The 72,089-nt window shown below is 32.0% G+C and overlaps 11 protein-coding genes across 13 annotated transcripts; 4 read left to right on the top strand and 7 right to left on the bottom strand.

Annotated features, from left to right (window-relative positions):
- Nucleotides 1-2,995: 2,995 nt before the first annotated feature.
- On the bottom strand, nucleotides 2,996-3,817 carry LOC141720072 (agamous-like MADS-box protein AGL80). The gene has a single exon (XM_074522429.1). It carries the CDS (start codon nucleotides 3,815-3,817, stop codon nucleotides 2,996-2,998), a length of 822 nt encoding a protein of 273 aa, XP_074378530.1.
- Nucleotides 3,818-5,912: 2,095 nt separating this feature from the next.
- Nucleotides 5,913-6,572, top strand: LOC141720071 (uncharacterized). Its single transcript, XM_074522428.1, has one exon. The coding sequence runs from the start codon at nucleotides 5,913-5,915 to the stop codon at nucleotides 6,570-6,572; it is 660 nt and encodes a 219-aa protein (XP_074378529.1).
- A 6,147-nt stretch (nucleotides 6,573-12,719) lies between these two features.
- On the bottom strand, nucleotides 12,720-13,585 carry LOC141720070 (agamous-like MADS-box protein AGL80). The gene has a single exon (XM_074522427.1). It carries the CDS (start codon nucleotides 13,539-13,541, stop codon nucleotides 12,720-12,722), a length of 822 nt encoding a protein of 273 aa, XP_074378528.1. The 5' UTR covers nucleotides 13,542-13,585.
- Nucleotides 13,586-15,718: 2,133 nt separating this feature from the next.
- Nucleotides 15,719-16,597, top strand: LOC141720069 (uncharacterized). Its single transcript, XM_074522425.1, has one exon. It carries the CDS (start codon nucleotides 15,719-15,721, stop codon nucleotides 16,595-16,597), a length of 879 nt encoding a protein of 292 aa, XP_074378526.1.
- Nucleotides 16,598-18,624: 2,027 nt separating this feature from the next.
- LOC141717312 (agamous-like MADS-box protein AGL80) lies at nucleotides 18,625-19,577 on the bottom strand. Its single transcript, XM_074519395.1, has one exon. The coding sequence runs from the start codon at nucleotides 19,575-19,577 to the stop codon at nucleotides 18,756-18,758; it is 822 nt and encodes a 273-aa protein (XP_074375496.1). The 3' UTR covers nucleotides 18,625-18,755.
- Nucleotides 19,578-28,368: 8,791 nt separating this feature from the next.
- Nucleotides 28,369-29,250, bottom strand: LOC141717311 (agamous-like MADS-box protein AGL80). Its single transcript, XM_074519394.1, has one exon. It carries the CDS (start codon nucleotides 29,204-29,206, stop codon nucleotides 28,385-28,387), a length of 822 nt encoding a protein of 273 aa, XP_074375495.1. The 5' UTR covers nucleotides 29,207-29,250; the 3' UTR covers nucleotides 28,369-28,384.
- Nucleotides 29,251-30,782: 1,532 nt separating this feature from the next.
- LOC141721640 (double-strand break repair protein MRE11) lies at nucleotides 30,783-46,323 on the bottom strand. Of its 2 annotated transcripts, none has more exons than XM_074524639.1 (23): nucleotides 46,225-46,323; nucleotides 43,319-43,359; nucleotides 42,266-42,401; nucleotides 41,773-41,930; nucleotides 40,420-40,510; nucleotides 39,579-39,698; nucleotides 38,892-38,960; nucleotides 38,728-38,819; nucleotides 38,486-38,588; nucleotides 38,291-38,398; nucleotides 38,128-38,190; nucleotides 37,979-38,050; nucleotides 37,788-37,865; nucleotides 37,595-37,657; nucleotides 37,460-37,520; nucleotides 36,484-36,566; nucleotides 34,461-34,574; nucleotides 34,228-34,305; nucleotides 33,909-33,977; nucleotides 33,545-33,798; nucleotides 32,292-32,406; nucleotides 31,587-31,781; nucleotides 30,783-31,280 (listed from the first exon to the last, which is right to left on the bottom strand). In XM_074524639.1, the coding sequence occupies exons 2-23, from the start codon at nucleotides 43,333-43,335 to the stop codon at nucleotides 31,248-31,250; spliced, it is 2,172 nt and encodes a 723-aa protein (XP_074380740.1). In that variant the 5' UTR covers nucleotides 43,336-43,359; nucleotides 46,225-46,323; the 3' UTR covers nucleotides 30,783-31,247. The 2 variants fall into 2 exon arrangements, with proteins under 2 accessions (XP_074380740.1, XP_074380741.1); XM_074524640.1 differs by lacking the exon at nucleotides 46,225-46,323 and adding an exon at nucleotides 45,550-45,570.
- Nucleotides 46,324-48,004: 1,681 nt separating this feature from the next.
- On the bottom strand, nucleotides 48,005-54,199 carry LOC141721638 (uncharacterized). 2 transcript variants are annotated; one of them, XM_074524636.1, is made up of 7 exons: nucleotides 53,922-54,197; nucleotides 52,520-52,905; nucleotides 51,108-51,272; nucleotides 49,864-50,348; nucleotides 48,873-49,264; nucleotides 48,664-48,751; nucleotides 48,005-48,533 (listed from the first exon to the last, which is right to left on the bottom strand). In XM_074524636.1, the coding sequence occupies exons 2-5, from the start codon at nucleotides 52,887-52,889 to the stop codon at nucleotides 48,893-48,895; spliced, it is 1,392 nt and encodes a 463-aa protein (XP_074380737.1). In that variant the 5' UTR covers nucleotides 52,890-52,905; nucleotides 53,922-54,197; the 3' UTR covers nucleotides 48,005-48,533; nucleotides 48,664-48,751; nucleotides 48,873-48,892. The 2 variants fall into 2 exon arrangements, with proteins under 2 accessions (XP_074380737.1, XP_074380738.1); XM_074524637.1 differs by lacking the exon at nucleotides 51,108-51,272 and having other exon boundaries at nucleotides 53,922-54,199.
- Nucleotides 54,200-55,959: 1,760 nt separating this feature from the next.
- Nucleotides 55,960-57,172, top strand: LOC141721639 (uncharacterized). Its single transcript, XM_074524638.1, has one exon. The coding sequence runs from the start codon at nucleotides 56,024-56,026 to the stop codon at nucleotides 57,125-57,127; it is 1,104 nt and encodes a 367-aa protein (XP_074380739.1). The 5' UTR covers nucleotides 55,960-56,023; the 3' UTR covers nucleotides 57,128-57,172.
- Nucleotides 57,173-57,351: 179 nt separating this feature from the next.
- On the top strand, nucleotides 57,352-58,899 carry LOC141717310 (uncharacterized). Its single transcript, XM_074519393.1, has 2 exons — nucleotides 57,352-57,872; nucleotides 58,274-58,899. The coding sequence occupies exons 1-2, from the start codon at nucleotides 57,471-57,473 to the stop codon at nucleotides 58,646-58,648; spliced, it is 777 nt and encodes a 258-aa protein (XP_074375494.1). The 5' UTR covers nucleotides 57,352-57,470; the 3' UTR covers nucleotides 58,649-58,899.
- A 9,186-nt stretch (nucleotides 58,900-68,085) lies between these two features.
- LOC141720068 (uncharacterized) lies at nucleotides 68,086-68,487 on the bottom strand. Its single transcript, XM_074522424.1, has one exon. It carries the CDS (start codon nucleotides 68,485-68,487, stop codon nucleotides 68,086-68,088), a length of 402 nt encoding a protein of 133 aa, XP_074378525.1.
- Between the last annotated feature and the right edge of the window lie 3,602 nt (nucleotides 68,488-72,089).

Genomic DNA, 72,089 nt, shown 5'->3' with positions numbered 1-72,089 from the left:
GCAGTTTTAAGAAAGAATGATAAAATTTGCTCATTTTTTGACCATCTAGGATTTTTGGTGAATTTTGTTGGGGCTTCTTGCAAGAGAAAAGAATTAGTCCGGGTGAAACAAATAGAAAAGTTAGCTGAAGAAATATCCCAAGGCAATCGAATGACTGGTAATGGCTTGAATCAAGAGGCAGTTCTTAAACGTCCAGGAGATACAAGATGGTGTTCGCATTATAATACAATTCTAAGTGTGACTTCTTTATTTTTCACCGGCACTTGATCTGCTTGAAGAAATAAAAGTTATGCCTTCCTTTCATGAAAATAAAGGAGAGATTTATAGACTTATTGATGCAATGAATGACTTTGAGTTTATTTTTCTATTGCATTTGATGAGAAAAGTTTTAGGAATCACAAATGACTTATCACAAGCACTACAAAGAAAAGGCCAGGATCTTGCTAATGCTTTATGTTTGGTAAATGTATCGAAGAAAATGTTACAAACATTCAGAGATGATGGATGGAATGAGTTAATTGTTGATATTTCCAAATTCTGTGAAAAGTTTGAGATCGATGTCCCAGATATGGATGCTATCTCTATGCCTCGTGGAAGATCAAGACGTAAACTGCAAAAAGTTTCTAATAAACACCACTTCAAGATTAGTTTGATGAATACTATAATTGATTATCAATTGCAAGAGATTAACGAGCGTCTTGATAGAGATAACATGGAGTTACTTTCCTGCATATCATGCCTAAATCCGCAGAATTCTTTTTTAACTTTTGATAAGTAAAAATTAGTTCAACTTGCAAGATTTTATACTTCAGAATTTGATCAAATTCGTCTTCTATCACTTGAAGACCAGCTTTCTAGCTATATTGTTGACATGAGAAGTAATGCTGATTTTCAAAATTTGAAGGGCATCCATGATCTTGCTCAAAAAATGCTTCAAAAACACAAAGATATTGGATTTCCTTGGGTTTATATGTTGATAAAATTGTCACTAATTCTACCGGTTGCAACTGCAACAGTTGAGAGAGGATTTTCAGCAATGAAACTTGTTAAAACTACGCTTCGGAATAGAATGGGAGATATTTGGTTGAATGATTGTTTGATAACATATATTGAGAGAGATATTTTTCAAACAATTGAAAATGAAGAAATTATGAAACGATTTCAGAGTATGAAAGATAGGCTGATGATCTTGTAAATATTACATTATAATATATGTTCATTTGCTCTTTTGCTTATAGTTATTGATTTGATTACAATTTTTTTTTCCGGCCCCCCTAAATTGAAACCTGGATCCGCCACTAGATAGGCTTCTGGTAGCACAACCGTGAGAAATTATTAAAACGGATCATAATTCGATTTCTAAATGAAGTGAAAGGGCTCCCTAGCTATCTCAAGACTTGTACCACTTCTAGGATATTATTAGCTTATGTTTTATAAATAATTAAATATTCACTCTTAAAAAAACAGTGTATGTTCACCTCCAAAAATATTCTTGAACTAAACTTTACCTATACTTCTATAATTAGCTCTATAACCCGTGCGAGGCACAACATGTTCTAAAATATTATAATTTTTTTAATTAATTTTAATATTTTTTTTGGCATATTTAAAAACTTAAATTAATGATAAATATTGAGAATTATCAACCTTATTTTGCTCTATGTTGTATTTGAAAAAAATTTCTAATAGCAGTTATATTATTGTCGACTTGCCTCTTCATATTTGATACTGTAAAATAATTTTTTTGTGTTGTATTGGGGTAATTTTGTGTAATACACGTACATAGTGTAGTGTATATGTGACTATATACTATACACGTGACAAAATATATTTTGAACTGTAAAATACGTTTTTTGTATTATATTGATAATAATTTTATGTAATATTACAGATACATGAAGATATATATGTGATTATATTATTGTCTCATTTATAGGTAAGTATTTGATGTTTAAAGTATGCCATAAAAAATCGTATTAAATGTTAAACAATTTAAAAATATTATGTTTTGCAAGTGTACCCTAAAATTATTTGGTGATGATTTCTCTTAAACCACAATTAATTTATTACATGTCACTAAAAAATTGATGTAATTTTTATGTTAATTATTATCTCAGATTTTTAATTCTTAATTAAATTTATCACATTTTAAATTTTATATCATTGAAAATAACATATGTATACATATATATGTAAGTGTGTGTAGCTATTAATTACAAAAAAATTCATATACTTTAATGAAGATTAGCTATTAATGAATATTAAATAAGAAATAATAAATAGAACAAGGGTTAAAATAGTCATTTCACATTGAATAAATTGTCGCACCCAACCTCATTTGCTCTATTATATATATAATAGATTTAATATACCTTGAAGTTATTAATGTATAAAAATAACGAAGAAAAAAAAAGAATATAACAAGCAATGGAATTATTGTAGCAACGCAAAAATAAGAACACACCAGATAGAAATTTATTAAAAGCAAAACAAATATCCTTCAAAGTTCGAAAGAATGTTAAAAATAATATTTTTTTGGTGCAAAATGCTGAAAATATCCATTCTGGGAGTGTAGTGCTGAAAATATTCGTTTGGATACGCATTTGCCATATGATTATCATGTTTTGTACTAAATACTCATTTGTCAAATGAGTATCCAGTTTTTAATTTTTTTATATTTTTGTGATACGCATTTGACAAATGCGTATCCCAATGATAATACGAAATGCGTATCTTTAGTATTCTCAAATGCACGCATTTGAGCATATTTTTTATGCGTATACCAATGATAATACGAAATGCGTATCTTTAGTATTCTCAAATGCGTGTAATTAGCATTTGAGCATATTTTTTGAAAATGGATATTTTGAGCAAATTCAACCCAAAAATGGGTATTTTTAACCATTATCCTCAAGGTTGATCCAAAAAACAACAAAAACACAAGTAACCAGCACTGTCACACAAATCCTTTCATCTGCTTCTCCTTGATTGGAAACTATGGAAAGAATGCACTTGACCACATGCCACCATTCTGCGCATCTCCACAGGGCATCATCATCTCCTCACCGTGACTAAATCCCAAATTCTGGCAGTGTTGCTGCTGGTTCAGCATCTGATCAGTACTGCTGTTCCCACTATTGCTGTTGATCCAGTCGCTAAACCAAGGCGGTCTCTGCTGCTGCTGCTGCATTGCTTCCATCTCGCCCTCTATAGCCTTTTCTTCCGTTCCATCAACACAATTAGCCACTCCTTTACCTTTCAACATTGCAGCAGCTGATCCCGAGCCACAGCCAGATCCAGAGCCAGAGCCAACTTTCCCAGGAGTAGTATTCTTTTTCTTAGTAGCCGATATCTGATCAATTCTTTTATAAATCTCCTTCAACTTGTGATCAATAAGCCAACCAAGATCATTCAAATCCGGGATCATCAAATTTTGTAAACCAATTTTCCCCGTCAAACACTGATACATAACCTCAATCATTTCCTTCTCCCTATTATCCTTACACTGTTTCTTCAACTGCTCATTAGCTTTCGCAATCCTCTGTCGCATAAAACTCTCCTGATTAACCATCTTCTTGCTCTGCTCCATCTCCGGCATTCGCTTAAACTGAGACAACACACGCTGAACACCTTCTGTATTAGGCCACACTTCAGGTTGGGGCTCATAGTGACTATAAATGATAGCACAAGCATCAATACCACATAAGGTACTCAACTCTCCAACCTTCTTCATCAGCCCCTTCTTCCTTTTCTTGAATGTCGCTTTTCGAGAAGCATCATTACTGATGAATGCTAACTTCACCTTCTTTCTTGTCATGATGCCTTGTATGATTTTTGTAGAAAACACCAAACAGGGCAAGATCAAAGTATATGGAAGTTATGTGTTTATATATAACTCTTTTTTGCTCTTTCACTACTAAATAAGAAATGTGTGCATTTTTGTAAACGCATCTGAGATTTCTTTGCCAATGAGGCAAATCAATATAATTAAATTTCTTGATGCATAACATGAACACGCATTTATATGTTAAGATCTTTGTTTCTTCTTAATTTGTTTTTTTTATATGGCTTTTACACGTTTTCATGTCATTTGAGGTAAGTATAATTAGTTGTAATATCTAGCTAAATAAAAGTTTCCATAGTTGGGTAATAAATATGGAATCATTTTAATTGGGAATATATAATCTCGATATGATTTTCCAAATCGGTAAAATCGTAAAATTGTAATTACTTGCGTGATTGTTAAGTACAAATAATTAACGGCTACATTGAATAGTAAATTATATTTGGATCAATTTGAAAGTATGGTTTTCCCATCCTCAAAATTTCTATCAAAGCTGAAACGAGCTGAGTTGGATATTACACGAACAATACATAGTTGACTACAATTTATAAGTTACTTATAAATCAGAATTACATATATTTTTAAAATTATTTTATTAATTACAAGATATCTTAAACCGGTTCAGAACGATGTTTAGAATAGATAAAATTTCAGTGACTTGTTCGACACTTGCCCGTCCGTAAAAAAAGCGAGGGAGATACGCGATATCAAGGTGTTTTGGGCTAAATGAAAAATGTCAGTTGACTGATACTGATACCGTATCAATTGACTTATACTGATACTAATACCGTACCGTCCTCTTTTCCTTCCGTAACAGAGTAACTCATTTGCAAAAATTAACTTTGTTTTTCAGAAATAACAAATTTGTATTTTAAATACTAACTTTTTCAAAATACGAGTAAATATAAAATTTGTTTGTTTTAATTAGTTTATCAAATAAAAATATGTGTAAATTGTTAAAAATGTTGAAATGTGTTATAAATCGAAAATCTTTTTCAATATAAAAAATGTAAAATAAAAACAGAAATCCAAAAAATGTAAAATAAAAACAGAAATGCAAAGTCTGTTTGTACAAAGTAAAAAACAAAATATAAAAAAAAAACAAAAAAAGACAACAAAAGATGGGTGGTGTCGAATCAAAGCAACCCGCGGTTATTCACGATTATTCATTTTATTCGTTATTCGTGTTATTCGTCGTTCGCCCCGAACCACCAGACTCGCCGGACCATTAAAATCGCCTAATTCGCGAGCTGTTCACGAGTTAACTGGCTGTTGAACCTGACCACTGGAAATTCGCCCCGGCACGGGCGGCCCGACCGTTTGGCCGGCTCTACTAATACGACAGCCAACCATTACTACTACTAGGTTCTCAAATAAAGTAGAGCTCCCAAGTAAAAAGTTTATATCTTTAACATGAAGTAACAGAAATTGCCTCAGAAGTTAATACAATAGCTTAACAAAAGAAATTTATCAGTAACTAGTCAATATTTGTCAAGTGTAATACATAAACAAGCAACATTTGTAAAGAAAAATAATGGCAGTTGGTCTGTGATCTCAGATGATAGGCAGTTGGTCTGTGATCAACCATATAAGTCATTTTTCACCATATTAGAGTCACTTTGCACCCTATAAGAGTCACTTGCCACCATATTGATACAATTAACATGTTAACATCATGAACATCCAATTTAGCTTCGTTTTAGCACACTTTGATATTTCATAATAGGACTCAACTTTGGGCCACATTTTGACTCTAATCAACTATGTAAGTCATTTTTCACCATATTAGAGTCACTTTGCACCCTATAAGAGTCACTTGCCACCATATATTTGTAAAATTAACATGTTAACATTATATAAATCCAATTTGACATCCTTTTACCATCTCTTAGTGCCACTTTCATACAAGTCAATTTTGTTCCACATTTTGGCTCTAATCAACCGTGTAAGTCACTTTTCACCATATTAGAGTCACTTTGCACCCTATAAGAGTCACTTGTCACTATATATTGATACAATTAATATGTTAACATCATGTACATGCAATTTGACATTCTTTAACCATCTCATGATTGTCCTAAAATCAGCAATTGACGTACTCTTTGCCACACATGGTCCGAGCATATCGCGTATTCGTGGTCAAGGTTTTGACGGGGCTAGTAATATGAGCAGACATATTAGTGGGCTAAAAAATTTAATACTAGCAGAAAATGCATCTGCCTTTTATGTGCATTGTTTTGCTCATCAATTGCATCTCACACTTGTTGCAGTTTCAAAAAAGCATGATAAAATTTGCTCATTTTTTGACCATCTAGGATCTTTGGTGAATTTTGTTGGGGCTTCTTGCAAGAGAAAAGAATTAGTCCGGGTGAAACAAATAGAAAAGTTAGCTGAAGAAATATCCCAAGGCAATCGAATGACTGGTAAAGGCTTGAATCAAGAGGCAGTTCTTAAACGTCCAGGAGATACAAGATGGGGTTCGCATTATCATACAATTCTAAGTGTGATTTCTTTATTTTCACCGGCACTTGATGTGCTTGAAAAAATAAAAGAAATGCCTTCCTTTCATGAAAATAAAGGAGAGATTTATAGACTTATTGATTCAATGAATGACTTTGAGTTTATTTTTCTATTGCATTTGATGAGAAAAGTTTTAGGAATCACAAATGACTTATCACAAGCACTACAAAGAAAAGACCAGGATCTTGCTAATGCTTATGTTTGGTAAATGTATCGAAGAAAATGTTACAAACATTCAGAGATGATGGATGGAATGAGTTAATTGTTGATGTTTCCAAATTCTGTGAAAAGTTTGAGATCGATGTCCCAGATATGGATGCTATCTCTATGCCTCGTGGAAGATCAAGACGTAAACTGCAAAAAGTTTCTAATAAACACCACTTCAAGATTAGTTTGCTGAATACTATAATTGATTATCAATTGCAAGAGATGAACGGGCGTCTTGATACAGATAACATGGAGTTACTTTCCTGCATATCATGCCTAAATCCGCAGAATTATTTCTTAACTTTTGATAAGTAAAAATTAGTTCAATTTGCAAGATTTTATCCTTCAGAATTTGATCAAATTCATCTTCTATCACTTGAAGACCAGCTTTCTAGCTATATAGTTGACATGAGAAGTAATGCCGATTTTCAAAATTTGAAGGGCATCCATGATCTTGCTCAAAAAATGGTTCAAAAATAAAAAGATATTGGATTTCCTTGGGCTTATATGTTGATAAAATTGTCACTAATTCTACCGGTTGCAACTGCAACAGTTGAGAGAGGATTTTCAGCAATGATACTTGTTAAAACTACGCTTCGGAATAGAATGGGAGATATTTGGTTCAATGATTGTTTGATAACATATATTGAGAGAGATATTTTTCAAACAATTGAAAATGAAGAAATTATGAAACGATTTCAAAGTATGAAAGATAGGCTGATGATCTTGTAAATATTACATTATAATATATGTTCATTTGCTCTTTTGCTTATATTTGTTGATTTGATTACAATTTTTTTTCCGGCCCCCCTTAAATTGAAACCTGGATCCGCCACTAGATAGGCACTAGATAGGCTTCTGGTAGCACAACCATAAGAAATTATTAAAACGGATCACAATTCGATTTTTAAATGAAGTGAAAGGGCTCCCTAGCTATCTCAAGACTTGTACCACTTCTAGGATATTATTAGCTTATGCTTTATAAATAATTAAATATTCACTCTTAAGAAAACAGTGTATGTTCACCTCCAAAAATATTCTTGAACTAAACTTTACCTATACTTCTATAATTAGCTCTATAACCCGTGCGAGGCACAGCATGTTCTAAAATATTATAATTTTTTTAATTAATTTTGATGTTTTTTTGGCATATTTAAATATTTAAATTAATGATAAATATTAAGAATTATCAACCTTATTTTGCTATATGTTGTATTTGAAAAAAAATTCTAATAGCAGTTATATTATTGTTGACTTGCCTCTTCATATTTGATACTATATAATAAATTTTTTTGTGTTGTATTGGGGTAATTTTGTGTAATACACGTGCATAGTGTAGTGTATATGTGACTATATACTATACACGTGACAAAATATATTTTGAACTGTAAAATACGTTTTTTGTATTATATTGATAAGAATTTTATGTAATATTACAAAAACATGATGATATATATGTGATTATATTATTGTCTATTTTATAAGTAAGTATTTGATGTTTAAAGTATGCCATAAAAAATCGTATTAAATGTTAAAAAATTTAAAAATATTATGTTTTGCAAGTGTACCCTAAAATTATTTGGTGATGATTTCTCTTAAACCACAATTAATTTAATACATGTTACTAAAAAATTGATGTAATTTTTATGTGAATAATTATTCGAGATATCTAATTCTTAATTAAATTTATCACATTTTAAATTTTATATCATTGAAAATAACATATGTATACATATATATGTAAGTGTGTGTAGCTATTAATTACAAAATAATTCATATACTTTAATGAAGATTAGCTATTAATGAATATTAAATACGAAATAATAAATAGGACAAGGGTTAAAATAGTCATTTCACATTGAATAAATTGTCTCACTCAACCCCATTTGCTCTATTATATATATAATATATATATAACTAGCATAATAACTCGTGCGAGACACGAGTCATTTTTTAGAGTTTACTTATGCAATATACAATTATAATATTTTTAGCTATTTTTTTATTTGTAAATATTGTACAATGTCTAACGTATATCAAATACAAGTTGATTATTTATCAATATGTATTATTTTCATACAAAATATTACCAAATTACACAACGTTTCAAATATAGCTCATTAAGCAATATATATATATATATATCTATTCTTGTTTGTGTTGTATAATTTGTATTCAGTGTTCTAAAAATCCCTGATTAATCCTTAAAAAATATTTGGCCGATCTATTTTTTGAAATCCGATTAATATTTATAAATTATTTTTGAATTATATAATTCATAATAAATAAGGTAAATATATTATAAATTATTAAAATATTAAATATATCTGATTTTTATTTCGATTAATCCCCGATTTGCCGATTAATCCCTAATCGGTACCTAAACCGATTAGTACCGATTACCGATATTTATAACCATGTTTGTATTTAATGAATGAATATAAAAAGGGTAGTCAGTGTACGTTTAAAACGAAACGATTAAACTTAATCTATAGAACGTCATTAGCATGTTTACAAAGAAAAAGCTAAAAATAAACATAAATGTCGTATACACAGTTGACCAAAAATTTTAAATTTTATTTAAATAAAGTATATGTAGTGGGCTATATTATTACCGAGTTCACTAATAACTTACAATTAACTTACTTAATTTGAAAAGATAAAAATTCATAATTGAAGTCAGAATGACTTGCAATCATAATATACAATAATATAAAATTTACACTACTATAAAAGTTGATTTTAATGAAAAATGTTAGTTTTTAAAATTCAACATATGTATGTATGGAAAAATGTTAGTTTTTTATTTACACTACTGTTAAAAAAGTAAGATTAAGTTATGTGTGTGTGTCAACATGTAAATTATCGTATATTATATTTTTTAGTAAATTAAGATGGTTTTAATTATTTATATGCTAAATATCTGATTTGTATACATGTATAATCATTATTAACATCTAGTGAGACAATTGATTACTTAAATAATATGAATTATTCAAAAATTAAAATTATGTAATAAATAAATAGATTGCAATAATATATATATATATATGGTATTCACATTATTACTGACAAGCAATCCATATCTATTTTTTACGCAACCGAGTATCAATCATGGTTATAACATAAAAATATATTATATATTGTAAAGACTTATTATTAATATTCAAGATTTTTTTTTTCAATTCTTTATATGTGAAATACAATTCTTTAAAATTAACTGTACAAATATTCAAGTAACTATTTTTTTCGAAATTCAAGTAGCTATCTTAAAAGCTAAATAAAATACTAACTTAGCACACTTACATATTATGTGTATCATAAAAAGCACATGTGACAATATGGTGCAGTGATATGAGGTTGTATATGTGAATAAAATATGTCAAGACATTACTAAATTACACAACATTTCCAATATAGCTCATTAGAAAAATATATATATTCTTGTTTGTGTTGTATAATTGTATTTAATGAATGAATATAAATAGGGTAGTTAGTGTTCGTTTAAAATGAAACAAATAAATTTAATATGTAGAATGTCGTTGGTATGTTTATAAAGAAAAAGTTAAAAATTAACATATATGTTGAATATAGAGTTGACCAAAAAATTTAAATTTTATTTAAGTAAACTATATAACTGGTATATATTATTATTGAGTTCTCTACTAATTTACAATTAACTTACTCAATTTAAAAAGATAAAAAATGAATAACTGAATTCAGAATTACTTGCAATCATAATATAAAATAATATAAAATTTACACTACTGTTAATATAAAAGTTGATTTTAATGGAAAATGTTAGTTTTTGAAATTTAACGTATGTATGTTTAGAAAAATGTTAGTTTTTTTACACTACTCTTAACAAAATAAGATTAAGTTTGTCTATGTTAGCATGTGAATTATCGTATGTTACATTTTTTAGGAAATTACGTTGGTTTCAATTATTTATATGCTAAATATCTAATTTATGTACATGTATAATCATTATTAATATCTACTGATGCAATTGATTACTTAAATAACATGTATTTATAATTATTCAAAAATTAAAATTATGTAATAAATAAATTGCAATAATTTATATATGGTATTCACATTATCACTCACAAACAATCCATATATATTTTTTACGCGACCGAGTATCAATCATGTAACATAGAAATAAATTATATATTGTAAGACTTATTATTGATGTTCATGATTTTTTTCAAGAATTTGAAGGAAAAATTATAATTATATTGTTATTTAAACTATTTTTAGTTTCTTTCATTACAACTCTAATATTTTTTCATATAATAATTTGATAATATTGTATACTATTCTCCTAAAATTAAATATTTTTCAATTCGATAAAGTTTTATAAATATTAGTTGAACTGGTTAATTCCTTCAAATTATTGACCAATATTTTTTTAAATAGTATACAATGTATTGAATCAAATGCTACAATATAGTATAGATATAACTTTTATTTGAATAATTCAAAATATTAAAATAATTTAAAATATTTGTACAATATTATTCTGATCAATAAATATTGTTTATCTAAAAGATTTTTTTTAAATGCTAGTTTTTATAAGTGAAAAATGAAAAATAAATCGATTTAATATAACATCATAATTTTAACAAATCTCGTGAGATCTCATATCAAATTTAAAATATTTTTAAAATCAGTACAAGTCCCAAAACACTATTGCGCTACCAGCGAAGTTAGTAATTTTAATACAAATAATCAGTTGACTTGATTCTATAAATACCTCAAACACATCAATTTATATTAATATAAGATATCAAAAAATTTCACATTATTGGTAAGATATTCTCGTCGAACTTGTAATTTAAATTTACTAAACGTAGAATATTACAATGTTTTTCGGCTAGTCATGTACTCAAATTTCAAGTATTTTTTGAATAATGGGCCAAATTCTGATTTCAAATTCAAAATAAACTAAAATTCATTGACACATTATAATTTGAATTTATCTAAATATTTAATACCAATCTAGATTATTTATATATAGGTGATTCTATTTTCAATATTTTCTTTAAAAATTATATATGTATATTTTAATTACTTTTTATAATTAAAAATATGTTAAAAATATCTGAGATATATTTTCAAACTAAGAAATAATAATAAATAAGATAATAATCCATTTGTGTACTATGCTTAAATTTATATATGAAATTCAGTTCTTTAAAACTAATTGTACAAATATTCAAGTAACTATCATTTTTTTTGCGGAATTCAAGTAGTTATATTTAAAGTTAAATAAAATATTTCTTTCGCACACTTACATATTATATGTATGATAAAAAGCACATGTGACAATATGGTGTAGTGGTACGAGGTTGTATTGAAGAATGAAGTAGCTCGAGTTCGATTCTCACAAAACACAACTTTTATATAAATATTAAAAACAGGGGTAATTTAGTCTTTTCAATGAGACTTTTTAATCTCAAAATATTATCCCCATGTTGTGCTATTATATATAGAAGAGATAGATTTAATATACCTTGAAGTTATTAATGTATAAAAATAACGAAGAAAAAAAAGGAATATAACAAGCAATGGAATTATTGTAGCAACGTAAAAATAAGAACACACCATATAGAAATTTATTAAAAGCAAAACAAATATCCTTCAAAGTTCGAAAGAATGTTAAAAATAATATTTTTTTGGTGCAAAATTCTGAAAATATCCATTCTGGGAGTGTAATGCTGAAAATATTCGTTTGGATACGCATTTGCCATATGATTATTCTGTTTTGTACTAAATACCCATTTGTCAAATGAATATCCCGTTTTTATTTTTTTTATATTTTTGTGATACGCACTTGGCAAATGCGTATCCCAATGATAATACGAAATGCGTATCTTTAGTATTCTCAAATGCGTGTAATACGAATTTGAGCATATTTTTTATGCATATACCAATGATAATACGAAATGCGTATCTTTAGTATTCTCAAATGCGTGTAATTAGCATTTGAGCATATTTTTTGAAAATGGGTATTTTGAGCAAATTCAACCCAAAAATGGGTATTTTTAACCATTATCCTCAAGGTTGATCCAAAAAACAACAAAAACACAGGTAACCAGCACGGTCACACAAATCCTTTCATCTGCTTCTCCTTGATTGGAAACTATGGAAAGAATGCACTTGACCACATGCCACCATTCTGCGCATCTCCATAAGGCATCATCATCTCCTCACCGCGACTAAATCCCAAATTCTGGCAGTGTTGCTGCTGGTTCTGCATCTGATCAGTACTGCTGTTCCCACTATTGCTGTTGATCCAGTCGCTGAACCAAGGCGGTCTCTGCTGCTGCTGCTGCATTGCTTCCATCTCGCCCTCTAAAGCCTTTTCTTCCGTTCCATCAACACAATTACCCACTCCTTTACCTTTCAACATTGCAGCAGCTGATCCCGAGCCACAGCCAGATCCAGAGCCAGAGCCAACTTTCCCAGTAGTAGTATTCTTTTTCTTAGTAGCCGATATCTGATCAATTCTTTTATAAATCTCCTTCAACTTGTGATCAATAAGCCAACCAAGATCATTCAAATCCGGGATCATCAAATTTTGTAAACCAATTTTCCCCGTCAAATACTGATACATAACCTCAATCATTTCCTTCTCCCTATTATCCTTACACTGTTTCTTCAACTGCTCATTAGCTTTCGCAATCCTCTGTCGCATAAAACTCTCCTGATTAACCATCTTCTTGCTCTGCTCCATCTCCGGCATTCGCTTAAACTGAGCCAACACACGCTGAACACCTTCTGTATTAGGCCACACTTCAGGTTGGGGCTCATACTGACTATAAATGATAGCACAAGCATCAATACCACATAAGGTACTCAACTCTCCAACCTTCTTCATCAGCCCCTTCTTCCTTTTCTTGAATGTCGCTTTTCGAGAAGCATCATTACTGATGAATGCTAACTTCACCTTCTTTCTTGTCATGATGCCTTGTATGATTTTTGTAGAAAACACCAAACAGGGCAAGATCAAAGTATATGGAAGTTATGTGTTTATATATAACTCTTTTTTGCTCTTTCACTACTAAATAAGAAATGTGTGCATTTTTGTAAACGCATCTGAGATTTCTTTGCCAATGAGGCAAATCAATATAATTAAATTTCTTGATGCATAACATGAACACGCATTTATATGTTAAGATCTTTGTTTCTTCTTAATTTGTTTTTGGTATATGGTTTTACACGTTTTCAAGTCATTTGAGATAAGTATAATTAGTTGTAATATCTAGCTAAATAAAAGTTTCCATAGTTAGGTAATAAATATAGAATCATTTTAATTGGAAACATATAATCTCAATATGATTTTCCAAATCGGTAAAATCGTAAAATTGTAATTACTTGTGTGATTGTTAAGTACAAATAATTAACGGCTACATTGAATAGTAAATTATATTTGGATCAATTTGAAAGTATGGTGTTCCCTTCTTCAAAATTTAAATCAAAGCCAAAACGAGCTGAGTTGGATATTACACGAACAATACATAGTTGACTACAATTTATAAGTTACTTATAAATCAAAATTACATATACTTTTAAGATTATTTTATTAATTACAAGATATCTTAAGCCGGTTCGGAACGATGTTTAGAATAGATACAATTTCAGTCACTTGTTCGACTCTTGCCCATCCGTAAAGAAAGCGAGGGAGATACGCGATATCAAGGTGTTTTGGGCTAAATAAAAAATGTCAGTTGACTGATACTGATACCGTATCAGTTGACTTGTACTGATATTGATATCGTATCGTCCTCTTTTCCTTTCGTAATAGAGTAACTCATTTGCAAAAATTAACTATGTTTTTCAAAAATAACAAATTTGTTTTTTAAAAATTAACTTTTTCAAAATACGAGTAAAAATAAAATTTGTTTGTCTTGATTAGTTTATCAAATAAAAATATGAGTAAATTGTTAAAAATGTTGAAATGTGTTATAAATCAAAAATCTTTTTCAATATAAAAAATGTAAAATAAAAACAGAAATATAAAAAATGTAAAATAAAAACAGAAATGCAAAGTCTGTTTGTACTAAGTAAAAAACAAAATATAAAAAAAACAACAACAAAAGGTGGGTGGTGTCGAATCAAAGCAGCCCGCAGTTATTCACGATTATTCATTTTATTCGTGTTATTCGTCGTTCGCCCTGAACCGCTAGACTCGTCGGACCATTAAAATCCCCTAATTCGCGAGATGTTCACGAGTTAACTGGCTGTTGAACCGGACCGCTGGAAATTCGCCCCGGCACGGGCGGCCCGACTGTTTGGCCGACTCTACTGATACGACAGCCAACCATTACTATTACTAGGTTCTCGAATAAAGTAAGAGCTCCCAAGTAAAGAGTTTATATCTTTAACATGAAGTAACAGAAATTGCCTCAGAAGTTAATACAATAGCTCAAAAAAAAAGAAATTTATCAGTAACTAGTCAATATTTGTCAAGTATAATACATAAACAAGCATCATTTGTAAAGAAAGACAATGGCAGTTGGTCTATGATCTCAGATGATAGGCAATTGGTATGTGATCAACCGTATAAGTCACTTTTCACCATATTAGAGTCAGTTTGCACCCTATAAGAGTCATTTGCCACCATATTGATACAATTAATATGAAAACATCATGAACATCCAGTTTAGCTTCGTTTTAGTACATTTTGATATTTCATAATAGGACTCAACTTTGGGCCATATTTTGACTCTAATCAACTATATAAGTCACTTTTCACCATATTAGAGTCACTTTGCACCCTATAAGAGTCACTTACCACCATATATTTGTAAAATTAACATGTTAACATTATATACATCCAATTTGACATTTTTTTACCATCTCTTAGTGTCACTATCATACAATTCAATTTTGTTCCACATTTTGGCTCTAATCAACCGTGTAAGTCACTTTTCACCATATTAGAGTCACTTTGCACCCTATAAGAGTCACTTGTCACTATATATTGATACAATTAATATGTTAACATCATGTACATGCAATTTGACATCCTTTAACAATCTCTTGATTGTCCTAAAATCAGCAATTGACGTAATCTTTGCCACACATGGTCTGAGCATATCGCGTATTCGTGGTCAAGGTTTTGACGGGGCTAGTAATATGAGCAGACATATTAGTGGGCTAAAAAGTTTAATACTAGCAGAAAATGCATCTGCCTTTTATGTGCATTGCTTTGCTCATCAATTGCAGCTCACACTTGTTGCAGTTTCAAAAAAGCATGATAAAATTTGCTCATTTTTTGACCATCTAGCATCTTTGGTGAATTTTGTTGGGGCTTCTTGCAAGAGAAAAGAATTAGTCCGGATGAAACAAATAGAAAAGTTAGCTGAAGAAATATCCCAAGGTTATCGAATGACTGGTAAAGGCTTGAATCAAGAGGCAATTCTTAAATGTCCAGGAGATACAAGATGGGGTTCGCATTATCATACAATTCTAAGTGTGATTTCTTTATTTTCACCGGCACTTGATGTGCTTGAAGAAATAAAAGACATGCCTTCCTTTCATGAAAATAAAGGAGAGATGTATAGACTTATTGATGCAATGAATGACTTTGAGTTTATTTTTCTATTGCATTTGATGAGAAAAGTTTTAGGAATCACAAATGACTTATCACAAGCACTACAAAGAAAAGACCAGGATCTTGCTAATGCTTTATGTTTGGTAAATGTATCGAAGAAAATGTTACAAACATTCAGAGATGATGGATATAATGAGTTAATTGTTGATGTTTCCAAATTCTGTGAAAAGTTTGAGATCGATATCCCAGATATGGATGCTATCTCTATGCCTCGTGGAAGATCAAGAGGTAAACTGCAAAAAGTTTCTAATAAACACCACTTCAAGATTAGTTTGCTGAATACTATAATTGATTATCAATTGCAAGAGATGAACGGGCGTCTTGATACAGATAACATGGAGTTACTTTCCTGCATATTATGCCTAAATCCGCAGAATTCTTTCTTAACTTTTGATAAGTAAAAATTAGTTCAACTTGCAAGATTTATCCTTCAGAATTTGATCAAATTCGTCTTCTATCATTTGAAGACCAGCTTTCTAGCTATATAGTTGACATGAGAAGTAATGCTGATTTTCAAAATTTGAAGGGCATCCATGATCTTGCTCAAAAAATGGTTCAAAAACACAAAGATATTGGATTTCCTTGGGTTTATATGTTGATAAAATTGTCACTAATTCTACCGGTTGCAACTGCAACAGTTGAGAGAGGATTTTCAGCAATAAAACTTGTTAAAACTACGCTTCGGAATAGAATGGGAGATATTTGGTTGAATGATTGTTTGATAACATATATTGAGAGAGATATTTTTCAAACAATTGAAAATGAAGAAATTATGAAACGATTTCAGAGTATGAAAGATAGGCCGATGATCTTGTAAATATTACATTATAATATATGTTCATTTGCTCTTTTGCTTATATTTCTTGATTTGATTACAATTTTTTTTCTGGCCCCCCTTAAATTGAAACCCGGATCCGCCACTAGATAGGCTTCTGGTAGCACAACCGGAAGAAATAATTAAAACGGATCACAATTCGATTTCTAAATGAAGTGAAAGGGCTCCCTATCTATCTCAAGACTTATACCACTTCTAGGATATTATTAGCTTATGCTTGATAAATAATTAAATATTCACTCTTAAGAAAACAGTGTATGTTCACCTCCAAAAATATTCTTGAACTAAACTTTACCTATACTTCTGTAATTAGCTCTATAACATGTGCGAGGCACAACATGTTTTAAAATATTATAATTTTTTAAAATTAATTTTGATGTTTTTTGGCATATTTAAAAATTTAAATTAATGATAAATATTGAGAATTATCAACCTTATTTTGCTCTATGCTGTATTTGAAAAAAAATTCTAATAGCAGTTATATTATTCTCGACTTGCCTCTTTGATACTGTATAATAACTTTTTTGTGTTGTATTGGAGGTAATTTTGTGTAATACACGTGCATAGTGTAGTGTATATGTGACTATATACTATACACGTGACAAAATATATTTTGAACTGTAAAATACTTTTTTTGTACTATATTAATAAGGATTTTATGTAATATTACAAAAACATGATGATATATATGTGACTATATTATTGTCTATTTTATAAGTAAGTATTTGATGTTTATAGTATGTCATAAAAAATCGTATTAAATTTTAAACAATTTAAAAATATTATGTTTTGCAAGTGTACCCTAAAATTATTTGGTGATGATTTCTCTTAAACCACAATTAATTTAATACATGTTACTAAAAAATTGATGTAATTTTTATGTTAATAATTATTTCAGATATCTAATTCTTAATTAAATTTATCACATTTTAAATTTTATATCATTGAAAATAACATATGTATACATATATATGTAAGTGTGTGTAGCTATTAATTACAAAATAATTCATATACTTTAATGAAGATTAGCTATTAATAAATATTAAATACGAAATAATAAATAGGACAAGGGTTAAAATAGTCATTTCACATTGAATAAATTGTCTCACCCAACCCCATTTGCTCTATTATAAGATTTAATATACCTTGAAGTTATTAATGTATAAAAATAACGAAGAAAAAAAAAAGGAATATAACAAGCAATGAAATTATTGTAGCAACGCAAAATAAAAACACACCAGATAGAAATTTATTTAAAGCAAAACAAATATCCTTCAAAGTTCGAAAGAATGTTAAAAATAATATTTTTTGGTGCAAAATGGTGAAAATATCCATTCTGGGAGTGTAGTGCTGAAAATATTCGTTTGGATACGCATTTACCATATGATTACCCTGTTTTGTACTATATACCCATTTGTCAAATGAGTATCCAGTTTTTTTTTTTTATAATTTTGTGATACGCATTTGGCAAATGCGTATCCCAATGATAATACGAAATGCGTGTCTTTAATAATTTTCTTACATACACAGATCTCAAATGCGTGTAATACGCATTTGAGCATATTTTTTGAAAATGGGTAATTTTAAGCAAATTCAACCCAAAAATGGATATTTTTAATCATCATTCTCAAGATTGATCGAAAAAATAACAAAAACACAAGTAACCAGCACTATCACATAACTTCTTTCATCTGCTTATCCTTGATTGTAGCTCTGATTGGAAACTATGGAAAGAATGCATTTGACCACATGCCACCATTCTGCGCATCTCCATAAGGCATCATCATCTCCTCACCGCGACTAAATCCCAAATTCTGGCAGTGTTGCTGCTGGTTCTGCATCTGATCAGTACTGCTGTTCCCACTATTGCTGTTGATCCAGTCGCTGAACCAAGGCGGTCTCTGCTGCTGCTGCTGCATTGCTTCCATCTCGCCCTCTAAAGCCTTTTCTTCCGTTCCATCAACACAATTACCCACTCCTTTACCTTTCAACATTGCAGCAGCTGATCCCGAGCCACAGCCAGATCCAGAGCCAGAGCCAACTTTCCCAGTAGTAGTATTCTTTTTCTTAGTAGCCGATATCTGATCAATTCTTTTATAAATCTCCTTCAACTTGTGATCAATAAGCCAACCAAGATCATTCAAATCCGGGATCATCAAATTTTGTAAACCAATTTTCCCCGTCAAACACTGATACATAACCTCAATCATTTCCTTCTCCCTATTATCCTTACACTGTTTCTTCAACTGCTCATTAGCTTTCGCAATCCTCTGTCGCATAAAACTCTCCTGATTAACCATCTTCTTGCTCTGCTCCATCTCCGGCATTCGCTTAAACTGAGCCAACACACGCTGAACACCTTCTGTATTAGGCCACACTTCAGGTTGGGGCTCATACTGACTATAAATGATAGCACAAGTATCAATACCACATAAGGTACTCAACTCTCCAACCTTCTTCATCAGCCCCTTCTTCCTTTTCTTAAATGTCGCTTTTCGAGAAGCATCATTACTGATGAATGCTAACTTCACCTTCTTTCTTGTCATGATGCCTTGTATGATTTTTGTAGAAAACACCAAACAGGGCAAGATCAAAGTATATGGAAGCTATGTGTTTATATATAACCTTTTTTTGATCTTTCACTACTAAATATGAAATGTGTGCATTTTTGTAAACGCATTTGAGATTTCTTTGCCAATGAGGCAAATCAAAATAATTAAATTTCTTGATGCATAACATGAACACACATTTATATGTTAAGATCTTTGTTTCTTCTTAATTTGTTTTTTGTATATGGCTTTTACACGTTTTCATGTCATTTGAGGTAAGTATAATTAGTTGTAATATCTAGCTAAATAAAAGTTTCCATAGTTGGGTAATAAATATGGAATCATTTTAATTGGGAATATATAATCTCGATATGATTTTCCAAATCGGTAAAATCGTAAAATTGTAATTACTTGCGTGATTGTTAGTACAAATAATTAACGGCTACATTGAATAGTAAATTATATTTGGATCAATTTGAAAGTATGGTGTTCCCATCCTCAAAATTTCTATCAAAGCTGAACCGAGCTGAGTTGGATATTACACGAACAATACATAGTTGACTACAATTTATAAGTTACTTATAAATCAGAATTACATATATTTTTAAAATTATTTTATTAATTACAAGATATCTTAAACCGGTTCAGAACGATGTTTAGAATAGATAAAATTTCAGTGACTTGTTCGACACTTGCCCGTCCGTAAAAAAAGCGAGGGAGATACATGATATCAAGGTGTTTTGGGCTAAATGAAAAATGTCAGTTGACTGATACTGATACCGTATCAATTGACTTATACTGATAATAATACCGTACCGTCCTCTTTTCCTTCCGTAACAGAGTAACTCATTTGCAAAAATTAACTTTGTTTTTCAGAAATAACAAATTTGTATTTTAAATACTAACTTTTTCAAAATACGAGTAAATATAAAATTTGTTTGTTTTGATTAGTTTATCAAATAAAAATATGTGTAAATTGTTAAAAATGTTGAAATGTGTTATAAATCGAAAATCTTTTTCAATATAAAAAATGTAAAATAAAAACAGAAATCCAAAAAATGTAAAATAAAAACAGAAATGCAAAGTCTGTTTGTACAAAGTAAAAAACAAAATATAAAAAAAAACAAAAAAAGACAACAAAAGATGGGTGGTGTCGAATCAAAGCAACCCGCGGTTATTCACGATTATTCATTTTATTCGTTATTCGTGTTATTCGTCGTTCGCCTCGAACCACCAGACTCGCCGGACCATTAAAATCGCCTAATTCGCGAGCTGTTCACGAGTTAACTGGCTGTTGAACCTGACCACTGGAAATTCACCCCGGCACGGGCGGCCCGACCGTTTGGCCGGCTCTACTAATACGACAGCCAACCATTACTACTACTAGGTTCTCAAATAAAGTAGAGCTCCCAAGTAAAAAGTTTATATCTTTAACATGAAGTAACAGAAATTGCCTCAGAAGTTAATACAATAGCTTAACAAAAGAAATTTATCAGTAACTAGTCCATATTTGTCAAGTGTAATACATAAACAAGCAACATTTGTAAAGAAAAATAATGGCAGTTGGTCTGTGATCTCAGATGATAGGCAGTTGGTCTGTGATCAACCATATAAGTCATTTTTCACCATATTAGAGTCACTTTGCACCCTATAAGAGTCACTTGCCACCATATTGATACAATTAACATGTTAACATCATGAACATCCAATTTAGCTTCGTTTTAGCACACTTTGATATTTCATAATAGGACTCAACTTTGGGCCACATTTTGACTCTAATCAACTATGTAAGTCATTTTTCACCATATTAGAGTCACTTTGCACCCTATAAGAGTCACTTGCCACCATATATTTGTAAAATTAACATGTTAACATTATATAAATCCAATTTGACATCCTTTTACCATCTCTTAGTGCCACTTTCATACAAGTCAATTTTGTTCCACATTTTGGCTCTAATCAACCGTGTAAGTCACTTTTCACCATATTAGAGTCACTTTGCACCCTATAAGAGTCATTTGTCACTATATATTGATACAATTAATATGTTAACATCATGTACATGCAATTTGACATTCTTTAACCATCTCATGATTGTCCTAAAATCAGCAATTGACGTACTCTTTGCCACACATGGTCCGAGCATATCGCGTATTCGTGGTCAAGGTTTTGACGGGGCTAGTAATATGAGCAGACATATTAGTGGGCTAAAAAATTTAATACTAGCAGAAAATGCATCTGCCTTTTATGTGCATTGCTTTGCTCATCAATTGCATCTCACACTTGTTGCAGTTTCAAAAAAGCATGATAAAATTTGCTCATTTTTTAACCATCTAGCATCTTTGGTGAATTTTGTTGGGGCTTCTTGCAAGAGAAAAGAATTAGTCCGGGTGAAACAAATAGAAAAGTTAGCTGAAGAAATATCCCAAGGCAATCGAATGACTGGTAAAGGCTTGAATCAAGAGGCAGTTCTTAAACGTCCAGGAGATACAAGATGGGGTTTGCATTATCATACAATTCTAAGTGTGATTTCTTTATTTTCACCGGCACTTGATGTGCTTGAAAAAATAAAAGAAATGCCTTCCTTTCATGAAAATAAAGGAGAGATTTATAGACTTATTGATTCAATGAATGACTTTGAGTTTATTTTTCTATTGCATTTGATGAGAAAAGTTTTAGGAATCACAAATGACTTATCACAAGCACTACAAAGAAAAGACCAGGATCTTGCTAATGCTTATGTTTGGTAAATGTATCGAAGAAAATGTTACAAACATTCAGAGATGATGGATGGAATGAGTTAATTGTTGATGTTTCCAAATTCTGTGAAAAGTTTGAGATCAATGTCCCAGATATGGATGCTATCTCTATGCCTCGTGGCAGATCAAGACGTAAACTGCAAAAAGTTTCTAATAAACACCACTTCAAGATTAGTTTGCTGAATACTATAATTGATTATCAATTGCAAGAGATGAACGAGCGTCTTGATAGAGATAACATGGAGTTACTTTCCTGCATATCATGCCTAAATCCGCAGAATTCTTTCTTAACTTTTGATAAGTAAAAATTAGTTCAATTTGCAAGATTTTATCCTTCAGAATTTGATCAAATTCATCTTCTATCACTTGAAGACCAGCTTTCTAGCTATATAGTTGACATGAGAAGTAATGCCGATTTTCAAAATTTGAAGGGCATCCATGATCTTGCTCAAAAAATGGTTCAAAAATAAAAAGATATTGGATTTCCTTGGGCTTATATGTTGATAAAATTGTCACTAATTCTACCGGTTGCAACTGCAACAGTTGAGAGAGGATTTTCAGCAATGAAACTTGTTAAAACTACGCTTCGGAATAGAATGGGAGATATTTGGTTCAATGATTGTTTGATAACATATATTGAGAGAGATATTTTTCAAACAATTGAAAATGAAGAAATTATGAAACGATTTCAGAGTATGAAAGATAGGCTGATGATCTTGTAAATATTTATGTTCATTTGCTCTTTTGCTTATATTTGTTGATTTGATTACAATTTTTTTTCCGGCCCCCCTTAAATTGAAACCTGGATCCGCCACTAGATAGGCACTAGATAGGCTTCTGGTAGCACAACCATAAGAAATTATTAAAACGGATCACAATTCGATTTTTAAATGAAGTGAAAGGGCTCCCTAGCTATCTCAAGACTTGTACCACTTCTAGGATATTATTAGCTTATGCTTTATAAATAATTAAATATTCACTCTTAAGAAAACAGTGTATGTTCACCTCCAAAAATATTCTTGAACTAAACTTTACCTATACTTCTATAATTAGCTCTATAACCCGTGCGAGGCACAGCATGTTCTAAAATATTATAATTTTTTTAATTAATTTTGATGTTTTTTTGGCATATTTAAATATTTAAATTAATGGTAAATATTGAGAATTATCAACCTTATTTTGCTATATGTTGTATTTGAAAAAAATTTCTAATAGCAGTTATATTATTGTTGACTTGCCTCTTCATATTTGATACTATATAATAAATTTTTTTGTGTTGTATTGGGGTAATTTTGTGTAATACACGTGCATAGTGTAGTGTATATGTGACTATATACTATACACGTGACAAAATATATTTTGAACTGTAAAATACGTTTTTTGTATTATACTGATAAGAATTTTATGTAATATTACAAAAACATGATGATATATATGTGATTATATTATTGTCTATTTTATAAGTATTTGATGTTTAAAGTATGCCATAAAAAATCGTATTAAATGTTAAAAAATTTAAAAATATTATGTTTTGCAAGTGTACCCTAAAATTATTTGGTGATGATTTCTCTTAAACCACAATTAATTTAATACATGTTACTAAAAAATTGATGTAATTTTTATGTGAATAATTATTCGAGATATCTAATTCTTAATTAAATTTATCACATATTAAATTTTATATCATTGAAAATAACATATGTATACATATATATGTAAGTGTGTGTAGCTATTAATTATAAAATAATTCATATACTTTAATGAAGATTAGCTATTAATGAATATTAAATACGAAATAATAAATAGGACAAGGGTTAAAATAGTCATTTCACATTGAATAAATTGTCTCACTCAACCCCATTTGCTCTATTATATATATAACTAGCATAATAACCCATGCGAGACACGAGTCATTTTTTAGAGTTTACTTATGCAATATACAATTATAATATTTTTAGCTATTTTTTTATTTGTAAATATTGTACAATGTCTAACGTATATCAAATACAAGTTGATTATTTATCAATATGTATTATTTTCATACAAAATATTACCAAATTACACAACGTTTCAAATATAGCTCATTAAGCAATATATATATATATATATCTATTCTTGTTTGTGTTGTATAATTTGTATTCAGTGTTCTAAAAATCCCTGATTAATCCTTAAAAAATATTTGGCCGATCTATTTTTTGAAATCCGATTAATATTTATAAATTATTTTTGAATTATATAATTCAATAAATAAGGTAAATATATTATAAATTATTAAAATATTAAATATATCCGATTTTTGTTTCGATTAATCCCCGATTTGTCGATTAATCCCTAATCGGTACCTAAACCGATTAGTACCGATTACCGATATTTATAACCATGTTTGTATTTAATGAATGAATATAAAAAGGGTAGTCAGTGTACGTTTAAAACGAAACGATTAAACTTAATCTATAGAACGTCATTAGTATGTTTACAAAGAAAAAGCTAAAAATAAACATAAATGTCGTATACACAGTTGACCAAAAATTTTAAATTTTATTTAAATAAAGTATATGTAGTGGGTTATATTATTACCGAGTTCACTAATAACTTACAATTAACTTACTTAATTTGAAAAGATAAAAAATTCATAATTGAAGTCAGAATGACTTGCAATCATAATATACAATAATATAAAATTTACACTACTATAAAAGTTGATTTTAATGAAAAATGTTAGTTTTTAAAATTCAACATATGTATGTATGGAAAAATGTTAGTTTTTTATTTACACTACTGTTAAAAAGTAAGATTAAGTTATGTGTGTGTGTCAACATGTAAATTATCGTATATTATATTTTTTAGTAAATTAAGATGGTTTTAATTATTTATATGCTAAATATCTTATTTGTATACATGTATAATCATTATTAACATCTAGTGAGACAATTGATTACTTAAATAATATGAATTATTCAAAAATTAAAATTATGTAATAAATAAATAGATTGCAATAATATATATATATGGTATTCACATTATTACTGACAAGCAATCCATATCTATTTTTTACGCAACCGAGTATCAATCATGGTTATAACATAAAAATATATTATATATTGTAAAGACTTATTATTAATATTCAAGATTTTTTTTTTCAATTCTTTATATGTGAAATACAATTCTTTAAAATTAACTGTACAAATATTCAAGTAACTATTTTTTTTCGAAATTCAAGTAGCTATCTTAAAAGCTAAATAAAATACTAACTTAGCACACTTACATATTATGTGTATCATAAAAAGCACATGTGACAATATGGTGCAGTGATATGAGGTTGTATATGTGAATAAAATATGTCAAGACATTACTAAATTACACAACATTTCCAATATAGCTCATTAGAAAAATATATATATTCTTGTTTGTGTTGTATAATTGTATTTAATGAATGAATATAAACAGGGTAGTTAGTGTTCGTTTAAAATGAAACAAATAAATTTAATATGTAGAATGTCGTTGGTATGTTTACAAAGAAAAAGTTAAAAATTAACATATATGTTGAATATAGAGTTGACCAAAAATTTAAATTTTATTTAAGTAAACTATATAACTGGTATATATTATTATTGAGTTCTCTACTAATTTACAATTAACTTACTCAATTTAAAAAGATAAAAAATGAATAACTGAATTCAGAATTACTTGCAATCATAATATAAAATAATATAAAATTTACACTACTGTTAATATAAAAGTTGATTTTAATGGAAAATGTTAGTTTTTGAAATTTAACGTATGTATGTTTAGAAAAATGTTAGTTTTTTTACATTACTCTTAACAAAATAAGATTAAGTTTGTCTATGTTAGCATGTGAATTATCGTATGTTACATTTTTTAGGAAATTACGTTGGTTTCAATTATTTATATGCTAAATATCTAATTTATGTACATGTATAATCATTATTAATATCTACTGATGCAATTGATTACTTAAATAACATGTATTTATAATTATTCAAAAATTAAAATTATGTAATAAATAAATTGCAATAATTTATATATGGTATTCACATTATCACTCACAAACAATCCATATATATTTTTTACGCGACCGAGTATCAATCATGTAACATAGAAATAAATTATATATTGTAAGACTTATTATTGATGTTCATGATTTTTTTCAAGAATTTGAAGGAAAAATTATAATTATATTGTTATTTAAACTATTTTTAGTTTCTTTCATTACAACTCTAATATTTTTTCATATAATAATTTGATAATATTGTATACTATTCTCCTAAAATTAAATATTTTTCAATTCGATAAAGTTTTATAAATATTAGTTGAACTGGTTAATTCCTTCAAATTATTGACCAATATTTTTTTAAATAGTATACAATGTATTGAATCAAATGCTACAATATAGTATAGATATAACTTTTATTTGAATAATTCAAAATATTAAAATAATTTAAAATATTTGTACAATATTATTCTGATCAATAAATATTGTTTATCTAAAAGATTTTTTTTAAAATGCTAGTTTTTATAAGTGAAAAATGAAAAATAAATCGATTTAATATAACATCATAATTTTAACAAATCTCGTGAGATCTCATATCAAATTTCAAATATTTTTAAAATCAGTACAAGTCCCAAAACACTATTGCGCTACTAGTGAAGTTAGTAATTTTAATACAAATAATCAGTTGACTTGATTCTATAAATACCTCAAACACATCAATTTATATTAATATAAGATATCAAAAAATTTCACATTATTGGTAAGATATTTTCGTCGAACTTGTAATTTAAATTTACTAAACGTAGAATATTACAATGTTTTTCGGCTAGTCATGTAGTCAAATTTCAAGTATTTTTTGAATAATGGGTCAAATTCTGATTTCAAATTCAAAATAAACTAAAATTCATTGACACATTATAATTCGAATTTATCTAAATATTTAATACCAATCTAGATTATTTATATATAGGTGATTCTATTTTCAATATTTTCTTTAAAAATTATATATGTATATTTTAATTACTTTTTATAATTAAAAATATGGTAAAAATATCTGAGATATATTTTCAAACTAAGAAATAATAATAAATAAGATAATAATCCATTTGTGTACTATGCCTAAATTTATATATGAAATTCAGTTCTTTAAAACTAATTGTACATATATTCAAGTAACTATCACTTTTTTTGCGGAATTCAAGTAGTTATATTTAAAGTTAAATAAAATATTTCTTTCGCACACTTACATATTATATGTATGATAAAAAGCACATGTGACAATATGGTGTAGTGGTACGAGGTTGTATAGAAGAATGAAGCAGCTCGAGTTCGATTCTCACAAAACACAACTTTTATATAAATATTAAAAACATGGGTAATTTAGTCTTTTCAATGAGACTTTTTAATCTCAAAATATTATCCCCATGTTGTGCTATTATATATAGAAGAGATAGATTTAATATACCTTGAAGTTATTAATGTATAAAAATAACGAAGAAAAAAAAGGAATATAACAAGCAATGGAATTATTGTAGCAAGCCAAAAATAAGAACACACCAGATAGAAATTTATTAAAAGCAAAACAAATATCCTTCAAAGTTCGAAAGAATGTTAATAATAATATTTTTTTGGTGCAAAATGCTGAAAATATCCATTCTGGGAGTGTAGTGCTGAAAATATTCGTTTGGATACGCAATTGCCATATGATTATCCTGTTTTGTACTAAATACCCATTTGTGAAATGAGTATCCAGTTTTTATTTTTTTTATATTTTTGTGATACGCATTTGGCAAATGCGTATCCCAATGATAATACGAAATGTGTATCTTTAATAATTTTCTTACATACCCAATTCTCAAATGCGTGTAATACGCATTTGAGCATATTTTCTGAAAATGGGTATTTTAAGCAAATTCAACCCAAAAATGGGTATTTTTAACCATTATCCTCAAGATTGATCCAAAAAACAACAAAAACACAGGTAACCAGCACTGTCACACAAATCCTTTCATCTGCTTCTCCTTGATTGGAAACTATGGAAAGAATGCACTTGACCACATGCCACCATTCTGCGCATCTCCATAAGGCATCATCATCTCCTCACCGCGACTAAATCCCAAATTCTGGCAGTGTTGCTGCTGGTTCTGCATCTGATCAGTACTGCTGTTCCCACTATTGCTGTTGATCCAGTCGCTGAACCAAGGCGGTCTCTGCTGCTGCTGCTGCATTGCTTCCATCTCGCCCTCTATAGCCTTTTCTTCCGTTCCATCAACACAATTAGCCACTCCTTTACCTTTCAACATTGCAGCAGCTGATCCCGAGCCACAGCCAGATCCAGAGCCAGAGCCAACTTTCCCAGTAGTAGTATTCTTTTTCTTAGCAGCCGATATCTGATCAATTCTTTTATAAATCTCCTTCAACTTGTGATCAATAAGCCAACCAAGATCATTCAAATCCGGGATCATCAAATTTTGTAAACCAATTTTCCCCGTCAAACACTGATACATAACCTCAATCATTTCCTTCTCCCTATTATCCTTACACTGTTTCTTCAACTGCTCATTAGCTTTCGCAATCCTCTGTCGCATAAAACTCTCCTGATTAACCATCTTCTTGCTCTGCTCCATCTCCGGCATTCGCTTAAACTGAGCCAACACACGCTGAACACCTTCTGTATTAGGCCACACTTCAGGTTGGGGCTCATACTGACTATAAATGATAGCACAAGCATCAATACCACATAAGGTACTCAACTCTCCAACCTTCTTCATCAGCCCCTTCTTCCTTTTCTTGAATGTCGCTTTTCGAGAAGCATCATTACTGATGAATGCTAACTTCACCTTCTTTCTTGTCATGATGCCTTGTATGATTTTTGTAGAAAACACCAAACAGGGCAAGATCAAAGTATATGGAAGTTATGTGTTTATATATAACTCTTTTTTGCTCTTTCACTACTAAATAAGAAATGTGTGCATTTTTGTAAACGCATCTGAGATTTCTTTGCCAATGAGGCAAATCAATATAATTAAATTTCTTGATGCATAACATGAACACGCATTTATATGTTAAGATCTTTGTTTCTTCTTAATTTGTTTTTTGTACAAATTTAAATATTTAAAAAATTAAAAGATACATGGTTTTACACGTTTTCATGTCATTTGAGGTAAGTATAATTAGTTGTAATATCTAGCTAAATAAAAGTTTCCATAGTTAGGTAATAAATATAGAATCATTTTAATTGGAAATATATAATCTCGTTATGATTTTCCAAATCGGTAAAATCGTAAAATTGTAATTACTTGCGTGATTGTTAAGTACAAATAATTAACGACTACATTTGAAAGTATGGTGTTCCCTTCTTCAAAATTTAAATCAAAGCCGAAACGAGCTGAGTTGGATATTACACGAACAGTACATATTTGACTATAATTTATAAGTTACTAATAAATCAGAATTACATATATTTTTAAAATTATTTTATTAATTACAAGATATCTTAAGCCACCTCGGAACGATATTTAGAATACAGTGACTTGTTTGGCTTTTGCCCGTCTGTAAAAAAAGCGAGGGAGATATGCGATATCAAGGTATTTTGGGCTAAATGCAAAATGATACTGATACCGTATCAGTTTACGGATACCGATACCGATACCGTACCATCCTCTTTTCCTTCAAAAATAACATATTTGTTTTTTAAAAACTAACTTTTTAAAAATATGAGTAAAAATAAAATTTATTTCTTTTGATTAGTTTATCAAATAAAATACGAGTAAATTTTTAAAAATGTTGAAATGTGTTATAAATCGAAAATCTTTTTCAATATAAGAAATGTAAAATAAAAACAAAAATCCAAAAAATGTAAAATAAAAACAGAAATGCAAAGTCTTTTTGTACAAAGTAAAAAACAAAATATAAAAAAAAGACAACAAAAGGGGTTGGTGTCAAATCAAACGATTATTCGTTTTATTCGTTATTCATGTTATTTGTCGTTCACCATGAACCGCCAACTCGCCGGACCGTTAAAATCGCCTAATTCGCGAGCTGTTCACGGGCTAACATTTTGTCAAATCGGCATGACACGCCTCGTGCAGCTTTACAAGCCGTTCACTAGTTAACTGGCTGTTGAGCCGGACCCGAAATTCACCCCAGCACGGTCTGCCGACCGTTTGGCCGGCTCTACATACGACAACCAACCATTACTACTACTAGGTTCTCAAATAAAGTAGAGCTCCCAAGTAAGGAGTTTATATCTTTAACATGAAGTAACTAAACAGAAATTGCCTCACAGAAGTTGATACAATAGCTCAACAAAAGAAATTTATCAGTAACTAGTCAATATTTGTCAAGTGTAATACATAAACAAGCAATATTTGTAAAGAAAAACAATGGCAATTGGTCTGTAATCTCAGATGATAGGCTTCTGGCAGCTCAAAACAAAAAGTTGCTTCAAATACAACTAGAACTTATTCACATGATATGTCTGTTAATTTTCATCTATTGAAGGCCTTAAAAAGCTGCATTAGAATAGTCATGCATGGCTTAATTCCTCGAAAGTATAACTATGCTGTTACGATATACAGGGTCCGGAAATGCAATTGCATTCCGTGCTCCCCCCCTGTGCCATCTTCATCAAGGGCTTCTCACATACGGCAGGAAAGCAAAAAAAAAAGAAAGCATTTTTGTTACTACCATCACATGAGAATTACAACCAGATGAAACGCCGCACAAAAACATTCCCGTCTTAAACCCTTTCTTGATTCTAATGACGAGTGAGAATACTTGAAAATTTTGTTTGCTATTCATAGAACACAAAAGTTTCACACAGATGCATGAACCATTCAATTGCAGGGCTGGCCAACTTCTGCAGGAGAGAGCTGTTCACACTGATTTATATACCTACCTTCTCAGGGCACCATAGTTTCTTGTTACCTACATACAGAACTTGTTAGTTTGTAGCATAGTCAAACTGTTAATTATTTGGTAGGAAATGTTTTCATGTGAAAAGGGCTTGTAAATAACATTAGAAAATATAAGTAGCCAGATTCATAAATTAAGCATACAAATTTTAGCATTCCCAAGAATTTAAGCAAATGGTTGTCAAAAGGAGAAGTCTAAAGTAAAAAATAAGTATAGCTTTACAAATCTGAACAGAATTTGCTGAATAAATTAGAAGAGTAATTTATCATCCCTTTGAAAGAGAGCTTAAAGTAACACTTGCATACAGATTTTACTTACCCGAGTTTGAGAGGCAGGTACTTTTTTTGTTACATGATCATCGTCGTCATCATCATCATCATCTCTGTTCATCATCATTCGTTGTATTGAAGATGTTACGGAATCTGTTTTCTTTCCCCTCTTGGAGGAAGATCCTCTACCTCTTCCTCTTGGAGCAGCAGGTCTTTTGCGGCTGTTACCTCTGACATCATCATCCTTTCCAAAGAAAACACATCTTACTTCAAGCGTTTATTAAAAGTAAGCAGCATAGAATTTGGTATTTGCAGCAACATTAAAGCAAGAAACTAATTTGGAGCAACATAATTTAAGCATGACCTATTACAAGTTCAGAGCAAAACCATCATCTAACCATCATTGATAAAGTTCACAATTTTGTTGCAAACTAATTTCCTGGGTACAAGCTAGTAGTAATTGGTTCTGCAATTGATATCAAAGTAGCAAGGAATGTCGGTAAAAGAAGAACACGAATGCAATTACAAACGTTGCTACCTGGTACCGACATTTTATATAGATTATGAATGTAATACAAATGTTGCTACCTGGTACCGACAGTTTATATAGATTATGAATGTAATGTGTAATGCACATAGCTAGATATCCACTTATTGATAAACTTCTTTGGTACATTACTTGGTTGACAGGGAAACAAAGAGAAACAATAAGGACAAGTTGTAAATAGTAAATTTTTTAGAAAATGATCCATACCGGACTGTCATCAACCTCGTTATATTGCACATCTTCATCGCTTGAAGCAGAATCTACGTTCTCCTCCTCTGCAGCAATACTTCTTACTGAAGCCGTAGCAGCAACTGATGCAGATCTGCATTCAATAAATAAATCTGTGAATTTTTACAGAAAATTCATGAAGGACATCCAAGCGACTGGGTATAAGAAACACCAATCATGAAGTGCTTGGTTCTGTACTATAGACTTCATCACCCTTTCCTTGTAATTATGGTCGCTGAAATTTTAGCAATACAGTACTCCAGGGGATCCAGTAACAAATGGGAAAGCACTTTAACTATTAAAACATAAAGTACTCTGGACAATCCAGTAACGGATGGGGCAGACTGAAGGTGATATTATGCATCACATCAGCAAAGTGGTTATGTAAATATGATAATAAAGCCCACAGGGACAGTGTAAACTAGCAAAAGTACCAGTCCAATACCACCCTCTTTTGCTTTCTAATATACATGACTCATTAGCCAAGTTGGTCAGTTACAAACAAAAAAAAATCTTTATAGTTAAATCTATTCTCCTAACAATTCTAGGACATCTTGTTGCTGTAAAGGTATGGATTAACAATGAGTCATAGCCCTCAAATACAAAAGAAATGATATGATTTTCTCAATGCTACTATAAAATTCTAATTAAAATTAGTTAATGCTGAAAAATTGGTACATGTACCTGCAATGCTTTTGGCATACAGAAAAATAACTTGCACCTTCAGACGTATTATTCTTCATCAGTATTTTTAATGAATTTTATGTTAGCTCAGAAGGAAAAAATGCTCGGGGATAAATTCTTATTCCTTTACTGGCAGAAAAAAACAATTTTTATGAAGGTTTTGTCCTTTTATAGGGCCAACTTTAACTTTTTGATATCAGTAAATTTGAACATCCAATTTCGACCTACACTGCATAAGACGCACACTAGGCAAGCATTCAGTGTCTTATTTGACAAATAAATGATAGAGTGAATATAGCATACATACCAATGCTTTTGTAAATATATTGAAGTCTTTTACCATTACAGCCTAGTGAGTAGAGATTCTGTGTCCCAAAAGAATTTGTCCCATCCACAAATGTTCGGACACTTGTTCATTTGTATATATATACCAACAATATAAATTACGTAAGAGGTGTAATATCACTCATAGATGGGATACACGAGTAATTTACTTTTTTGGAAACAAGAATATATCTAATGTACTACTACTAGCTCTGAAACTATACCTTCCTGAACGTACACCCATAGATGCATCCAGAGTTGTCTGCTTCAAATTAGAAGAGCCTCTGCCTCTTCCCCTACCCCTGCTGCCCTTTCCTCTGGCAGGCTTACTAATTTCAGGAGCATCATGAGAGGACCTAAAAGATTGTGATGCCACTTTCCTGCCTCTGGTGGCAGACTTTGTACCATATAATTGAGTACTGTCCTCATCATCACTGAAAGATACTGCACTTCCGGCTGCTTTGGTACTTCTAATATTCTACATACAGAAGAACACAACACGCCAAATGTGCAACAAAAGCATTGAATACAGCAGAACAAACCCAACCAGATGCAAATCTTAAATAGCTTAATGTGAGATTAAACTACCTCTAATGACTGTCCACTAGATGTGAACTGCGCGGGGTCTTTAGAATGCGACCTTTCTTTCACACGTTCCTGCACAAGATATATCAGTATTATCATGTCATATATTAAGGCCACTAAAATTTTCATATGCCATCTTGCATCTGGATGGTATTAGAACATCAGGCTGGTTTAGGACTGATCACCAAGTCCCGTGGATTTCTTTCGGGATATTAATTTTATATTATCATGTATAAAAATTGCAACAAAAAGTAGTTGTATATTTAAAGCTATATCACCTAACCATTAATTTGCAAATATCATAAGAATCATAATTACTTGCCTGTAAGCACTCTCCAACCTTGACAATCAGATCTTCCTCTTCAAACTTCAGAGTATCCGAATCTCGAGCAATTTTACCCTGGTAAGCAAATAATTACATAAATTTCATACAAATTATGTGTATGCACCAGAAATTACAATAAAAATATACCAATATCTATATTGAAAAATTAACATATATATACCAATGGCAATTTTTTTTTATCAGAACCAGGATTGAAGAAGATTGCTTACACGGGTTTCTTGAAGGTTGTATTGCACACAAGAGTAAAAAGCCATTTTGTCGTCCTTGTTAACAAAATTATGTAATGCAACATCCAAATCATTGACTGGAATGATCTCCATTTGCTGAGAGACCAAGAAATGTTAAGCTTAAGATACACAAAACATAAACATCAAATGTCATGTTCATTAATAACTACTCCCTCTGTCATTTCCGATTATTAACATTTGAAATGGGCATGAACATTAAGAAATAAGAATAAAGTAACTAAAAAGTGAGTAAATTGTGGGGTCGGTTGAAACTTTAAATTATTAAAACTTTATTATTTTAGGACGTTGACGGGACATCCCAAAATAGAATTTGTTAATAATTGAAAGGGACAAAGGGAGTACTTAATAGCTGTGATATACTAAACTCCTATTAAAGCTAGTGGCTCGATGATCAGAAGAATCCAAATCTAACAAAACAGTTGCCTTTTTTAAAGCTCTACTTTAGTATGAGTATTAAAGGTAGGCCAATATTTCTCATTATATATTAAATTTGGATTCGTAGGAAATTATACATATTTCAAAATTTAATATAGTATGAAAAGATAAGTACACAAGCTCAAATTACGCAACTCAAAATATATCATATATATAATTTAAGCGTAGGGAGAATCTTTGTTCATCCGTCATTAGGGGCTTCACATCAAGACATCTAATAACATAATATTATTAATTACCGAAATAGGTTTAAGGTTTAATACTTGACAACTACAGAACATAAAATATTATACATTTACTACTCCCTCCGTCCCACTACGTTCTTAACGTTTCAAATTGAAAGTTCGGCACGCATTTTAAGGCTCTTATTTAGTATAGTTCCATAACTTATTTTTAAAATTTTCTTTTTTTGAATAAAATTTCAAACATTAAATTTTTATTCAAAAAAAGAAAATCTTAAAAATAAGTTACGGAACTATACTAAATAAGAGCCTTAAAATGCGTGTCGAACTCTTCATTTCAAATGTTAAGAACCTGTCGGGACGGACGGAGTACTATTTATTTACTTGCTTGCCACATGTTTAAGAAGATAAAAATTCAATACTTATGAAATCTAAAACATACCTCTCTCTTCATTACGGTACAAAATATTTATCCCTATAATAATTTTATACATTTTAATAAAATATATGTCTATATATTGTTAAGGATATAGACATGTAAAAATAGACTTCATTAAAAAATACATGTATTTAATAAATATAAAAAAAATTAATATAATTGTTATTATAAGAATTCCAAATTAAGTATTCAAAACATCCTTATACTAAATAGTAAAAGCATTGTGTATATAAATCAATTAGAAGACTGTATTCCATATATGCTTATGAAACGTAAAAAATATAACACAATTTCAGAATTTGTATAACAAACAATTAACAAAAATATATTAACTGACTATGTAATTTAATTTAGTAATAAAATGTAAAAACTAAAAGAATCGAGAAAGTTGACCAACATATCATAACAAAAAAAAACAAAGTTTAAAAATAATATGATTCAAGATATAAACACAAATTTTCATAAAAAAAAATTCTAATGTAAAATTTGTTCATCTCTGAGAACATGCCATGCATAATTTACTGCACAAATAATATCCATGTACATATTGTGTGAAAAAGTTACAATAAAAATAAATAATCACATGGTGCACCAGTTATGTTTTATCCAAAGCACATATGATTAGGACTAAAAGAGATTTTATCTAAAGTAGTCTTAAAGGTGAATGTTCGGTTTCTTCCAACTACAATTACATCACACTATCACAGATATATCTTATATAATAAACGTAAAAGGGATCTTATGGTCTGTGCATCACACATGTTGCAAGGTAGTTAAAATAAGTTAAATATCGAATTCTAACAAAGAATTCTTTAGGCGTGCATGTTTTAGCTACTTTAATGTGATTCAGCGGATTCAATTTTATAGGCAAGCATCAAAAACACATAATTGTTTTAATTGAAAGATGTATGAATGATGAAATGCGCACCAAGTTATTTTCTGCAACTAAAGCCTCGATATTTTGCTGATTCAGTTCTTCTGGTCGCAGCTTTTCAGATTCATCAATTTTTACTGCAGTAAGAAAACAATTAAACTATCATTATTGCCAGAGATGACAAGGTGACAGTCCTATTCAACATCATAATACTCATGTATCTACTATATTGCAAGAAGCTGTCAATGATTTATAAGACATGGATGGTGTCTAGGTTAACCTGTCAGTGGCTAAAGTTAAACTTCACGACAAAGTCTAGAGTATTACTCAGATAGAATTAGTTAACTTCCTTGTGTAGCAACCCATACAGAAGTAGTAATTTTGTTAATGCCACAGCAACGCCATCAAGACTTGTAAGTTGTAACATATAAAAGTGTCTCTGTTTGTGTCTATGATGTGAACAAGTGGCGTGGACCCTAACAACAGTTTTCCAACTCAAGTACGCAGACATTTGGGACATCATACATTCATAGTTTTAAGGAATAGATGAACTAATGTTCTCTTTTTTTTTATATTCTCAAGTTGTAGTATAATATCCACGACATCAAACATAAAAATAGAAGTCATTTTAAGGGTACTTTTGTGGGACCTGATTTGTGATATAATCCCAAAGCACTGTTGCCAGATTTATTTTGAACCTTGACTCTCTATGCAACCAGGTCTAGGCCTGTCATCCGAATATATTATTATAATATGCATGTCTGACTTCCAGCAATATACATATTAAATACTTCGAACGGCAAATCAAGCTTTCCGTGTCTACCTAAAATATCTAGAAAATATGTTATAAGACTCTGGTGCTGATCTAATAAATGGCGCTGATCTAATAAATGGCCTTCAATATTCGATAAGAAAAAAAAACACATCAAGTCCATTAATAAAGGATTACAATAACTACCATGTAATTAAATGATAGTTCATGTAATCTACTTGGCAGAAATAAAAACTGAAATAGACAGAGTAAACATACCTACGTTGTGACCTTTCTTTGAAGTTTTTGAAAAAATCAGGATATCCTGAGGATTTGCAACCTGAGGGATTTTTGAAATTAGCCATATAATTTGGGATTCGTAGCCCATTATCAAAATAGTTTGTGAAAATTTACCTTCCCCACATACTTTTGCCCAAATCTTTGAGGATTTATTGTCATAAATCCAGAATAATCTACCTGTCAAATCAATGTATATTTAAGGGGGGGGAACTGTTTTGGACAATCAAAGATGCTGAAAAAGATGAATGAACAGGAACGAGTATGATATAGACCATATACTTTGTCATTCTAGATGGAGCAGGAATACCTTTAGTCTTACTAATGGAAGCTTAAGCTCTGACTTATTAACATCCTTCTGGTAAGACTTGTCTATAAGATGCCTGACCTACAGCAAGCAAACAGGATATAACAAGAGATAAGATGCAAAATATCTCAGAAATGTGAATCTTTATGTAACAGCATATCTTGACCAGTTTGAAAATTGAAAAATAACAGTACCACTTTGTCCAGATGTTCAAGAATTGAATTTTGGTCATTAGGATCAATGTCGGCTTCATCCTTTAATACAACCTGCATCAAAAATATAGACTTGACATTAAGTTTTGACTGGCTAGTGGCTATACATAAACATATGAACACGAGAATACCTCAGCATACTCGAACGGTCGCACTGAATTTAAAGGTATCTTGGTTGGTCTGTATTGATTACCCTATATAGATTCGAGCATCTGTTATGTATGAGACAGGTGAAATATTGATTTCAAGAGAATGTAGAAAAGAAAAATGGCTCCTTCTGCATCCGAAACCAACCTTAATCTCTACAAGTAGTACATGTTTCGGTTTTGACTCTCCATCTATCAGTGATGTTGCAACAGAAGATCCTGGTTGTGTAATGTGGAAACCCATGCCCGGAACTTCCTACAATGACAAAATATATCTTTTACTTGGTTGAACTTAGCTACAATGCATACTAAAAGATAACAAAAATCCCCAATCTAGTGGCACCTGAGGATCAACAAGACATTCATGTTCGTGACCCCAAACTATGAAGTCCAGAAACCGCGGCAAAAAATGCTCATTAATGGCATTTTTAGGATTTGTCTTCACTCTGGGTAATAAAAAATAAAAAAACTACATAAACATGTATAAGTGCAAACTGACAACAAGGCATGCAGCAGCACACAACACTACAGATATAGATTAGTTCCATTTCCATTGCAATCACTATCAATAGAAATTTATTTAACCTGTTTTGATGTAACACCAAAATATTGAACCAATCTGACACTTCGCATCCTTGTTGAGTTTCCGGACGCATCCACTGTACTGCATGAGGTGTCTGGAAAACAAAATCCAACACGTAAGATTACTAGACAGAATATCTTCATACAAAACAAGTCTAAATAAGTACCTGAAACATTCTATTCAGGCGTTCATCTCTGATGTTCCCCAGACCATATAAAGCTACCGAAGTCGAACCCTAAAGCCAAAGTAAATAATTATCTCATTAGGAAAGCATGCAAGGGTGTTCTCTACTACGTAGCTAGTGGTGCAAACGAGTCGAGCAGAGCTGAATAATAATGTTCTAGCTCTGCTTTTAGATACAAAAAGTTTTACAGTTCAAGCAAATCTCAAGTCAGGTTAAATATTGCATTTAAATATTTAAAGTTCAAACTCACTGCTTAAACACCAACTAAAATGGGTTGGCATGTAAACTTAAGTAACTCAACCTAAATTCAAATTGATCAAGTTCACTTCTTATGTTTAGGCGAAGGGGAACTAATCAATTCTGTCATCTTAATGCATCTTTCAGTAACATGTAGCCTTCATATTATAGGAAAAGAACCAGAGCAATTGTCATACTAAAAATTATAATCTTGGTTAATAGATTAGCCAAAAGATAAAAAGGTTCTATAACCAGTCTTATGCTTCCAGATGGTTTATTTTGTTTCCAAACATCAAAAAGCTGAGCTGTTATAACGGACTTGACCCATTTTGTTGAATAAGTTCACTAAAACAAACCTTACACGAGGCAAACAAGACATGCTTTAATGAGTTTGACTTTTTATGCTGTTATTTATAAGGTTTATCAACTGACCTTCCTGATAAGGATTGGATAGAGTGTGATCTGCCCAACACCAGAACCTCCTAGAGCCATTTTTCCGAAGTAGTTTACAAGATTGCAAGCTGAAAGGATGTCAACTGCAGAAAGATTGTCCTAACAGAAAATCAAAATGAAAGAAAAAGCAATAAGTAAAAGTGACAATCATATCTGTATTGTTTATAATGACAATATAATTTCTCTGTACTTCTTCATATATACTATAGAAATGTTTTTATATAGTTGAACAATTTTTTAATGTAAAGCTTATAATATTCCTGACATTCCTTTCATATTCTAATATAAAACTTGATTCAGGAGACCAAAGGACTATACAGCTCGGTATTTAAAAAAACAATCTTTGTTCCTGCTTAGTCACTGAAAAACAAAATGCAGGTTGCATAAAAATTGACATGGATAAATTAAAATTGATCATATAACCTGTATTAAAACTCTCAATTATATCTTCATCAATATTTCCCACGTGTTAAAAAAGTATGATCATCAGGTAAGGAATAGGTAAGAATATTCTAAAGCAAAGGTCCAAGGATAAACCAGAAATCAGTTGTATAAGTATTACAAAACTGAAAAACACATGAAAATAACTAAAATATCAATTCTGACGGTGAGGTAGTTTGATTTGCAAAAAAATACCATTGGTGGATGAAGGATAACCAAAAAATCTAAACACGAAGACGAATGAAAATGGAAGAAAAATTTGCATTAATAGGTTATTTCAAATAATATTTGAAAAGTTTAATTTATCAGATAAAAAATAATTTAGATGCAGGAAACCACGCGCTAGATGGCTGATCAGCAATAAAGTAAAAATAGATACCACTCCAGCAGGATCGTCATGATTTCCATGAATACTGAACACTGGTAAGCCCACATTGAAATGCGGATCTTCATAATTTACATGGCCAAATCTGCAACAGGTTAGAACTTAGATATTCACACGTCGTGTTGTATATGTAATAACACAAGATTAGTTTCTTAAAGATAATATTACTGTTTCATTTTAGCCGGAATAACATTATTCAATTCCATATGGCACAGAATATTGTTACAATTTAATCTTTGTGGTTTCACTTTCACCGGAGAGATTATATTTATACTCAACGACAATCATGTCACATAAATAGCTTTTGGCCTATTGCTTCTAAAGTTTCTGAAGCTATTAACAATTGCCAGGTTCGAAATATCGAAAGCGACTATATTTGGGTCTGAAGGATCATATTAGCTGTAATGGTGCCAAGATGACTCTGTTACTCGTGTCATTTGCCTTCCCATACTCTTTTTTTTTAAAAAATGATTAAAACATTGCCTGCCCATATTTTTCATTCTGGAGGATGAGTTAGTTAGGTCACAAAACAAACAGGAAAATATAGAATTTTTTTATAGAAAATAAATATTTGAGTAATTATCCAGTAGTCCCTCCAACTATCCCAATAACTCCACACAACCCTTACCTATAAGAAGCAACACAGAATATGAGTATGTTGGCCTTTAAGCAGATCGTTAACAGTGCGTGATAGAAGCTGCAGATTTATGATCATTGTTCTTGGAGAAAACCATGTTATGGAAGATGACCGATGATGATTTTTATTAAGATATGATGATCGCCTAAACAAGGATGTATCAGTAACCTCTTGTAATTGCTGTACACAGGTTTACCTATTCTTAGCACTAAAAACTGTACCATGACACTGGAAAAGTTACCATTGTGGATTGCCTAGTGAATATTGGTTACCATGCGGAAAGTACTTGGTACATCCGTGCAGGGAATATTCATAAGATGGTTAATTGTTGCAGTTTCCCTAACCAGCATGGTTTCAAGTCTCAGCGGAGACAATTGTAGGCATGAGTAATTAACTTTCTTGTAAATGACCTTATATATACATATCTGAAGCTCTTGATGTCTATATACTTTAAAACAAGACTTTGCCACTTTAAAGCTTAGACTGGCCCAAAATCACCTTTAGAACGTTCCACACTCCTAACTTGCTTTACTTTCTTTTTCTTTCATGTTTTATACTATCCCGATGTACAAACACATGTTTTCACTTTTGTTATTTTTATGTATTCCTTTGAAGACCATAGATTTAACCTAGAGTAGTTCTCAATAATTGCCGTAACTGAAAAGTGACAAGCTAATATAATGGATGATAGAGATGATAGAAGCATTTACATGTTCGCAAAATTGATGGTCTGGTCACTGACAACCTGAAATTGTACTGGCTGATCATTGAGACAATACCGACGGAGAATCTCTATTGTCTTCACTAAAGTTGACCTTGTTGGCTTGTTCTCGTGAAAGAGATCCCCGCCAAGTAGTACAAAGTCCACCTAGTGGCACAATTAAATCAGTGAGGAATGTTAAAACCACATAAGAAGCACCTAATCATTTGTGAACTGTGTGATGAAGTAATGCAACAAATGTAATTGGTAAGAAGTGAGAACTAATATAAAAACAACCAATTACATTGACATGACAGGTTCAAAACAGACAATTAAGAAATATCAACAGTACAAGTTTAATGAAATAAAAGTGATTACAGTTACATATACACTGAACACACATAAGGGATTAAGTCCATGCACGGAAAGAAATATTGAGCTGGTTCAGTAGGACACAAACGAAATCTGAAATTAGAATCAAGAAAATAACTGAAAACTATTACCTTCTGTTTTTCTGCTATTGAACATATTTCATCAAATGCTTGAAAAGAATCATGCCTCCTGATTTCATCTTTTTCCATATAACCCAGGTGACAGTCCGTTGCTATGAGTACCCGAAGTGTATCACTATTATCATCCCTGAAACTCTGCTTTTGTTATATAATTTTTTTTACAGATAACTGGAGAAAAGAAAACACTGAGACCTTGGGGACATAAAAGGATAAGAAAGAAAATCATTTTACTTCACCCAAGTGCAGGTAAAGCGCGACGAAGTCACAAGTTTTAAATATATCAAAAAGTAAAACTATATAAATAAATTAATAATCATTTTAAGCAAGCAATGTGTGTTAACTAAGAATATGTCTTGAAGTTCAGTAACCATTTAATGGATATAAATTTACAGAGGTTCCTACAGACCTACCCCAGCTTTCACCTAGTAGATTAATAAACGTAGTCAATTTTTTAAGTTTAACCAATACACCACCCTGACTTTCTTGTGGGAACGAAACATGCCAAAGTAAATTTTCTCCCAGTATGCCCGATGATAATTGATTAGTTTAGTTATTGTTTGTTTATAGTCACACTGAATGATATATTATGTATTGAACACGGTAAAAGGAGACCTATGAGAATAATATTCGGGGTAAAAATTCTTGGACAACATTTTCTTGAAAACTAATTGTATCATAATACAAGTTTAACTGTGTTGACATATAGATTTTTTTTTGACTATTATCCTATGTTACCCCGAATCTTCAATTTTCCTCAAGTACCCATGTCGGACACTCAACACTCAGATGGGTATGGACACTCGGACACCTATTTTAGGCCAAAAATATGTAAAGTTTTCCAAATATTTCCGAGTCCGACGTTTGGACAAGTATCCATGTTGGACACTTTTAGCCGAGTCGGGGTAATAGCTAACATAGCTATTACCCGTGTAATTTTATCTGACAAAACAATTTAAACTCAATTAAGTTTAACGTAAATTGTTGTTGACATCAACATCAGCTGTAGGCTGACATACTCTAACAAAGGTATTTTAGATATCTTACCTATGCAAATCACCCATTAGAACCAAGTATCACCTCTTTGCCTGCAACAAACCAGTAACATACTAATTATACATGTCTCGTAGATGATTTATGTAGGGCAAGATTAAGGAAAGGTTTGAAACAGATAACCTATCTCTGCAGAAATATGGTACAGACACAAATAATCCTCATATTATAAAAAAATTATCAATTAAGAATATTCATCACTGTTGAATGATAAATCAAGAATACAATTCTTTAATAAGAGATCCAGTGACTTCGTAGCTAAGTGAATTCCTCATATCCAACCATAAACCAAATTTAAAAAACAACTCCTTTTAGGACTCTATTACCTAAATGTTCCTTGTCATATACTTACCTAATATATAATTAATATACCTAATCAATAACAATTAATTTGTCCATTTATAAAATCCAAAATGCACATATTTTATTTATTAAATAATAAATACTTTGTCTGCATCATTCTCCCCTCATTTGTAAAAGAAAAACTCACCCACGAATTTATTAATTAAAACACCTAATGAATTACCATTTATTTTATCCATGAATAGTATATCAAATACACATATCAATTACTTTGTCCGCGTCATTGCCTCCTCATTTGGAAAAATAAAAGCTTAACCACGAATTAACGAGGAAGGTTCCACAGTAATAAAACAGGGCTTCACCGAGGTGGGCACGAATGTCCAGAAGTCATTGAGATAATATTCATAAGTTTACTTTATATAAGATTTCGGGAATAAGGAAGTAAGGCATGGAAGTTCTTTTGAATTATTAACATCCTCTTGTATGATATCCATGTCGTCAACTTATACTTCTTCAAGTAATAATACATCAAGTTGCAAACGAACAATCTCTGTCATCTTGTAGGTGTGAATCATCTCCAAATGTGTTACGAGTTTCATAACATTTGGAGTTGTCAGGTTTTGGGAATCATCCAAACAAGGTTTGGAAAGAATGCATAGGTTTGTCTAACTTGACAAATAACTTCCCTTGATTAGATTTCTCATACTCAAAATACAATCCATGTAATATATTTAATTCTTCGTATCTATCAACAGCTGTGTAGGTCAAGTATCACATTCTTAATGATCCTTGACGCATTAATAAGGCTAAGAGATTGGGTAGTAAAAACAGGTAAATAACCTAAATACCATGAATTTTGCCTCTTCAACCTGGAGGAGTTAAGTAAGGGGTCGTTTGGTTGGAGGCATTCTGGTATCAGGTATCGTTCATTCCAACCCCATACCTGATGTTTGGTTCAGAATTTTTTTCCTCCAAACCCATTCCTCATACCCCCAAGGTATGAGTTTTTGATACCCAGGGGAAGAGGTGGGTATGGGGGAATCAATTTTATTTATAGTATTTCAACTTCATTTAAGTAATCAAATGTAAATGTTTAATACAAAAATAATTTAATGAACTAAAATTTATTAAAATGATAATTAAAATAATATTTAAATTAATTGAAATTAATAACTTAAAAAATATTTTAAATTTAAAATATTCATTCCAACACTCAACCAAACACATGATATCATAAGTGATATCTCAACCCCATACCACTCTCACCCAATTCCTGATTCCAAACCCATACCACTTCTCGAAACAAACGACCCTAAAGGTTTAAAACAAAGGATTTAATCTATCTATGCAAAGCATATGTAGCAACACAATAAATCCTCAAATTTACACCCTACTCAACAATTCATAATACTTATCTCAGTAGAATAATAAAGATACAACTGTTTACATAGAGATCCGTCAACTTAAGAGTATACATTAATTTTTAACATCAACTACCATAATTAGGTAAACAGCACTACTCCTTCATGACTCTATTACCCTAAACCTGAGTTTTCCAAATATTCTACCTACCAAATATAATTACAGCACCTGATCAACTACAATCAATTTTTTCCAGAATTAAACAAAATATACAAATTAGTTTATTAATTACTTTGTCCGCATCTGAGATGATCATATTAACAAGATCAATTTTCATTTCTAGTTCTCAAACACTAAACAGTAAATTATTCATAAGATATTTATCTGCAACTTTGACTTAATGGAAAGCTTGAGTCACACCTGCATTAGTAATGAGAGAATGGAAATACAGTATGGGATTCGATATGAAGGGTAAACGTCAGTATGTTAATATACACAGACATATATATTTGGATATATGGTAGGAAAATATCTTAAGATAGAAAAATGATAATGATTACCCACACAAAATGTAACATCCCCGTCCCCCATAGAATATCGGCTCAAATTCGACTATTTAGTGATCTGCCTGGTCATGATACTTTATAGGCCTTCGGTGGATTTTGTGACATGTGAGTAGTCCAACATCACTAGGTGCCTAGTAAGTTGGTGTATGTTTTTAATTAAAAATGCAATGTAAATTTAATTAATACTCCACATAATGAATCTCTACATATAGAGTGAGAATTCTTATACTCCCTTTGGCCCACATAAAAATTCATCACGTAAAATAGAGATTCACCAATAATTTTAGCTTGTCGAACTATGCATTTATATATTCAATAATCAATACTAACAATTTAGCTATCTAATTAACAACTACAGTTATCCACATTACCCGACCATCATCATCATCCTTTTAATTAGAGAGATGAGAGAGTGAGAGAGAGAGAGGGAGGGAGGGAGTGGGGCACAGAGAGAGGGAGAGAGAGAGAGGGAGGGAGTGGGGCAGAGAGAGAGAGGGAGAGAGGAGAGAGAGAGAGTAAATACAAAATTAAAAAAAAAAAACAAAAACACTAAAATCACCACTAGCTACATGACATACAATCATCAAGTATATACAACACCTGTTCTATGAACTGGAACTTAAAATCGAACAAAAAAATATGAGAACAACTTAAAACGATATGAATTACCTTGTCGAAGAGCGTGAAGAGAGACTAGCGAGAAGGCGGGCAAATGTATACGAGACCAACTGTATGTATATATTTGTTTTGTGTCTATAGTTCAACCTACATTTCTCCATGGGCTCAATTTGTGACTTAGGCCCCAAAACTATCACCGGCCCAATACAACATTTTATTGTTAATTTACTTGTTTAATTTTCAGGATTATTGTTCATTTATTATACTTGTTTCATTTTCTTTTATTTATTAAAATCAACTTTATATTCAAGATTTAATGTGGAAAATATTTTTTCAAGTAATGTCCAAGTTATGAAATGCATTATGGTCAAAAAAATGTTTAAGTAACCAATTTTAAAAATTCAGCTAAAATACGAAGGAATAATCATTTATTAGAAATCATAATTCTTTGTAGATAAATATTTCAAATAATTTTCTAATATTTTTTGGAATATCTGTAGCATAACGTTTATCCCAATAAAAAAAGATAATATTTTTTGTGATACCAAAATAAATGCGGGTTACCGGAACTTGAAATTAGTATCCTTAATAATATTAAAAATATATTGCCCATTCGGAATTATTACATGTATTGTTTAACGACTTGAAAGCCTAATAAAATCTTCTTTTGGTGGCAATCAGCTCAGTTACGATTTTAAAACCGGTTGACAAAAAAATGAGAACAAATATTATCCCTAAATAAATAAAACTTAGCTATATAAAATTCATGAAATTTTAAAATCGGAGTCCAAATGTTTTTTCCTGAATAAGCATGCAGAGTTTCGGTCAATAGCACTCTAGCATGATGCCAAATAAAGTCATTACATCATTTTATAGCACCAGAAATTTCATGTAGCTAATTGAAAATTGAAGAATGTTATTTTAGCAGATGCAAAATATTACCACAAAAGACTTCCTGAATTGTAAACATAAAACCAAAATTGGTAAAATCATACAAACTAAGGCTCTGTTTGGGATTACTGTTAAAAATTGTTGTGCTGTTAGAAAAAGTGCTACTGAAAAAAGTGTTGTTGTAAAAATCAGACTGACTGTTTGGTAATTTTTTTTGATACGTATATGTTTTAATGCAAAAAATTAAAATAATGATGCTTTTGGTAAGGTTTGATGGTAAAATCAGCATCTGCTTCCCGCAACAGCTGAAAAACAGCTTTTTCTAAAAGTATGGGGGACTTGCTTTCTCTAACAGCAGCTTTTAGGCCAAAAGCACTTTTCGAAAAAGCAGCTTTTAAATTTTACCAAACAGTTTTTTAACTGCTTTTCAGCGAAAAGCTGATGTTGCTGTCTGTAACAGCAATATCAAACACAGCCTAAGTTATTATTGATTAGTAGTGCAAATGTCAGATAGGTACCAAAGTATTTAAACTATATATGATCTTTCTACCGTGTGCACATGAGCACACTCTATACAATAAAATCTAGGTACCGGCATGTTTTCATTGTTGGGTATTTGTATTTTTGTGCACACGGGATCCATCATTATTAATAATGCAAAGACCAATTAGAAAATACCACCTAATACCTTATTGTGTGCCCATCGCACACCTTAGAAAATCCGATTATATATAAAGCCACCAGGCTTCGGCAAAATACTCAATGTCACGCACAGAGAATGATGCATCTGTTCAACTGTGCCCTCAAAGGACACAACATATGATAGATTTTATATATAAAAGTGTAATTCAAAATATCTCCAAAAATATGAAATACTTGACATTTTGTAATTTTGCTAAATGAAAGCAATAATTCTTATACATGATTCAGAAACATCAAATAAACTTAAACAAATCTTTCAGATTTAGGACGGATAATTCGAAGTTGAAAACATCCTAACAAATATTAATATACAGGCTCGTACAAAATAATTGCAGCCATGTAATTTAGTGGATTGGCAAAATACAAAATAACAAAATATAGCAACTAAGCACATTTCTGGAGTGAGAGTACCAAGTCGCGGAAACAATTTAGTGTTAGAAAATAACATCATAGTTTTGGTAAAGTAAAGCATCACCATCACGGCATATCAACTCATATATACAACCTCATTACTAATTTCTAATACTTGCCATAAATCAGAGGAACCCCTGTTAAATCGTAGTTTGTCATTGGCATTTGACGATATGTTTCCCGTCCGACAAACGTTGGACACACTGATGTTTCCCGTCCGACAAGCATTCATATTCAAGCTAGATTCAACATCTTCACCCCCCCCCCCCCGACAATATGTGCACTTGCTATATTTGCAACATTTAATAATGTTCAAGAAAATGATAGACATGTCCATATTGTATGTGTGCTCACTCCTGTAGAAAAAAGTTTCTCTATCATTATACTTGTCAGACTAATCCACAAATTTTTCGTGTTCACATCAATTCCCAACCTCTCAGATTCTTTATTATATAGTATTGTACAGTCAAATATATATCAACTCACCAAGAAATAGCCTAGCCTGGAGGTAAAACCTCATCCTCCACCTCCTCCTTGACAAGGTCATGCAATCGGTAGTGGACATCATGGTTCCCTATAACATATCAGAAAAATTAATTTAAAAACTTTAACACCCCTATTAATCACTAGAGGGTATCATAAAGAGATAAGAAAAAACAGATAGGAAACCCTACGCAACCAAATCAGATATTTACCTGAACATTCCACTTTGATCTCACTCCAACACTGAAATATCTCCATTCCAACTACATGATGCAATTACATTTGGCATAATTGGGTGAAATGCAACATCTATACATGCCTGCTCATACAACTTCACCTTCTTTATCAGTTCAGTGGATCTCGAGTTGTAAAAGTAGATGCACCCATCAGACGAGCCAGATGCAAGTTGCTCGCCATCCAAGTTGAAATCACACTTCACTGGAAATCCAGAGACCCCATGGCTCTCAAATCTTCTATACTTATCAAGTTTGAATGGAACTTTGGCTGAGAAGATTGCAATGTAATTTCCATTCGACTGCGCAACAAAATATTGTTCGGATGTGTGGCATTTGATTGAGGGACATGTGTAAGCTTCAGAATAGACCTGTAGGACAAAAGACTCCGTAATCATTTTTCTGTAATTTTACACTAAGCTTGGACCATAATGATTTGTGGACAGTAGTAACATGCCAAGAACTTTAAACTTAAGAAATTGAGACCATAATTAACGGTATGTATATCAGAATGCAAATATTCAGAAATATTGTTGTAAGAACATGCAAGGGATACCAGGTAATCCTTGTTAAATGATAGGATCGATCTGGCGGTGCGTCTATTGACACTTGACACTCCAAAATTTTAGAAGAGTTGGTCATAAAACAATCCCAGTAACCACTTTCTAAGTTGCTCGAAAGGCAATATTATGTGCATAGTTTCTGATATACTGCATGACATTGGAATCATGCATTAAGCTTGTTAAACAAAAGTTAAACCTTGGTCACGGCTTCCAAACATGAGAAAGGAGTTAAGGACTAGAGAAAGTCAAAAACAAATATGTGTATTTCAGAGACCACATATCCGAGTTCAGACCACATTTCCAAACAAATATTTCGGGGCATATTACGTATTACTATTTCAAAATTATATACCATTTTGAAATGTACTCTCAGTGTTCAAGTGAAAAAAGAGCCAATTGTTCATTACCTGATTAGATAGGGGGACCTGTCGTGACACATCCCAAACCATAATGGAATTTTCAGTGACATTGCCTTTAGATACATCACTTGAAGAGATAAATTGACTTGCACCCTTGATAAACTCTACATCAAGAATCGGACCAAGACCTCGAACATATTGATGTACCACCTTTTGGGTTCGAATATCCCATAATTTAAGGACACCTTTTGAGCCCCCGGAAAGAAAGAGGTTGGAATTGTTCGGGTGGAATTTTACAACTCCAACTACCTGATCCTCCTTAAACACATGGGTCTCTAACCCCTTCTCGATGTCAAATAACCTCGACGTGCAATCATATCCACATGAGAGTAAAGAGAGTCCCAGTGCCGACCACTTCACATCTTTCACTGCCGCTGTGTGATGAATTAACACCCTTGCTTTCTTCTCATTTTTACTCCACGGATTCCATATACAGATCGTATGATCCATTCCAGCGGATGCAAGAAGATGAGCTGATGGCAATTATCAGAAACAAAAGATCTCAAAACTGTACTTCAAAATAGTTAGAAGAACAAGAATATAATGAAGAATGAAAAAGAGGTCAAGAACACTTGAAATGATGCCAACTTAATACGGAGTAAAAAAATAAACATCAGTAGTTGGTTTCAATTATCTGCAGAAGAAGTACACACAAAATATGTAGATATGAAGCTTTAACTAGCCTTAAACCTCCAATATGTTAATCTTGCATATTAGAAGTAGAAACATAATGAAAAAGGTTCAAACTGTATAAATCCAAAAAGTAATAAGTACAGACTAAAGGCGTAACCTGATAAACTTATCCCTCATACAAACTACACATTTCTTGATGAGATAGTTGAAAAACCCAAAACTGAAGGTGCTCAGTCAAAACTCGAAATTTCAATCCATTCAACTTAGCATCAATGCATCAGAATTTTCACAATGAAGATATTTGTTATGTATACTACCCAACCCAAGGTTGTACTTTGAGCATAATTCCAGGGGCATAACTGGAAAATAGTTGAACTACTCGACTCTATCAAGTACAATATTATTTAGTCATGACAACTAGTTGTACTATCAAATCTATCAAGTGCTCTTAGTCAAGAAAAAATCAAACTAAGTAATTGCGGTAAATTGAAGCAAGAGATTAGCATTGCCACCGAAATATGTAAATTCTACCATTAACAACAAACAAAGGGTGGATACTGAATATGAAAGTGTACTATATTACAAATTCAATAACTTACAATGAGTTGATGACCATTGCAGAGCATTAACAGCTTTGTCATGACCAATGAGTGACAAGGACAAATTTTCAGGTGGTTTCCCAATCAGGGGATGTCCTTTTCTTTGTTGCCTCAAAGACAGTAATATATCATTTCTTATATCCATAATTGATATACTTCCGATAACTGACAAAATACGAAGTAAGGTTCAGCAAATGACCTAAGCACACATAACTAACACAGACTCACATCTCAAACTATCATCCAAAATGTAATAATCTTTCTCCGGCTTCAAAAGATATACCATATAGGAGGCATGTTGACGAAGAAAACAGTCTGCTTTAAATAATCTTTGTATTAGTGATACTATATGATTATTCATCAAAACTGTGGTTAAGTTGGTATTTTGTTTCATAATTAGTAGTTCTGGAAGTTGCACAGATACAAGCAGCTGGATTTCATTTTGTAGGCTTATAACGCTCTATCATTCGGGGAAAAATATATAGAAAAACAAGTGGCCATGAAACAAGCACAAGCAAATATACACGCAACAAGTTATGGTTTGTGCATAGGAGAAAGAATTATCAAATATTGACTGCCATAATTCATCGGTCAGATTGTTAAAATCTAGTCCGCTTAAAGAGACTGGTGATACACCCCCTGAAAAGATTGATACTTCGTTGCCATTTCTCAAAACATCCTACTTACATTCGTGATGCCAAATGTCAAAGAGTCACTACTCAGTCATGTTTACAACACAAATATTGATACATTTATTTCATATATGTAGTACATAAAAGACAAAAATGTTTCAATATATACAACGGACCACTACAATTAATGGGAACTAGTACTATAAAGTATAAACAAATCAGTAGAGTAGGATACAAGAATTTGGAAAGATAAGTAACCACAGGAGAACAGAAAAGAAATTATGATCGCTCATTTAAAAACTGAATATGATTCAAGTTGACTCTAGAGTACTAACCAATTCAGAAAAAAGAGTAAAAGATTACTGCAAGCAAATAAAGTATACACTATAAGGTGAATAATATGAATGATGTCGAAGAAAGAAAAAAATTCCCTTCGTAGACCAACTCTTTCAGTTCTGCTGGTTACGTATAACAATGAGGCTTGTTAGGAGGGAGTTCAGAAATAGAATTTGAATTAATATAATTAATTGTAACATAAAAATAAGGGGAGTGAGTGAGTGACTACAGTTTGTGCTAAGGACACATTCAAATAATTTAGTCAGATTAGATCATTAAGGGGGATGTATCAAATTGAAACCCAAAAATGCAGAGGACTAAGAAACACTAACTAATTGTACCAACTAATTTAACATACGGCAAACAGTAATCAGTTATTAAGTAGGGTGTATCATATAAAGTGCGTTACATATAGGTATATATTGATGGAGAGGGAGTAAAAACCTGGGGATGATGAAGAGGTTGTCGGTGTAGTAGTAAGAGGATCGGGAGGTGCGATGGAAGCAGCAGCAGCAGCTCGCTCTCGTTTAGAAACATATCTGCCAGGTAACATAGGTGGAGGAGGTTCAGGCGGGTGATGATTATAATAATTGTTATTATGACTATAATTATAATTACAGAACACGGGTGGGATGTGTGGGGTATGTTTGGTATAGTTTGATTTATTATAAGTAAGAAACGAGTAATCGGGTTTGAGTTTCTTTGACGGAGGTAGATGAGGAGGAGCGATTGATGTGGCTTTCCGTGCACTGTCATTATCTTCTTCTTCATCATCTGAAGCAGCAGTTGAATAGGCCTTCAAAAGCGCATCCATCTCACCTTACTCTGCTCTGTACATGTCACAGAGCTTAATCATACTTTATACGGAGAAAAAGGGGCATAAGTGCATAACAGTTTTAAAATATAATAATGGTAATTAATTTCACAATGTACTTGGTATCTGCAATTCAAAATTAAGTATATACAAATGTTTAACTATTATTACTATAATTATGATAAATAAATAATTGGTTGCAGCTTGGCAACAGAACATGGTGCAAATGGTATTAAGTAGCAGTTGTGTATATATAAATAGAGAGATGCTAGAGTCCCCGAAAGCGTTCCCAGAAGAGTTCCCGAATGATGACGTGACATTATATTATTGCTCAATCTTCCTAAAATGAAATGGACCCTCGTGCATTCATATGAGCCCCACAAATAAAAAGACGCCATGTGTCATTTGGGAATAAGTTTGGAATCTATTTCGGGCTACATAGCGTTGCTCATATAAATATAATCAAGGATAAGGTCTCACAGCTCACCTAATCAACTAATTCATTATTTTAACCGCCAAATCATCTCTGTACGTGTAATCTATACGTGTAACAACATACTTAACTAAGTATACCTAAGTTTGGTGTTGCACATATGATAGATATGTAGACCGAATAACTAATTATGATGCAGTATTCTCCAATTCTACTTGTCACAAATTAGAGGATTTATCAACAAATATTATAGCTCGTAGAGTGTAAAAAAAACAGTATTACTCCAATTCTACTTGTCACAAATTAGAGGATTTATCAACAAATATTATAGCTCTTTAAGTGTAAAAAAAACAGTATTACTTCAATTCTCCTTGTCACAAAATAGAGGATTTATCAACAAATATTATAGCTCGTAAAGTGTAAAAAAAAAAATTGTCAATATGAAATATGCATCCATACATATAATATAAACTTGATGATAATATTAACAATCCAAATATAAATTCAAATTAGCTCCACAATCCATCATTACAGTATATTAAAAAACATCAATAAGAAACGAAACCCTAAAATGACCGATCTACGATTAAATTTAGTACCTTCTTCGTACCCAGCACGATATAATCTGTGTAGTTGCAGCGCAAGCTGGTTCAACAGTTTTAATGAGTTGAGTGTGTGTATATTGTATGTAATATTGAACCATCAATCCCTTGTACAAGACCCGTAAAGAGCCCAAAAGGCCAACACTATTATCATGTTCGAAATTGGCCCAATACGGTAACTTAAATAGTTTCAATGAGATCTTATTTCGGGCTAATCATCGAGGACTGTCGGGAGGTTTTGCGAAGATTAAACAAAATTGAATTGTTCTTTGTCGAGCGATCTTCTAAAACGATTGCCCATCAAAACACAAAAGACTTACTCCCTCCGTTCTAGTTTATCTTTCTTGTTTGACTTTTTACGGTAAAATTGATCAATTTTTGACTGAAAATTTATATTGTATATAATCGAAAAAAATTATAAAAATTATATCACAACAAAGTACACATAATCTACTTTAATATGTATTCTTCGGTTTTTCAAAATAATGAAATATTGATGTTTAATTTACGGTCAAAGTTGAGTCAATTTGATCACAAAAAGTCAAACAAGACAGATAAATTGGGACGGAGGGAGTATATTATTTGTCAGGTAGTAGTTTGGATAGGGAGTGATTCAATTAAAAACAGTATTGCTTTGGATTAGCGTTCATAATAAAATTGCATATTATTATATAAAAAATAGTTTCAATATAGAAAAAGTTAAATAAAATGATGCTCCATTATTTTATAGTTTTACATTAATTTGAAAGGTTAACAATGTAATTACGGTTCTTAATACCCTTAGATTTAGTTTTAATTTAATGGGAATTAAAAAGTGATGCACAGTCATTGGGGTGTTTATAATTTTACATTAATTTGAAAGGTTATAGATGTATTTACGGTTCTTAATACCCTTAGATTTGGTTTTAATTTTATGTGAATTAAAAAATGATGCACAATCGTTGGGTGCAAGTGAGTCGAATCAAACTGAATTTTTAATTGTTCATATTTCAGCTTGTTAATAATATAACAAACTCGAACTCAAGCTCGAACTTTTAAAGAGTTTAAATTTTTGTTCCTGCATCGGCTCATTAAGAAAAACTTTATTTACAAACATGTTAACGAATATCTCATAAACTATGCTTTAACGAATAATTCATGATTACTGTTCACTAACTCTTAAAAAACAATTCAGTTTATAAACTCTTTCTCACGATTCTCGAATTTTTACATGAGTTGCACCAATTTTATTTTTTTATATAACTTCATACACTTATTCACGAGTTATGTTAACGAGTATTTTCACGAATATTATTCACAAACTATATTAACGATCTCATTAGGAATATTGTAATTGAACATGTTCACGAACTTTCGAGCCGGACTATATTATGCTCAAGCAACATATTTACAAACCGAATCTTAAAACCATGTTCATGTTCGGCTCATTTATAAATTTATAAATTAAACCGAAAACGAGCCGAACTTTTTTTATGTGATCACCGAACTGTTCGTGAGCGTATCGACTCATTTATTCCTACAAAATCGGTTAGCACTGCACAAAATTATGAAATTTATGTGACATTTCTAAAATTATAAAAATATAAACTTAACAATAAAAATTTCCTGTGTAGAAAATACAAAAGACTATCAAAATCCAATATTTTAACATTCTGAACTAATAATTGAATATTGTTAGATTTCGAATTAAATTATAGAGTCTTTAATAATACTTTAAATCATAATACTGATTAATTAAACACACTAGCAACCCGGAATATTAAAATACCGAGACAACAACATTTTCTTTTTCAAATCAAAATCTAAACTAGTTTATATGCACTTTATCTATCTAATATTGAAAATAATTTACACGTTGATTTACTTAATCATTCATCGACTCAAAATCTAAAATTATGTCTGTTCAATTCCTTCTCGGATGCAAAAAAGTTGCAGATACGAAAACCTATAGGCATTGTTTCGAACACAAACCACTATATATACTACATTACCTGATGTTCTTTTTATCTATTCTCGTCTCCAAGAACACGTCCCAGGATCTTATACTATTCAACAATACGTGCTTAAAATCTTTGGGCAAGGTAAAACTCTCAGCAAAGATGATGACCAAGCATTATTCGCAAGAAGATAAAGAGGAAGAGGTTGAGGTAGAGCTGAGCAAATTCGAAAAACTGCTTCAAGTTTGTGAAATTGCTAGAGAAAAATATTATCAAGAAAAATTTCAAGGCAAACAGAACAACATTACAGCTTCTGTTCCTTCTTCATCAGCTCCGAAAGATGTTGGAACTTCTGTTTCAAAGCCACTGGGATGGGTTGAACAAGTTCCGAGGAGATCACGCAGCAAGGCCACTAGAGGAGAGGTTTCGTTGTCAGATAGATTCTGCAAGTTGAATTTACAAGGTTGTGTGGATGATCATGATTACTTGAGTGACAAGGAAGTGCCATCTAGTTTATGCAAGTTTAATGGAAAGAGAGTTGCAGATGATCATGATAACTTGAACGACAAGAAGGTGCTTCTTGATGTTAAAGGCAAGAAGAAGTTAAGAAATTACTATGATTGTGATGACGGAGATTATGAATATTCTGAAAAGGAGAGACCAGGGAAGAGTATTGTGAACAAGAATAAAGTTGTTGAGATAGCAGCACCAATGCCTCTAGATCTCGAGAATCGAATTCAAGAGATGGAGGGTGTTGATGTTAAATTGGTAATTCAGAAACAAATCTTTGCTTCTGATACTGACTCAACTCAGAATCGATTTTCAATCCCTATTAAGCAGATTAGACAAGAGGCTAAAGATTTTCTTACAGAAAACGAGATATCACGTTTGCCAATTACAGTTCCATTCATTGATCCAGAACTTGATTTGACATCGATAGTGATCAGAAAGTGGAACTACTCAGGCAAATCATCTTCATACGCTTTGAGTGGTCCTTGGAGTGGGATCAGTACTAGCAATAATCTTCGAGCTGGGATGGTAATGCAGATATGGTCTTTTCGAGTTGATGGACAATTATTTTTGGCACTAGTGAAAGTCTCCAGAGATAATGAACAGGATCATGAAATTGATGGTATTGCAAATGCAGTTCAGCAGATCCATGCAGAACCACATGATCAACAACACGCGATGCAGCAGATTAGTTCTGGAAACCAGGCAGATCGACGGGGTGATCAGGGATGCAGCAGCTACAAGTCCAAAATCTAATCAACTGGAAGATTTAGACTAATATTTACTGAATGTAGTTAATTAGCTTATTTATTCATTAGACATGAGTTTTGTGAAACATGCATCAAACATTATTTAGTTGATAACATGCAATTACATTGTCTATTATTAATATGTGTTTATTTTTAGCATATCATTAGCCTCCTCTCTCTCGTTCATTCTTGAATTATCCACCTCAAAATTTCCTCTCGTTTTCCCTTCTCAATGTTTGCATGAGTTGAATCATAAAAAAGCGTAGACAATTTGAAAAAAGATAAAACAAATTTACCTGGTGTTGCCTCCCAATCTTACTGTTGTCACCGGCAGAGACATCAGCATCACAATGGGGTCCTGCTTTCGCAAGCACTCCTCGTCCCATGAAGATGACGTCGACAAGGAGAATAGCCCCGTGGTGGTGGAACTCTTCTCGTCTCTGGGCGATGCCAGCTCGCCAGAGGCAGAGATGCTATTCTCCCAGGTGGGTAGGGGTGACTATAACCTGGAGATGCCGGTGATTTTGTTGGCTTACCATGTGGATTATTGGAATCATATGGGTTGGAAAGATCCATTTGGATCTAGTTTATGGACAGTACGACAAAAGGCCTACAACGAGGCTCTACAAATCGAATCCTTGTATACTCCCCAAGCAGTTTTCCAAGGGAAAGCCCAATGCAGGGCTAATATCGAGGAAAAATTGTTACCCTGCATCAATGCTGCACCTAGATATCCTGGTCTGGCATTCCAGGTTTGTTGTAGTATAACATATACAAGTCTTTGTTTAGTTTAAAGTTCTTCAATTGCCAGTTTGATGTGTAAACTCAATGTAATCTAGTTATTTGCTGCCTGGTATTTCAGAAAACGGATTTTCTGCTGTGTGCCCATGGGCACACAATAAGAAGATATGTGCCAAAATTTGATTGGTTTTTCAATCATAAATGTTGATGGACCCCTGCATTTACATCAATTTCACCAATAAAAACACTCTAAATTCATAGAATTTAGTGCTTAATGTCTGCCCATGGACACACACTAAACAAACCCTTTCAGAAATATAGAGGTTTTAAGAGAGTTGGTAACTTAATACGGTATTAGGGCTCTTTTGACTCAGCATAACAACAATCTAATATGCATTATCTATATGAATAGGCAACATTTGAAAGGCCGTCAAAGGACAAGCTGCAAGTAACCCTTACAGGTCATCTAAGATCAAAAGTTGATAGTCATGGTGTTAACATCAATGTTGCACTTTATGAAAATGGTCTTGTTACTGATGTCGAAAATGGACCAAACATTGGCCGAGTTCTGACAACTGATTATGTAGTGAGGAAGCTCGAAAAGCTCTGCTTTGTTAAAGACATTACTCCCAAGCAGGAGGTCTCGGGGACTCTGAAGTTCAATCTTTGGGAAGGTTTCGACAGCTGCAAATGTGGCATTGCAGTCTTCCTTCAAGATGACTACTTATATATTTTTGGTTCACAGGACATTAAGTTGCCAGACGATCTAGAAATTCAAGCTCTATGAATTAGTTCAGATTTCTGAATCAGAAAATCAGAAGTGGCTCGGGAAAGTCCGTTTGATCGCGATATTCAGGTTCTGAGACATAGCATTCCAGCCATATTTGTATTGTACAGAGTAATGTGTTTGGACTAGGTTGTTTAGGTACTGCAATGAAACATTTTAAAGATATCTGGTTCTGCAGTAATTTGTAGTTGAGAAAGGGTAATTTGGTTCATGATGTGGAACACAGGGATTATACATTTATTATTGATTCATGTTCTGTTTATGCTAGAGATAAGTTGATTGTAAATTGTAACCTATTTAGTAGTTTAAGTATATTATACATATTCCTATATAAGAAACAGTTGTCTTTAGTTATTTAGAGTAAAAATTATTCCAATAAATCTCTGTTAAATAATTGATTAGATGATATATGAATAATATAAACCCGACTATTAGGAAAATATATTAAATATATATATATATATATTATATTTTAGATATTTATTATGAAATTATAATATTATAATATTGAGGTATATATAGATAACCTCAAATACATTATGAGAGAGATATTGTATGATTGAGTAATACAGAACACTTTTATCAAGTTGTCATGCCATCAGAACCAGGTCAAATAACCCTTACTTCCGCAAATACAGATCAATATACAAAATATGTATTACCCGGATTTTCGAAGAAACAATGGCAATCATTGATTACAGCTTTTGGTAACCCTAAAAATACAACATATCAGTTAAAAAGTGAAAATTACGATAAATGATGGATAATTGATTTCGGCGCTTCATATCATGTTACGTGAAATTTATCTTGTTTGAAGAATCTTAAAGATGTGATCCCATGTACAGTTGGTTTGCCAAATGGTGAGAAAGTTGCAACAATCAAAAAAGGAACAATGCAACTTTCAGACAAAATTTGTCTTAATCGGGTCCTTTATGTTCTGAAATTAACTTGCAATCTAGTTTCTATTTCACAACTTAGTGATGATCAGAATTGTTTTGTTTGATTTTCGTTTGACACGTGTGTTACAAGATTGAATAATGCGGAATGAACTTAACTATGAACATCTTTGTAAATCAATCTACTGATTACAAAAGCATTAATGAATACTGTTTACATGTTTCTTGAAAAAGAAGAATGAGAATAATATAGTAGTAAAACTGAAAATGATTAACTAGCTAATGTGTCTAATATATGTCTTCAGAGAGAGAAAGAGTGAGTGGACATGATTGATTCTGTTGTAACTAACTTCTATATCTGGCATTCTGATGACGTGGCATGCTGAGTCAGATTATAGAGCTGAGCTGACATCTTCACATTCTTCAGTACTCTCAACAGTCCCCCTCAAACTGGAATGACATTGTGACATTCCTAGTTTGTTAAGTAGTTCCTTGAACTGAGTTGAAGGTAGTACTTTAGTAAACACATCTGCAATCTGATTTGCAGTAGGCAAGTAAGTGAGTTGAATTAAACCCTCCAGCACCTTGTCTCTAGTGAAATGAACATCGATTTCGATTTGTTTTGTTCTCTCATGTTGCACCGGATTCTTAGCAATGTGTATGGCGCTTTGGTTATCACAATGCAGTATCACTGGAGGTAGATTAGTGACTTCTAACTCTGATAGTAATCTCACAAGCCAAGTTATCTCTGAAGCTGCTGCAGACATAGCTCTATATTCAGCCTCTGCTGAACTCTTAGACACAACACTCTGTTTCTTAGATTTCCAACTGATTGGAGACTTACCAAGCTTCATCAAGTAACCAGTTATTGACCTCCTAGTGTCTAAACAAGCACCCCAGTCTGAATCAGAGAAGGCCTGTAGGGTGAGCTGTGAGTCTGCATTCAAGATAATTCCTTGCCCTGTTGTGCTTGCTACATAATTCAGAGTGTGAACCAAGGCTTGATAATGAGGTACTCTTGGAGTCTGTAAGAATTTACTTAAGTGTTGGACTGTGAATGACAAATTTGGTCTAGTGTGGGTTAAAAAATTTAGCTTCCCAACTAGGCATCTGTACAGGCTTGGGTCATGAAATAATTCCCCTTCTGTAGCACTCAACTTTAGATTTATAGGAAGAGGGGTGACTGCATTTTTAAACTCGACTATTCCTGATTGTTCCAACAACTCCATAGTAAACTTTCTTTAGGACATAGAAATGCCACTGTCTAGATAACCAATCTCTATACCAAGAAAGAAACTGAGCTTTCCAAGATCCTTAATACTAAAAGTCTTATCAAGATGCAGTTTGAGCTTTTTAATTTCATGTGCACCACTTCCTGTCAGAATAATATCATCAACGTATACATCAGCCACTGTCATATGCATTCCATTCTTCTTGATAAACAATGAATAATCATACTTTGATTGAATGAATTCCTTAGCATATAATTCCCCCACTAACTTAGCAAACCACTGGCGGGAAGCTTGCTTCAAACCGTACAGTGATTTGATAAGTTTGCATACCTGATTAAAAGGGTTAGGAAAACCTGGTGGTGGTAACATATATACTTCTTCAAACAAGTCTCCATGGAGGAATGCGTTATTCACTTCAAGCTGGTGTAATTCCCATTTCCGGCTAGCAGCAATTGCAAGTAAACAGCGTACAATGGTCATTTTAACTACTGGAGAAAATATTTCCTCGTAATCAATCCCCCATTTCTGATTATAACCTTTAGCCACGAGACGAGCTTTGTAACGTTCCACAGTCCCATCAGACTTGAGCTTGATTTTAAACACCCATTTGCACCCTATGGGACGTTTACCAGGTGGGAGATCAGTTAAAACCCATGTTTTATTTTGTATCAATGCCTGTATTTCTTTCTCCATTGCCATAATCCATCTTGGATCTGTAGAAGCCTCTTCATACGTAGTAGGTTCAACAAGAGAATCACTATTGGCTACTAAAGCATGAGATTCAGTAGAAAGATTGTTAAATGACACCAAATTACACCAGTGATATTTCTCAGGTATGTCTGCAATGGTAATATTGCAGATATAATTGTCAAGAAGGACAGATGGTTTATGTACTCGAGTGCTTCTTCTTAATATTGGAAAATGACCAGAGGAAGAAGTCGAGTTATCATCGTCAGAAATATCTTGAGTTAAAGAATTAGTATGTGATGTCTGTGAAGTGGAAGGCTGATTGGTTTGACTATGAACAGGAATAGAATCAATATAACCATTGTTCATTTCAAATGCATCAGGTATATGAAATGTATCAGAAGAAGGAAAGGTGATTTGAGGAAGAAAGAATGGTTGAGATGTAATATTGTCTTTTACATGAAATGGAAAATTACGTTCATGAAAAACAACATCTCGTGAGATTGATACCTGATGAGTGACTAGATGAAGAACTTTGTAGCCTTTCTTTCCAGCTGGATAACCAATGAAGACGTGTGCAACTCCTTTTGCATCAAACTTTGTATTTGAAGGTGTTAAGTCAGAAACAAAACACAAGCACCCAAATACTCGTATGTGAGATAAATCTGGATTTTCAGAAAAAAAAAAAAAACTTTTCATACGGACTACTAAAGCTTAAACTTTGCAAAGGCATTCGGTTAATAAGATGAACTGCAGATAGTACGCATTCTCCCCAGAATTGAATTGGAACTCGATATTGAAAGAATAAAGCTCGTGCAGTAGACAATATATGTCTATGCTTACGTTCAACCACCCCATTTTGTTGGGGTGAGTAAGCACACGTTTTCTGATGTTGTATTCCTTTCGAATTATAAATTTTTTGCATATCACCAGCACATAGTTCAGCAGCATTATCAGTACGAACTATTTTCACAGAACAACCACATTGATTTTCAATTAAGGTAACAAAAGACTGAAATATTTGGACCACGTCTGATTTAAATTGTAACAAGAATACCCAGCACATCCGAGAGAAATCATCTACAATTGTAACAAAGTATCTACACTTATTATAAGTTGGTTCTTTGAATGGTCCCCATATATCTAAGTGCAGAAGTTCCAATCTTGCTGAAGTGACTGTAGTACTACTTGTAAATGGTCTTCTAGTTTGCTTTGCTGCAGGACAGATTTGGCAGATTGATTGAAGATGACATGGTTTAGCAAACACATCTGGGATTTGATGAAATAACTCTACTGGCAAATGCCCAATTCTGAGATGCCACAGCTTCAATTTATTTTCATCACTTTTCTCAGTAGATGCTGCAACTGCAACTGATTGATTAAACTGCTCTTGAGTATCAACTAAGTAGTAAAGTCTATTCTTGAGATTACCAAGAAGCTGTTGACTCATTGAAGATCTCTGAAGATAACATTTATCACCAGTGAATGTTACTATGCCATTTAGATCCTTACATAGTTTTGGTATTGAAATCAAGTTAAACTTGAAGTCTGGCACATACAAAACATCATGTAAAACAATGTTATTATGCAGATGTACTGTACCAATATGTGTTATTAAGACCCGTTTACCATTAGGAATGGTAATTTTATTACCAGAATTCTGAAGCTCCTTATATGTAGAGAAAATGGACAAATCATAACACATATGATCTGTGGCTCCGCTATCCATTATCCAAGTAAATGTTAAAGAAAATAAAGACATTTTACCTGCAACATTTGCACACTTATGCTGACTATCATCCAATTTTTCTTTTCCCAATAACTGAACCAATTGTGAATACTGAGCTGTAGTGTGATATCCCGTATTTTCAGAATTATTATTATTATTATTTGAATATGTTTATGTGATTTTCTGATTTAGAATGAATAAAATTGGGGATATTTTATTCCTATTTGACGAGTTTGTGTTATTAAATGGTAATGTGCTAATTGTTGAGTGTTATATCGATCTTTTTTAATATCTGGAAATATTTCCTTAAATGTATTATTTTCAAAAGTTTATTTGAAAACCGATCATTTTATTGATATCGGTAAATTGGGTTTGTTTAGTAATATTAGAGATTAGATGGATATTCGGTCTGCTATGTGTTGTATGTAATATTAATTGTGTGGGACTCGGTTGTGATTGAGGATTATTTGTATTATTAATTACTGAGTCGTATCGTTTTGTTTTTGTCTTTAAAAGTGATTTTATTGAAAAATTTAATTTTATAAATATTTAAATTATCTTTAAAATTATTTTTATGACTTTATAATTACAATAATTATTTTTGGGATTTTATAAAATTTAGAAATCAATATTTCATCAATTATTTAGCCATGTATGATTTTCTGATTGCATATATTTGTAAAACCCGTATTTAATTCCAAAATTCTTCAAAAATTATGAAACTTATATTTATTTAAGTTTGGAATATTCCGAGAATTTTAAAATTATTTTGGGAATTTTTAGGATTAATTTTACCCGCGCGTTGAATCTTTTAATTGCTAAAAGCGGGTATAAATTGCGTTTCAAAATTTATTTTAAAATTTCAAAATTTATGTTTTTATAAACTTCGGGATATTTGTAACATTTTAAGACTATTTTCGTGATTTTCTGAATTTGTTTCAAGTGCAGGTCGGTTCGTTAATTGTAAAATGCGGGTATGTTGCACAATTCAAAAATGCTTTAAAACTTATGAAATTTTTATTTTATTAATTTTTGATTATTTTGAAAATTTTAAAATTAATTTTGAATTATTTTGATTTGTTTTCATTCGCAAAATATATCGTGAAATTGTCAATGCGGGACAAACCGGGCTGCAGGAAACAATACGCATTCTTTTTGCTACGTGGCAATTTAAATGAGGTGTGGAAGATTTATTATATATACGTGTTGATTGCTGGTTAAAAAAAACGAAAAAAAAAACAAAAACAAAACACACGCACACATGCACCCTCCCAGAGTCCCAGTCTCCCAGCCTCTCAATCTCTCCTCCCTCAGCTGTCTTGTTCACCCGCCTCCACCTTTCCCCTGCTTCCCCTGTTCCCCACCCTTTCCCTTTTATTTTTTTTTCTTTTACCTTCTCCGTCTCTATATTTTTATATATATATTAAATATTCAAAAATTCATATCTTACAAACTGTGAACCTAAATTTCAATTATTATATATATTAACGATCAACGCTTCGATACCTACGCATAGGTATATATATTTCGAGGTTTTAAGAAGAAAATTTGCGAAGCATATTTTCCGTTTTAATTTATTTTCGGGGTATAGAAAAAGAGTTTGGAGGCGGTGATTACTCCACATGGCATCTCAGCGTGTATATACCTATCGCTATTAATTTCGGATTTTTCTGGAGATATTTTCCGGACATCAGATTTTCTCTTCGGGGTGATCAGAATTTATTTTGGGTAAGGATTCCGAGTTTCTGCTTTTATATTTTGGGTATATTATAGCATGTCAGTGTTTATATATTTATTTCATAATTTTAGAAGTTTTTGTAGAAGTCATTTTTGACCGTGTTATTCATTTCTGGAGTGTTTATACGCGTAAATATAAATTATTGTGTTAATTGTTGTTGGTTGTGTCGATATGATATCGACTGGCAGTCCGAGAAATAGAGGAGGTGCAATCCGATTTCAAAGAAAATATTATTTTAAATTATTTTCCAGGCTCGATAATTCTTATAAAATTATTTTCGGGTGTTCGAGCACTATTATTTAGTTATAAAATGATTCGGAGACCCGTTTTAATTCCGAAAAATGTTCAAAAATTCATAATAAATAAACCGTTCGTCCGTTTAATACGAAACGAACACGTATAGACTCAGAAAAATATTCCGCTTTCATTAAAAATACTTTCTAGACCTAAATTATTTTTTTTCGGGGACTCGATTGTTTTTGCAAATCATTCTGAGTCGCTTATTTATCTAAAATACGTATTTTGACCCAATTTCAGTTTTAAACGTACCGAGTCGAACCTTTTGACGAACCGAGTCATATGTAATATGAATTATGTGATACGTGGATTATGTGCTTACATGTGATATGAATTACGTGTGTAAGTGGGTCAATGATCTTGTGTTTGGCTGTTTTCTTTATGTGTGGGCTATCGTATGGGTAGACGATAGGATTTTGACGCGTAGTTCGTCGAGTGATTATCGTTTAGACGATTAAAGTTCTATATTTTAATTATAGATGCGGATCATTCGAGTTGATCAGGACAAGACGTTGGATAAAGAATAAGATGGAATGGTATTGGGTAGCTGACTTCTAGTAATCGCAGGAGCAACTTATCAGTAAAGTGTTGGAAGGGAAGACGATGATGTTTTGAGACATAATGTCAGAATTGATGCGTCTTTGCGAGTGTGACTAACTGCTAAAAACCCAAAGGCGAGTATCCCTATCATCACTTATTGTTCAAGTGATATTTATTTTAAATCTTTTGATGCAAGTATTGCTTTCCATATTCTCAGTTTAGAATCGATAAATGTTTTACATATCGCTGAATTAAATAATTCTGTTATGCAAATACTCGTCTGCTGTTCTATGTTAAGAATAGTCAAGTGATTTTACTTATCCAATTACCGGATTTATAAATATTTTGGATTTTGAGAAAAGTGAATTGGTTGCGAATATTCCTACCCAAGAATTGGGGGAATAAAATTATTTCGGGTGTCAATTATTATGACCCCATTTCAATAAAAGGTTTTAAGATTGGATCATAATTGCGTAAGTGACCGGGACGGACGGTCCAGCGGAGGGCTATTTCTAAGTGTCATATGGAATATTATGACATAATTTTTGCCACAGGCAGGTATATTGCCTTTTGTTTGAGTACTCGTGTTTTGGGGTCACGTTTCTATGAATCATGACCTTGTGTTATCACACGGGCTGATCAACATGTGATAGTACATCCGTCGGAGGATGATCCTAATCTAAATTATCATATCGTTTTTGATATTCATGGAATAAATCATTTATCAACTGTTTCTGTTTTGGAATAATGGTAAAGTGCGGTTTTGATTCAGATTTTGATTTATGTTGATACTTACGTTGTTGTTAAATATCAAAGGTGGTATTAGTATAGATGAATGATGTTGACTTCAGTATGGAATGTTGTGAGCATCAAAGTTCGTATTGATATCTAATTTGATATGACAGCAAAATAAGTATTAATTTGAAGAGTTCGGTTTTGAATAAAGTTTATGATTCAATCCATAATCATTGTTTCATGTTATTGTGGTTTACGATATTTCCGTAAACACTGTTTTACGAGTTTTATTCTCGTCAAGTTTCAAAGTATTGCTGAAACATCTCGCTCAAAAATATCAAAATGGGTTTGAATACAATTAAGAAATCAATTATGGGGTTCCTCAACTAAAATTTTATGATTCAGCAATTATGATTTTAAATATTCTGCTCTAATGCAGATGTCGGTTTTATATCAAAAGACCCTATATATGTCATAATGATCTTGCTGAGCATTTCTTCCGCTCATACTTGCCTGTTTTCAAATTTAACCTCCAGTGAAGATTAGCTTGCGCTGTTTAGCTGTGTAATTCAAGGAAGCAAAGAAGAGGCTTTTGGAAGGTGGTTGATCCAGGGTTGCGGGCTAGTGTAAGTTTTATTGTGTAAAGTTGTTTATATTATATTATATTATAATTATATATTTTATTTGGGCCTAGTATACTTCATTTCAAAGTTATACTAGTGGGTTTAGTTTTGAGTTGGAATTTATTGAAAAGAGTTTTAAAAGAAAGAGAATTTTTTTTTGTGGAATTTGGATATCTTGTTTCTAGAACTGTAACCTTAAAAGATCTTGGATTAGTTTTGGGTCATTTATGCTAAATATCTTCCGCTGACATTTGTTTATTAATTAAACAGGTTAATTTGGATTGAGGTTTCATAGTGACGACCAAATCCCTTGACCCCGGATTTGGGGGCGTTACATGCAGTCAGTGTCATAGTGTTTTCAGCTTCAGCAGGTACACTTGCAGATGCTAAATCAGTTTCATTATGTGCATTTGCAACAATTCTCTTGTCTTTATCAAATTTGAAGTGAGGTGGATAGCCATTGAGTTTGTAACACCTTTGAATGGTATGGCCTGCAGTTTTACAATGATCACAGAAATAGCTATTCATTCGAGCTCTAGTATCATTCAGATTGTAATTTTGTCTATTACCATTTCCCTGCCTGAACTTATCTTGAAACATCCTTTTATGATTTGCAGCAAATGCCATAACTTCTTCAGTTCCAATTGATCCTTGATATAGCTTCTTATGATTTTCCTCTTGAAGCAACAATCTATAAGCATGTGAGATTGTTGGTAGTGGATTCATCGCTAAAATACTCCCCCTTATAATCTCAAAACCATCATTTTGTTTCATCAAAAATTCAACAAGCCTTCTATCTTCCTGAGACTTAAGCAACTTTGCTCTTATAGTACGGGTACAATTTGTACATTCACAGCTAGGAAGTGGATCAATTCCATCAAGTTGATCCCAGATCATCTTCATCTTAGTGTAGTAGCCAGAAACACTATCCAAACCTTGTTTCATTTCATGCAAATTCTGCTACAAAGAGAACAGCATAGTCCCAGAAGACTGCCCATATCTTTTCTCAAGATTGACCCATACATCTCTTGCCGTATTAAAATATAACACACTTCTAGCAATATCTTGATCTAAAACCCCCAAAATCCAAGAAATCATCATATTGTTGCGTCTATCCCATGCTCTATAAGTCTCATCATTAACATTTGGCTTACTAATCGTCCCGTCAACAAAACCTGTCTTGTTCTTTGCTGCAAGACTAATAAGCATAGATCGTTTCCAATCTCCATAGCCTTTTCCATCAAACTTAAACGATAGCAATTTCATGCCAGGATTATCAGAAGGATGAATGTAGTATGGTGAAACAGGATTCTGTGACGGATCAACTACATTTTCTTGTATTGGATCAACGTTTGTTGCCATTTTCAGAAACAATTTACAGTATTTATGACTGTAGTAGAAAATGATCAAGAAATACTAACTATAAACGATTGACTGCAACACTTTTAGGATACTTATCTTCAAGAAACAAGATCAACAAGTAGAATATGAAGAACAATCAAATCAAACAGATCGTAGCAAACAGATCGTAGCGAATCAAACAGATCGTAGAGAGAATCAAACAGATCGTAGAGAGAATCAAACAAACTTAGAACTATCAAGAAACACAAAGATATCAAACAGATACAGATAAGATCAATAGATCAATAGCAATCAGAAGATTACCGATGTGAACAATAAGATGATATGAACACACGATGCGATCGAGAAGATGTTACGAGCACACATCCACTCTAAGATAAACACAATCAATCGAAGAGCACTGTATCAATCACGAACAAAAACACTGAAATCAAGCACTCCAAGATTGAAACCACACGCTCTGATACCATGTTACAAGATTGAATAATGCAGAATGAACTTAACTATGAACATCTTTGTAAATCAATCTACTGATTACAGAAGCATTACTGATTACTGTTTACATGTTTCTTGAAGAAGAAGAATGAGAAAAATATAGTAGTAAAACTGAAAATGATTAACTAGCTAATGTGTCTAATATATGTCTTCAGAGAGAGAAAGAGTAAGTGGACATGATTGATTCTGTTGTAACTAACTTCTATATCTGGCATTCTGATGACGTGGCATGCTGAGTCAGATTATAGAGCTGAGCTGGCATCTTCACATTCTTCAGCACTCTCAACAGTGTGTTATACAAGATCTTCATTCAAGTGAGGTTATTGGGATATGTAAAAGACAAGATGGAATTTATTATTTTCAGTGTGTCTCGGATGTCTCTACTTTTGCAACGGTAAGTTCTTCCATAGAATTGTGTCATAAATGGATGAGACATCCTTCTGAAAATGTTATAAAATTAATCCCTCAACTTTGTAATTCGAGGGAGCATTTGGATAAAGCATGTGAAGTATGTTATCGTGCAAAGCAACATAGGGAAACTTTTCCTATAATTGATGATAAATCGACACGAATTTTTGAGTTAGTACATTGTGATTTATGGGGTCCTTATAACACACCTTCATTTTATGGAGCTCGTTATTTTCTAACATTGGTGGATGATTTTTCTCGTGATGTATGGGTATTTTTACTGATTCATAAAACCAAGGTCCTTAAATTCTTTATATGGTTCATTGCTATGGTTAACCGCCAGTTCTCTCAAAAAATAAAAATTGTACGCAGTGACAATGGTACATAATTTAATAGTCTGAAAAAATATTTTTTGGAGAATGGTATATTATTTCAAACAAGTTGTGTGGGTACTCTTCAGTAGAATTGACGAGTAGAGAGAAAACATCGTCATATTTTAAATGTTGGACGTGCTTTAAGATTTCAAGGGAATCTGTCTATCATGTTTTGGGGAGAATGTATATTGGTTGCAGCTCATTTGATTAATCGAACACCTTCTAGCGTTTTACAAAATAAAACCCCGTATGAAATTTTGTTTGATTCCCCGCCCTCATATGATGATTTGCGTGTATTTGGATGTTTGTGTTTTGCTCATAATCAACGAGCAAAGGTTGATAAATTTGCAAGTCGTAACAGAAAGTGTGTTTTTGTAGGTTATCCTAATGGTAAAAAGGGATGGAAGCTATATGATTTGGAGGATAAGGAATTTTTTGTGTCTCGTAATGTGAAATTTTATGAGAATAATTTTCCATACATGGAGAATGATTCTGTTGCTAAATTGCCTCCTCCGATGGAAAATGAAGTGTACATAGATGATTCAAAAAATTTTGAGCATTATGGTACAACAAAGAAAACAACAGAGGTACATGAAAAAAACCTCAAACTCAGATACTCCTAATCACAGTATCATACCACCAACTACGGTAATCATTGATCCATAAATCAGTGATATGCAAGTAGGTGAGAGCACTAGAATGGACGAGTAAGTACCTAATGCTACTTTGGATGATACATTGGGTCGTGGAATGAGAACAAAATTCCCATCGACCAGACTAAAAGACTTTATAATACATACAGTATTACCGAAGATTCCATCGAATGTTTCCTCTACCCATGATTCTCCTTCGAGTACATATTTTCCGATAGCACATTATGTAAGTTGTGATAAATTTTCTGTTAAACACCGAAATTTTCTTGCAGCTGTTAATGTAGGTGTGGAGCCACAGCCTTTTAAGGAGGCTGTGAAGGACCCGTGATGGTGTAGTGCTATACAAAAAGAAATTCAAGCTTTAGAAGATAATGACACATGGACTATGGAGTATCTTCCTCCCGGAAAGAAAGCTCTTGGCAGTAAATGAGTGTACAAAATTAAGTATAACTCAGATGGCACAGTTGAAAGATTAAAGGCTAGACTGGTTGTTTTTGGAAATCATCAGGTGGAAGGTATTGATTATAATGAAACCTTTGCTCCTGTGGCAAATATGGTGACTGTTCGGGCCTTCTTAGCCATTGCTGCATCAAAAAATTGGGAATTAAATCAAATGGATGTTCAGAATGCCTTTTTACATGGTGATCTAGATGAGGAAGTATATATAAAACTTCCGCCTGGTTTTAAATCTTCAAATCCAGGTATGGTGTGTCGTCTTCGTAAGTCAATATATGGGTTAAGACAGTCACCTCGTTGTTGGTCTGATAAACTTATTGCAGCATTAAAAGAATATGGATTCATGCAATCTTATTCTGATTATTCACTTTTTACGTATACAAAGGGTGGTGTGCAAATAAATGTGCTCGTCTATGTTGACGACTTGATTATTTCTGGAAGTGACTCTAATGCATTAAAGATGTTTAAAGATTATCTTTGCTCTTGTTTTCCCATGAAAGATCTTGGGGTGTTGAAATATTTTTTGGGTATTGAGGTGGCTCGTAGTCCTCAAGGATTATTTCTATGTAAACGAAAGTATGCTCTTGATATTATTTCTGAAGCAGGTTTGTTGGGTGCTAAGCCTACAATTCTACCAATTGAACAAAATCATAAACTTGGTCATGCTACCGGTGCATATCTTGCGGATCCTGAAAAATATCGCAGATTTGTTGGGCGCCTTATTTATTTGGCAGTTACACTCCCAGATTTGTCATACACGGTTCATATTCTTTCTCAATTTTTACAAAATCCTCGACAAGAGCATTGGGATGCAGCATTACATACAGTTCGTTATTTGAAGGGAGCTCTGGGGCAAGGAATTTTACTTCGTTTTGATAGTGAATTATCTTTGACTGGTTGGTGCGACTCAGATTGGGCTGCATGTCCTCTTACTCAAAGATCTCTTACTGGTTGGTTGGTATTTCTTGGGCAGTTACCAATATCTTGAAAGACTAAAAAGCAACATACAGTATCTCGTTCTTCAACTGAAGCCGAATATCGTTCAATGGCAGCTATCACTTGTGAGTTAAAATGGTTGAAAGCACTTTTACTAAGTCTTGGTATACATCACAAGAAAGCTATTCCTTTATTCTGTGATAGTCAGTCGGCACTACACATTGCAAAAAATCCCGTTTTTCATGAGAGAACAAAGCATATTGAGGTAGATTGTCATTTT

This window comes from Apium graveolens, chromosome 4 (assembly GCF_009905375.1).
Source record: "Apium graveolens cultivar Ventura chromosome 4, ASM990537v1, whole genome shotgun sequence".
In the NCBI taxonomy this organism is placed as follows: Eukaryota; Viridiplantae; Streptophyta; class Magnoliopsida; order Apiales; family Apiaceae; genus Apium; species Apium graveolens.
This window is presented reverse-complemented; position numbering and strand designations above follow the sequence as displayed.

Excerpts from the sequence above, each read along its gene's own strand:
- LOC141720071 (XM_074522428.1), top strand. The coding sequence starts at position 5,913 with ATGATTGTCCTAAAATCAGCAATTGACGTACTCTTTGCCACACATGGT.
- LOC141720072 (XM_074522429.1), bottom strand. The coding sequence starts at position 3,817 with ATGACAAGAAAGAAGGTGAAGTTAGCATTCATCAGTAATGATGCTTCT.
- LOC141717310 (XM_074519393.1), top strand. The coding sequence starts at position 57,471 with ATGGGGTCCTGCTTTCGCAAGCACTCCTCGTCCCATGAAGATGACGTC. Across the intron at positions 57,873-58,273 it reads ATCCTGGTCTGGCATTCCAG|GCAACATTTGAAAGGCCGTC; the intron begins GTTTGTTGTAGT and ends CTATATGAATAG.
- LOC141717312 (XM_074519395.1), bottom strand. The coding sequence starts at position 19,577 with ATGACAAGAAAGAAGGTGAAGTTAGCATTCATCAGTAATGATGCTTCT.
- LOC141720070 (XM_074522427.1), bottom strand. The coding sequence starts at position 13,541 with ATGACAAGAAAGAAGGTGAAGTTAGCATTCATCAGTAATGATGCTTCT.
- LOC141717311 (XM_074519394.1), bottom strand. The coding sequence starts at position 29,206 with ATGACAAGAAAGAAGGTGAAGTTAGCATTCATCAGTAATGATGCTTCT.
- LOC141721639 (XM_074524638.1), top strand. The coding sequence starts at position 56,024 with ATGATGACCAAGCATTATTCGCAAGAAGATAAAGAGGAAGAGGTTGAG.
- LOC141720069 (XM_074522425.1), top strand. The coding sequence starts at position 15,719 with ATGAGCAGACATATTAGTGGGCTAAAAAGTTTAATACTAGCAGAAAAT.
- LOC141721640 (XM_074524639.1), bottom strand. Across the intron at positions 38,961-39,578 it reads ATCCAATCCTTATCAGGAAG|GGTTCGACTTCGGTAGCTTT; the intron begins GTCAGTTGATAA and ends CTTTGGCTTTAG. Across the intron at positions 38,051-38,127 it reads GACCGTTCGAGTATGCTGAG|GTTGTATTAAAGGATGAAGC; the intron begins GTATTCTCGTGT and ends TTTTTGATGCAG.
- LOC141720068 (XM_074522424.1), bottom strand. The coding sequence starts at position 68,487 with ATGGCAACAAACGTTGATCCAATACAAGAAAATGTAGTTGATCCGTCA.
- LOC141721638 (XM_074524636.1), bottom strand. The coding sequence starts at position 52,889 with ATGGATGCGCTTTTGAAGGCCTATTCAACTGCTGCTTCAGATGATGAA. Across the intron at positions 51,273-52,519 it reads AACCTCTTCATCATCCCCAG|TTATCGGAAGTATATCAATT; the intron begins GTTTTTACTCCC and ends GTATTTTGTCAG. Across the intron at positions 49,265-49,863 it reads AGGTCCCCCTATCTAATCAG|GTCTATTCTGAAGCTTACAC; the intron begins GTAATGAACAAT and ends TTTGTCCTACAG.